We start from the raw sequence: 62532 nt of genomic DNA, 5'->3' as shown, positions 1-62532 counted from the left end.
AAAATATAAAGAGCCTCATAGTATTGGGTCTACGCATTATGGTAACATTTCTTAGATAACATAGGATGAGGAGGAGGAGGAGGATGATAATATTTGCAGCATTTGCAAACATATTTAGGGTTTTTTTTTCTAGAGAACTAAGCATTTTGCTAGAGATTCAAAGCTTATCTTTAAGGTAAGAAAACATATAATCAGATTAATCATGATTAGGGTTATGCACCATTCTGATTTTTTTTGTTTCCTTTGCTCAAAATCCTGTTTCTTTAATATGCAGGATCATGTTAAGACCTGGAGCGATGCTAATTAATTATCTCCTCTTTCTCTCTTCCCCCTTCCCCCTCTCTTATCTTTCCCCGCCTTTTATCTATCCGTTTTACCCCATCCCTCTTTCATCTCTATCCGTTTTACCCCATCCCTCTTTCTTCTCTATCCGTTTTACCCCATTCCCTCTTTCATCTCTATCCGTTTTACCCCATTCCCTCTTTCTTGTTGCCATTTCCTGATGTACCCCCTCTTCTCCCTTGTCTTCATCTTCCGCCATCTCTCTTTTCTTTTACTCGCTCTGTCTCTCCCTTCCCCCCATACAAATCCATTCTTCCATTCTTCTATCACTTTATCCCTCTCTGTTTTTCAGTGTACTTCACCATCTTTCTCTCTCACACTCTCTCCCATCCCCCACTTCTCTCCTCCTCTCTCCAACTGCTTCATCTCTCTCTCTCTCTCTCTGTGTATCTCTCCTTTCATCTATGTGGGTCTCTTCTCTCACTGTCTGTATATATGTGCCACTTTATCTCTCTCCCAATCCCTCTCCTCTCCTACTCCTTCATTTATGCCTCTGTGTCTATCTTTCTCTGACTGTTTGTCTGTCTACAGTTGTCTTTTTCTCCTCCTCTCTCTCTCTCCCCCTTTATGTAAGGGGTAATGGCTGCCAAGGAAGTCCCAATATAAGGAATTAATAGGCGAGGTGAAGAACACCACGCCTCGTCCATTAACTCCATATACCGGGACACCTCGAAGGGCGTTATCCCGCTTATCCCCCGGTTGCTACTCGTATACAGTATTATGTACATAGGCAAGCACAGAAAGGAAACTTGTGGTTCAGTTTAAAATGCACCCGACTTTCTTTTGTTACTGACCGTGATGGCGGTAGGTTAGCTTAGCTATGGTTTATTCCATTGTTGCAAGCCAAGCCATCTTCCTAGTTCATCCGTTGTTTACTATGGTTGTTGTAGTTACATTTCAAAAAAGCATTAATATGGAAAGCTGATTAAACTTTTTTTTACCAGATCAGGTGTTCCGATACACAGAACCACCCCCCCACCCCACCAGCCAATCAGAAAAGGATATTAATTCAATGAAGATAACTCTTTATTCTTTTCTCTCTCTCTCTCTCTCTCTCTCTCTCTCTCTCTCTCTCTCTCTCTCTCTCTCTCTCTCTCTCTCTCTCTCTCTCTCTCTCTCTCTCTCTCTCTCTCTCTCTGCCCATCAGGATGACAACTGGGGCGAGACCACCACGGTGGTCACCGGCACGTCGGAGCACAGCGTCTCCAACGAGGACCTGACGCGCGCCTCCAAGGAGCTCGAGGACTCTTCGCCGCTGGAGTGCCGGCGCTTCGCCGGGCCAGCCCTGAGCGGCGCTCTGGGCCTCTTCGCTCTCCTCACCCCCCTCGCCTTCCTCCTCCTCCCGCAGCTGCTGTGGCGCGACCAGCTGGAGCCCTGCGGTGTGCCTTGCGAGGGCCTCTACGTCTCGCTGGCCTTCAAGCTCCTGGTCCTGGCGCTCTCGTCGTGGGCGCTCTTCCTGCGTCCGCCCCGCGCCTCGCTGCCGCGGCTCTTTGTCTTCCGCGGCCTCCTGGCCGCGCTTCTCTTCCTCTTCGTGGCGTCCTACTGGCTCTTCTACGGCGTGCGCGTGCTGGAGCCGCGCGAGCGCGACTACCGGGGCATCGTGGGCTACGCGGCGTCGCTGGTGGACGCGCTGCTCTTCATCCAGTACCTGGCGCTGGTGCTGCTGGAGGTCCGGCAGCTGCAGCCGGCTTTCTGCCTCAAGGTCGTCCGCACCACCGACGGAGCCAGTCGCTTCTACAACGTCGGACACCTCAGGTGAGCCAGGGAGGATTTTGTGTGTGTGTGTGTGTCTTTGTGTCTTTGTGTGTGTGTGTGTGTGTGTGTGTGTGTGTGTTTGAAGGGTGACATGCCAGAAATCCAACTAGATTGGTCCAGTGCTGGAATGTTGATTGTTGCGTCTTCGCGAGCCAGCTCAAACTGCATGACGAATCGGACGGGAATTTGGTCCAATTGTACAGATTGTTGGGTCTGACTAAAACGGGCCAAAATTGCTCTCTGTGTGTGTGTGTGTGTGTGGTAACAATAGAAGCAGTGTGCATTTATGTTGAATGGGTAAAAATATGAGTGTAAATGTTGGAGGGGACACAAAATAAGATTTGTGTTAGACTGTTGTTTGTGCTTGCGGGCCCGTGTGCATGCCTGCCTGCCTGCCACCAGTGGGGCAAGCTGCTACAGTGCTAACCATGTCTGTGTGTGTTTGTGAGATATTTGTGTAGCTAGCTGCTACAGTGCTGCTAAAGAATTGAGGTATTTGTGTAGCTAGATAGGAGCTGGGGAGAGGGAGAGAGAATGAAATTGGGTCATACTTTACAGTCATGCAGACCAGACCTGGTGATTTGAGAAACTATGCAGGCAAAGAAATTACAAAGAAATGAAGTTAAAGTGTTGGTGCCAGACACTTATCCAACACAAATTGGTGTCGGTGTGGACAGAGGGCAGATAGCAAGTTTATTTCGACCGGCTGTCCAGGTGAAAAACAAGGGAGAAGTGAGAAGTTTGAGTTCCTAAGGTCATCACAGACGTGATGTAATTAGCCAAAAAAGTAGTTATTTTTTTTCGCTGTGTTGTTTCATATGACACCAAGTTAATACACATTTCCTGGTTTGTGTTTGTATTTGTATGTGTGTTTCTTTGGTAACGGCGAAGAAAAGGGCAGGTCTTGGCAAAGACCTCTGATCTCATTGTTTTGTCTCTCTTGAGATTGTGCGGTCATTGGATATGCCCTCGTGTGGGGGTGTCTGGTGTCTTGATCAGTCTCCTGAGATCACTGTGCTCAGAGTCAGACCTCAGCAATCACAAACCTTACCAACAGCATCCTCATCGTCGATCAATGAATTAGCTACACAAAGTAATCAATGAGCAATTAGTAGTAAAGTAATTATCTTACATAAAATATGAATTACTTTGTTTTATATAAGCTTGATACACAATTAGTAATAAATTAAGTATCTTATGGGAAAACATTGGTATTGTCACATAGACTGTTAATTGCTGTCTAGTGAGTTTTAGTCAAACATTAACATTGACCTATATAGGTCCTTAGTTGGCAGCTCCCATGTATGTTCAAATCGTGCCACTGGTTTTCTGATTGTTTTGCAGCAAATCAACCAAACCTTCCTCATGACTGTATTCACATTTAAGTTGACACACAGCTGTGTCTTACTCTTAAACTGTTAAAACAACCAGTTTAGAAAGCACAGTTCACAGTTTCTAACTGGCAGTGAAATTCCTACAGCCTAGCTGTTTGATGATTGCTTGTTGGCTATGCATGGGGTTTTAACAGTTATGTTGCTGTCCTCCAGTTTTACCACTAGGTGGAAGCAATGCCATAACTTTGAAGCTTTTCATTGGGCTTTTCCACTTTTTGAAATTACTTTTAAATTAAGTAGATATTGCTGATAATTTTATTTTCTGGGCAGAAATAATTCTCAACTCTGATAGATTATCTCTGATTAAATATATAAGTATGTTATTGTCATTGTAAAAATGAAGAATGCCAATTGGTTCTTCTTGAGCTTTACTGTGGGCTTGACACTCCGCTGTGGGCTGTAGATGCTGAGGATGATTAAGATGGCTGACACTAATGCAAATGAACACCTGGCATTTTATTTGTTTGTTTGTAGTATCCAGCGTGCAGCTGTGTGGGTCCTTGACCAGTACTACAGCGACTTCCCTGTCTACAACCCGGCGTTGCTCAACCTGCCCAAATCAATCCTCTCGAAAAAGATGTCTGGCTTCAAAGTCTACTCACTTGGAGAAGGTGAGAGTTGAATTCATGTCTGTCCGCCTCCACATGTTCCCTAATTCATCCAGATGTCTGCATCTCTCTGTCTTTGTCCATCTGAAGTACTCTCAATTCCACCTTCATTCTATATCGGTCTCTCTCTCTCTCTCTCTCTCTCTCTCTCTCTCTCTTTGCTGTCTTCCCCTTTGTCTGACCTTTTCTGGCTCGTTGACCTCTTTGTCACCCTCGCCCCTTGTCATTGTCTGTGAAAGTGCAGTATCAATCCTGTGTAATTCCCTTGGGTCCATGCCATTGATTGCGCCGTTCTCATATTGATTGACAGAGAACAGCACCAATAACTCAACTGGCCAGTCGCGGGCCATGATCGCAGCTGCAGCACGGAGGCGGGACAATTCCCATAATGAGTACTACTACGAGGAGGCCGAGATGGAGCGCCGCGTCCGCAAGCGCAAGGCCAGGTGTGTGTGTGTCTGCGGGTGTGTGCGTCTGCGGGTGTGTGCGTCTGCGGGTGTGTGCGTCTGCGGGTGTGTGCGCCTGTGGGTGTTTTGTGGTGGAGTACTTGGGTCTACATGCTTGCACCTGTTTGTCTGAGGGCTGTTCTGATGTGAAATTGGGCCACACTACAAGAGTGCTCCTCTGCCTTCAGTTTTTTTTTTCATCTTCTATACACTGTTAGGTTCAGTTCACTGTTAGTTTCTAAGCACTGCAGTTAGGGTAACATCTATACACTGAGAAGGATACCATCTTCATCGTTTGCATATCTCTACCTCAATACTGCTTCAAATACTACTGCTACTAGCACTAGTACTGTACTAAAATTAATTCCTTCAGTTTCGGTGCACCGAAACGCCATCATGTTTTAAAAGTAAATGTGTCTTTGCTATGTCTGTGCACATATCTGCACACATAAGGGTCTAGATACCTGCAAGGGAAGTATTGGAACGTCACCTATTACCGACCATCCCGTATTTCTGACCTCTTGCGTGTATGTATCTTGCGTCACTTAATATTAATTTCTATACAAACCAAGACGGCGGATTCCTAAAGAAACGCAAGAACCCACACCATAAGTGTATCTAAATTAGCGATGTACCATAAATTACATTTTACTGTGACTCGAAGAGCTGTAAACAGTGTTGTAAGGCTGCGTGCACGAATCCGCTTGGAGCTCCAGTGGAATTTTGATTTGCATTGAATTCTTGGTCTAACCGTTGATGTGAGAAAGGTCGGAAATGGGCGACCCGCCAGCACTAACCTCCGAGCGTGGTAAACAAAATTAGATATTTCAGGCAGTAAAAGCCCCGGTGAGAACCAAACCAGATTTGGTTCAAATCTACACACCTATGGCTACTGAAAAATGTAAGGTTCATTTATCAAATGTTATTTTGAAGTATTAAAATACATCGTTGTTTTAGAATTTTCGAACGAAAGGGCCAGTAATTGGTGCTTTTACGATTAAAATATTTTCTCATTAAATCTTTAGTGTTGATTACCAGAATTAATTGGATTCCTGTTTTCCTCTAAACAAACACTCGCTCAACCTCTAGTCCTTTTGTCAATATTAACACCACTGTCTAACACCATCTTAAAGTACTGTACTGTCTTGTATTTAAAGTAGCTAACTCACGAACACCACTGTGCCTCTCCTTTAATTTACTTAATTATACTTTGCTTTCTCCTTTTAGACTGGTGGTGGCAGTAGAGGAAGCCTTCACCCACATCAAGCGGCTGCAGGAGGACGAGCCTGCGGCCTCGTCGCCCAAGCACCCGCGCGAGGTGATGGACCCGCGGGAGGCAGCGCAGGCCATCTTTGCGCCTATGGCCCGGGCCATGCAGAAGTACCTGCGCACCACACGCCAGCAGCCCTACCATAGCATGGAGAGCATCATCGCCCACCTGCAGTTCTGCATCACCCACAACATGACGCCGAAGGTAAAGCGCAAGCCGCGGACACGCAGCCAGCGAGTCGCTCACTGCCCAACTGAATTATTTTACAATCGTGTGTACTGTATGTACAGCCTGTATGTGTAGGATTTTTACCCTATGCCGTTTTGCCAGTTTTTTCGCTGTTTTATTGCTTTTTGCTCGCTGTTTTCTCTACAGAGCTCCCCCTACAGCTTCAGAGTATATATTTTACGACACTTCTCACTCGGTCATCCTACCATTTCCTCTTTCCCTGTTCCTCTGACAACGGTTTACTTGCTTTCTGCTTCTTTTCGCCGGCTCTGCCATGATGAATGTCAGAATTTCGTAGCGTTGGTAGGGGGAAACAAGTGACAGCAGGGGGAAATAAGCAATGTTTTTTTTTTTTTTTTTTTTTCTTCCTAGGCTGAACGAGCTATCATAGCGTGCTTGTCAGTCACCCATTTGTGACTCTGGTAACAAGTCTGGTTGAGTAAAACATGGAGAGGAAGTGAAAGAGGAGTAGCCTAGAAATCTAGACGCACCCTAGCGGCGGCAAATTAATTTGCTCAGCCTGTACGTCTAGTATCAAACCATAGGGATTTCTATTGGCTAACACCGTGGATGTTATTCAATTTTTCAAATGTATTTGCCGTTTTGCCGACCGGATACGGATATGGTCGTAGCGCTGGCCTATTGCATGCCTAGGCAGTTTGAAAGACAATTCTCTGCCCGCCCCTTGGATTAAGCGAGGTGAATGGTTCGATGCCAGACTATACATTTCAATGATATAGGATGGCCCGCCAGGCTAAAAGAGGAGTGCTTCCTTAAGATGGAGATAAAACATGCAGAGAGATTTTCGAAATGATCATCGGAAGGGCGGTTGCTTGTACAAGAAATTAAAAAACATTTGATCTACAGTTACAGTATGTTGATCGTGTGAATGCTATATTTCCACCTTTATCAGCAGTGTTATATTAAGTATTAAGAGACAAACGTGCCAAGTGACGACAAAAAGCTGTTTTTGGTGGCTGATGTACAACATCGCCACCAGATCGATGCCATGCGTGCATGATCCCGTAGTAGTAATAGATAACTTGTTTTTGGAAGAGGATTCTGGTCTACCGGAGTTATCATTTCGAATTAACTTGTTTTTTTATTATTACTGAGTACCCACAACATTGCAGGATTTACTGTAAGTCTTTACCCCTCTCTCCCTCTCTCAGGCATTCCTGGAGCGGTACCTCAGCCCTGGGCCCACCCTGCAGTACCAGCGTGAGAACGGCAGAGGGCGTCAGTGGACGCTGGTGAGCGAGGAGCCGGTAACCAGCGCCCTGCGCCAGGGCCAAGTCTTCTCGCTGCGACGCCTCGACTTTGCCTTGGTCGTCACAGTGACGCCGCTCCCTTTCCTCAACCTGGGGGAGGAGTTCATCGACCCCAAGAGTCACAAGTTTGTGATGCGGCTGCAGTCCGAAACCTCTGTTTGAGACCGAGAAAGAAAGAGAGTGAGAGAGAGAGAGAAAGAAAAAGGAAGGAGAAGATTGTCACAAGATGGAGGGGTGGGCGGAGAGAGAGCTGATGAGTAAAAAAAGAGTCAGACGGAGGAGTGAAGTTGGCGTGAAGTGACTACAAAGAAAGGAGGAAATGAGAGTGGATGTAGAGGGATAGAACCACTCTTCAGCCCCGATTTAACATCACATCATGTCTCATAGATTTTATTTCTTCATTTTTTTTTATCTTCCAGTGACTTTCTCCCTTTACAGGGGACTGTTTTTTTTTTTTTTTTTTTTAAGTCTCTCCAGCTGATCTGGAGAATCTCCATAAGCTCATAGTTTGCTCCTTAGTGTCTTCAGATTTGACCTTTTCCAGGCGACACGAAGACTGAACGGTTTTAGTGCATTTTCTCTACGCTGACTGACATCACTGTAATTCCAACACTAAAACAACAACAACAACACAAAACAACAATAAAGGAAATCACAAAGCACATTAAATCAACATTACCCTATACCCTTTGAAGAAATCTGCTCCTTCTGACTGGAACCAACTGCTTATACTGTTTACCATTTCGCAATTTCCTTATTCAGAAACGTATTTAGTGTGTAATGACACTTTTTGGATCAAGCTGGACTTCCACTACACATCTCTTTGACACTACCTGGAAACTGTGAATGCTATTTTGGAAAAAAAAAATCTGTTAAGGCGCCTACGCTTAATATCATGCTTTATAAGGTTAATAACAATCGCTTTGAGTGACATCTGCGTGGGGAGTTACCTTGTTTTTGTTTTATTTTTCTTTACATTTTTTTTTCAATCGAAGGAGTTTGAACAATCATCAGACACTCAAAAGTGCTCCATCATATCATCGGTCCGTTGGGACTGTGTCTCACCAGTTTTCACACTGACCAAGAGGGCTGTCAAAGTTGTACCCCCCACCCTGTTCTTTGCTGTGGAGCGAGGCTTGAATGTCTTGCAGCGTTTTGTCTGTACTACTTACTCTGTATGTTTTCAACATTTTCAAAAAATAGTTCTGCTAACTGATTGTGCAACCTGTTTTTTTTAAGCATCAGCTGTTCTATTCTCACCCTGTAAATGACTGTGGATTCTCAGAAGCATGATCACTTAAAATGGTTCCACCCACGATACTCCCTCGCTCCCCCTCCAACGGGATGACGCTGCACTGCGGAGGAAACTGTTGTGAAAATGTGAAGGAGATAAGGTGGACATCTTCCATAAACTGTCAGGAAGCAGAACAACATGGTATTATATCCTTTCATGTATCTCCTACATGGTAACAAGCAAAATGAACTACTCCATGTAGCCTTGTGTGCATAAGTGTGTGTGATTAACTGTTGGTTTGGTTGTTAGGGAGGTGTTTTTGGCACTCCTATGTGGTCACCATGTCATTGTGACCAGTGACATTTAAGTTGTCATGACTACACAACATCCACTCAACCACACCACATACACACTCCTAACACTTTTATGCAACGCACACTAGCAACCCCATGTAGCTAGCATTGGCTGTTGTCTCCAGCTGACATGGCAGGGAGGTCAGTCTGTGAAACAAAAACAAAAAAGTAGCGGCTCAAGGCCTCTGCTGGTATTGTTTTTGCTCATTTGTTTTCGGAATGCACTGCAAGTATGCATTTCTGCCTTAAAGTTCACAGGAACCAATAACTGTTTTGGCTTCCTCTTTCATATGAGCAGAAAGAGATGTGTGTATGCACTGTTTGGCAGCTCTGAGACACTGTAGACCCCCCCCCCTTCTCCCTCTCGCTCTTCCTTTTGTATATAACCTTTGAAAGATTTTTTTGTTTGTCTGTTTTTTTATACTTATGAGGCTGGAGCTGGAGTTTTTATACAGTTATGTAGTGTTTTGAAAACTGAGCATTGGAAAAGTAATCTTGTGCAGAAAATAAAAAACAAACTTGCAATTTCATTCTTAGAGCCGGTGCATGCGCATAGTTAATGAAGTTTTGTATTTTTTGTATTTGTTTGCCTCATTTTTATCAATCTGATGTCTTAAAATGAAGCTAAGCCTTTAACATCTTTGTTTTCTTTAAAGTACAAAATGTATGGTGTGTTGTAAAGAGATTTGTAGATTTTCTTTTTATTGTGTGAGGAATTTCTTTTTTTATTTGATAATTTTAGAACTAAATTGTTAAGCCTTTTTAATAAATGATTCTCATCTACTGTGTCTCTATTTTTTTTGCTTTTTGGTCAGTGGAGTCCGACTCAATCTGTCAATCTAGGTGAAATTCCATCTTTGGTGCGGAAATATGAATTGAAGGGATCCTAAATGTACCGCAATCATATACTGTAGGTCAACTCTACATTTTTAGGTGGGGAAAGAGGCCGAGGTATATTTTTATATTTCTTGGTCTCAGACTGTTTTCTCTTTTTGTCACACACACACACCTACTCTCGATGGACTAGAAATTACACGCAGAACATGCATTACAGTAGGACATGATACTGGAATAAGTATTAGGCTGCAACATGTATAACAATGCATCTTGGTAGCCTGCTATTGTGCTATTATACCCTAACCCCGCCCCGCAGCTACCTCTGCTGTTAGGAGTTGTCCCAATGCATGTCTTTCCTCTTTATCCAGGATCCATGGATTTATAGCTTAAAACTAAACTACTGCGAACTTAACTGTGACATGGTTCCTTTCCTAATCAAATTTAGTTCCAGTATAGCAGGAAATATACAGAGACTTTCACGAAGGAAAATGAAAATTGAGTGGAAGTACGTAGGAGGGCGGAGCCAGTAGTATAGCAGTGGAACACACTGATTATAAATATTTATATATAATGATTATTATATGTGATCTCACAAGGGTAAATGGCAAATATGAACCATAAATGATGTCTATATCATTGGTAATTGAACTAAAGTAATCATCTGTATTAAGTATTTTTACATAAATTGTTATGGCTGTATTGATTTAAAAGCCTAATAATGTAGTGGGTCCACCAGACCCGGGAACGTCGGCTGAGTAACAAAAATGTTAACACCTTACAAGGGTTAACTGTAGTTCCCTTTCTCTCAAGCTGTGTGTGGTGAGCATTCTGGTGCAAGGTAGCTGCATGCATCAGCCAGGTGGGTGCTATGGTGGTTGTAGTGAAATCCCCACCTCCATGTCACTGTTAAATCCATATGGGTTCAGCCATTTCTAGGCCCCCCCCCCAAAAAAAAAAATTGCACTGTGCCTACTTCAGAGGGCAATCAGAAAAAAATGTGTGAAGTGCTGGCAGAGTTACAGAGGCTAGAAAATTGTTTTTTCTCTCTCTACCGTTACAAACATCTTTGAACTGACCACATTTCAGTCCTCTAAGTCACTTGAGAAACACAACTGAGCCCTAGCACCAGGTCTTGTAATACTGTGTGTAAAAGTAGATCAATATAGAAGAGATGAATGAGAGATGCATTTGTAAAGGTATGCCCATGCGTTTTGCAAAATGCCCAATTTTGGTTGACCAAAATGGATACTGACAATAAAAGGCTTGGTGTATATGAACCCCTTGGTGTAGAAGCATAATCATAGACTCACATGAAAGGTAACACTAAAGTTTCTTGTTTGTATTTAGCTTGTATGTCAGGGGTTCTGATATAGAATGACTACACAAAATATGGAATAATTACACAAAAGTCTCTATTTTTGCATTTTTTGTTGGCTCAATTGGTGTGTATAGGACTATGCACAGCTAATATTGGACACAATATTCTGCATCTACACATTGCTAAGGATATACACTAGCTAGTAGGTAGGGAAGCACCAAAGTTGGGGGGGGGGGGGGGGGCTGAAGGATTTATGGGTGTGTCGAATAGAGTTGCACTGTTCAATTCAATAAAGAGTTGCACTGTTTACCCACCCAACCGGGTCCGTGTAAACAGGTACGCTAAAACAATGCAGGTGATGGTCGATTGGAAATGTTTGTGCTGGCTGAAAAGGCTTCCCGGAAGTGCGTGACATATAGGCAATTGTCACAAGGTTGGGCAAAAAAAAAAGTGGGTAAACAAAGGCAAAGCTTTTAATTAATTGGAAAGGAAGTGGTCACAGGGCCCTAATCGTAGGCAGTGTCTAGACAAATGTCTGTGGGGGCAGCCACAGGACGGACCTCTCACTTACATCAGTTTCATCTGAAGCAAGAGACAGTGACTTCCCACTTTACTGACCTGAAAATACTGTCATAGTGAACCTACAATGGAATCTACACTGCAGGTTTAAGGAATCTACACTGCAGGTTTAAGGAAAAACATCTCAGCATTACCTTATATGTATTCATAGTTGATGCTTTTATCAAGTGACTTACTGTACAATTAAGTACAAGGTACACACAAAAGATGATGGTAACAGTCAGCATCACATTTACAAACGCCACAAATCAACCAGAGGATGGAAGTGAAACGGTTTGTCGACTTGGTCTTGTTTACCTCCCACTCTGAAACAGAAATTAACCCTAGTTACTCACTCCTGGTATCCTAACGACTTATAATGACGCCGTGCAGCAAAGTGGCGGTCATATGGGTTTAATCAGAGTTTTTTGTCTTCCGGATTTTTTTTTTCTTCAGTGATTTTGTGTCAATGATTCCTGGGACACTGAAAGACCGGGGTGCACGAAACTTGGTGGGGATGTAGCCCCACAAGGATGACATGGAACCATTGTTCGCAGGTATCTCAGGCTGACATGGTCAAAACTGCATGAAATTGTAGGATCATTATGACACCCTCTGAATGTATGCCAAGTTTCGTGGAATTCTGTTTATGGGGGACCATACAATAAATTAATTTATGTGTACATTTAGTGTCTGTACACTACGCATGCACACACACACATGCACTCATGAACACACGCAAACACACACAAGATACATGCTACACACACAAGATACATGCTACACACACATATCCACACACACACACATACACACACACATAAAGACACACACGCATAAACACTATATATATATATATATATATATATATATATATACTACTTATATATATACTTATACACACACACACACATATACTGTACACACAGTAAGCATGCAGGCAAACATATGCACGCACGCACATGCACACACACACACAGGCACGCACGCACAGACTCACACGCATAAACACACACACACACACACACACACACACACACACACACACACACACACACACACACAGTAAGCATGCAGGCAAACATATGCACGCACGCACATGCACACACACAGGCACGCACGCACAGACTCACACGCATAAACACACACACACACACACACACAGACACATGCACACACATACACACAGTAAGCATGCAGGCAAACATATGCACGCACGCACATGGACACACAGGCACGCATGCACAGACTCACACGCACACAATCACACACACATAGGCACTCACACACACACACTCACACACACAGGCACTCACACACACACACACACAAATAAACACACCCACACTATACAAAAGTTGCAAGAGTAGGGGATGGAGTAGGAGATGGAGACAAATTGACAAGTGTGATTTATTTTTGCAGAGAGAATTTGCAAAACTGAGAGGCAGTCATATTTTGTACCGTATTGCGGTACATCTAGTTTAGCAATGACTAGCAAGTCACTTCCCTGGTTATTGCCAACAGAGTTTCTTTACAAATGACCTTCAAGTATCTTCACATGAGAAGAATACTTTTCTTCCCATCTGTAATTTACTTGATACTCAAAATGTGCATGCACGTCTGCAAAATGTTAGCCTGGAAATCTAGAAAGATTAAGGGTAATGTAATGGTCCAACTCGAGGGATGGCACCAAGCAGGCATTTGAAAATCACACACGCAATTGGATAACACTGCGTCCAATGTTTACTGACTGATTCCGGATTTCACGTTGCAGTGCTGTCGTCATCTGTTCAGCTCACCTCTGGCCCGCCTATATCAGATACACCGATGTGATTGGTTTCCCCACGATACTGGACAACACAGACATTTACATCTATAGTCTGCCGTTATAATTTATTTGCCTTAGGTGTACTGTGGAGTGGGTAAGACTGTTTTAGTGGCAGGCTAACACATACTGATGACTTGCACTAGCCTAGCACATGCGAACTCTGCAGAAGGACTGGATGAAACGTGTTGAAAACGGTCTCCACTACTAAATGTCACACTTGCTAACTTGGAAATGAGGTCCTATGTCCAAAATCCTGAACCACCCCTTTAAGGAAAATAGCAATAATAAACAATAATGTCAATTGCCAATGCAATATTAATGATCAATAGCTTAATGAAAATAAACAAATGCTATAATATACAAAACATAATATGATTCCCTTTTGCTAATATTGTACACCCTTACTTTCATATATATCCCCCCCCCCCCACACACACACACACCCTCTTAGAGAGTGAAGTCTGTCAGTTGAATGTGACAACTGTCTGTTTCCATCACACAAACCACACACACACACACACACACCACACTAACACACAATGAATCCATGACGGCTGTGTGGGCTGGTTGTACTTTCACTTTTCTTTCCCTTTTCAAATTCATATGGAAATCTGTCACCCAGAGTTGGGGACGTCCACATAGTGAGCTCAGTGTAATGGCAACTTAGCATGCAGTGCAAATACTGTTTGTGAAATAGTGTTTGATAGTTGCAAAACTAAAAAAAGTGTCCTGAAGTTACAAGTGCAGGGGGTGTTTTTTAGAGCTCAGAGTGGTTTACAGGGTGTCAACACGCACATGGTTCTTCACACGTACAACTTTTCACATCAAAAGCGTTGCAGCATAGCAGCACAGGCTCTGCACTGGTCCACTGATAAAAAAATATAATGTGCTATTTTTAGGATGGTTTTATGAGTTTAGGATGGTTTATGGTTTATAGTTCTTGTGTTATTATTATGACCGCCGCGCAGCGAAGCGGCTTAGTCAGATTTTTTTTTCTTTTTCTTTTTCGCATACATATTCCCATCAAGGATTCCCGGGACACTGAAAGACCGGGGTAGACGAAACTTGGTGGGCATGTAACCCCATATGGGTAGCATGGAACCATAATTTTTTGTTTTGATCTGCACCCCCTGAAAGGAGGGTAGGGCAGACACAGTTTTCTGTGAATATCTCGAGAACCGTAGGGTTTAGGAGGACCATTTTGTTTTGTATGTTGATCTCAAAGGGCCATGTCAACCCATTCCATAACCACTCATTTCATGTATAGCGCCACCTAGTTAAACACAAACAAGTAAAAATGAGGTGTTGTAATCGCAGGTATCTGTGACCTAACATAGTCAAAACTGCACGAAATTGGAAGTGTAGGATCATTATGACACCCTCTGAATGCACGCCAAGTTTCGTGGAATTCCGTTCATGGGGGGGCCACACAATAAATTAATTTATGTTACTATACACCAACTGGCCTGTAGGTGGCCGGAGACAGTTTTCTGTGAATATCTCGAGAACCGTAGGGCCTAGGAGGTCCACCTTTTTTTTGTATGTTGGTCTTAAGGGGGCATGTCAACCCATCCCATTACCACTTATTTCATGTATAGCGCCACCTAGTTAAAAATTAAAAAGCAAAAAATTAGGTGTTTTCATAACAATATCTCTGGCTGACATGGTCAAAACTGCACGAAATTGAAAGTGTAGGATCATTATGACACCCTCCAAATGCATGCCAAGTTTTGTGAACTTTCGTTCATGGGGGGCCTTACAATAAAATAATTTATGTGTACATTTAGTGACCGTACACCAACAAGGATTCCCGGGACACTGAAAGACCGGGGTACACGAAACTTGGTGGGCATGTAACCTCACATGGATAGCATGGAACCATCGTTTTTCGTTTTGATCTGTAGCCCCTGAAAGGAGGGTAGGGCAGACACAGTTTTCTGTGAATATCTCGAGAACCGTAGGGTTTAGGAGGACCATTTTGTTTTGTATGTTGATCTCAAAGGGCCATGTCAACCCATTCCATAACCACTCATTTCATGTATAGCGCCACCTAGTTAAACACAAACAAGTAAAAATGAGGTGTTGTAATCGCAGGTATCTGTGACCTAACATAGTCAAAACTGCACGAAATTGGAAGTGTAGGATCATTATGACACCCTCTGAATGCACGCCAAGTTTCGTGGAATTCCGTTCATGGGGGGCCACACAATAAATTAATTTATGTTACTATACACCAACTGGCCTGTAGGTGGCCGGAGACAGTTTTCTGTGAATATCTCGAGAACCGTAGGGCCTAGGAGGTCCACCTTTTTTTTGTATGTTGGTCTTAAGGGGGCATGTCAACCCATCCCATTACCACTTATTTCATGTATAGCGCCACCTAGTTAAAAATTAAAAAGCAAAAAATTAGGTGTTTTCATAACAATATCTCTGGCTGACATGGTCAAAACTGCACGAAATTGAAAGTGTAGGATCATTATGACACCCTCCAAATGCATGCCAAGTTTTGTGAACTTTCGTTCATGGGGGGCCTTACAATAAAATAATTTATGTGTACATTTAGTGACCGTACACCAACAAGGATTCCCGGGACACTGAAAGACCGGGGTACACGAAACTTGGTGGGCATGTAACCTCACATGGATAGCATGGAACCATCGTTTTTCGTTTTGATCTGTAGCCCCCCCCCCCCCCCCGCTGTACTGGACCCCCGAAAGGAGGGTAGGGCAGACACAGTTTTCTGTGAATATCTTGAGAACTGTAGGGCCTAGGATGACCAATTTTTTTCCGTATGTTTGCCTCCAGGGGTCATGTTAACCCATTCCATGTGCACACATGTGCATAAACAGATACACACGCACACACATACATTCACAGTAATCATACGTAAGACACATACTCACACAGTAGACATATGTACGCATGCATGCACATGCACATGGGGTTGTATAAAATGAATTTTACATGTGAAATTTATGAACTAATTATGTTTTGGTACTTGTTGTCTAGCAGATACCAGTGAGAATTGAGTGTGGATAATGCAATTTAGTGAGACAGTTAGAATCATATAGGCCTTTCAGCGTGAAAAAATGGAAAAATGTGCTGGACTGGGAGGCGGTCATATTTTGTACCGCTCTGCGGTACATCTAGTTTACACTCTTTTTGTGAAACTAAACAGAAGAATCCCAATGACTTTTTTGTTTTTCTTTTTTTAATCATTATTGATATGAGGGACAGTTTAAAACCAAGCTGATGGCCATGAAGACGGAGGGGAACTTGATACGTGTACGTGTGTTATTAAGTGCATGATGGCGATATGATGTTCAGTTTGCCTCATACATACTTGATTGTCTCTTCCTGTTTCTGATCTTTACACACACACACACGCATGCTCAAATACTACATGACCACAGTCATGTGTGAGGAAGAGCCTGCACTCACTGATATAGAGGATATTGAGGCCACTTCCAGCTTGGCACAACTCGGTGAAAACAAACGCATGGACAAGTCATGTAAATTTAAAACATGATACCAAATATGCAGCTATTTAGGTGGATAATTTTTCTGTGAACCAGCTGGTGGTTTGTAACGGCACTCACTCAATCCAACTGTCATCAACTTCAGAATGCTTTTGCTGTTTTCTCTAACTCATCTGAATATTTCTATGACATTTTCAATGAACATATCCAACCACAATACAACATTGTTCACTATAGCCCATAAACTGTGCTTTATGTCAAGAGGAAATGACATCGTGTTTTTGTCCTCCATTCCAGAATTTCACAGCACAGATATGACACAGTGGAATAGGTAGACATCACCTATTGCTCTCACGGCAAAGTTTCAGAAACTAAATAGTGGCAGCTTATGTAGTGTCGTTTTTTAAACCATACGGCAGGAATAACCGTTTCATTACAAGTTCTGAAAATGTCTACCGGAAGTAGTGCTGTGGTTTCCCCCCCTAGGTTCCCTCCCTCCCTTTGACTTCTCATTAATCTTTGTGTAGTATAACAGGCAAAAGCTCAACTAACTTGTTGCTTAACAAACCTTAGTGATGTTTTTGGTGTTACTCCTCATGTCATTTGGAACATTTCATGTTCACTCAGGTGAGAAACGTTTTTGCCTGTTAAATATGATCTGAGTAATGCCTCTAGTACTGAATCAACAACCTTTCTTGATTAATCATGTTGTTTTGGTAAATTGGAACAACTGAAATGTCTGCTATTGGTAACAGATGTATTTTTGTGTGTCATATGGGATGTAAGTGTCTGTTATCAGCAGAAGAGTAAGGATTAAAAAGCCTTTGTTAAGTCGGCTTTAGAGTTAGAGGAAGTTATGGTTCACTGAAGAAACAAGTGTTTGGTGACATTATTATAAAGCTGAAATACTTCTAGGTATATCCAGTCTTTTAGAGTAGGTTTATGTGCACATGTGTATTGTTTTATCACATTCTTATTAGAACATCAGCTGTGTAGATCTCTGACTCAAGATAACAAAAGGTATTTTACATCTGGATTAGTCACCTCTATGGGTGGTATCTTAGTACTAAAAATAGTTGACTAGCTTTTTTGTGTGACATGGACTTTCAACTCATCTGTAAAGGGTTATTAAGTATTAATAGCACCTTGTAATTGTTATCTTAAGTCTATAACCTATAGCTATAGAGCTATATAACAGGTGATATTACAAATCTTTAATATCACATCTGTACAAATTACAAAGCTTATTTTAACTCTTGATAATGCCATTGATGGTACATGTCTTTAATTAACATCTTAATATAACAGTATATGAATATAACATTATTTTTCTGTTCATCTGCAGTACTTTCAAAGCCAGAGCAAGTCACTGCCTATGAGGGGGACACAGTTACATTGCATTCTAGAGGAAAGACCACGTGGACTCTTTCCAGAATCCAGTGGGCCATTTTTCAAAATGATACTTTAATTGCTACTTATCAGACAGGACACTTAGAAACCGACCTCATCTGGAGTTACAAGGGTCGACTTACTCTGAACACGACTACTGGTGATCTACAGATCAAAAATGTGACAAGAAAGGACAACAAGTCGTATTCTGTGCTTTTGATGGACAACAACAATGACCAATACAATCATGACATTCAACTCAACGTAAGAGGTGAGACAGGCCCGAGAAGCTGAGAAAGATGAGCAGGACTCTCTATTGGAAACATTATAGAATGTGAGCAGACATGCATGTATAGGTCCAAAGAGTCCCATAGAAACCAAAGCATTATTTATTTGACTCAGGCTGTTAGACAAAAATACCCATCGTTAACCATACTGAGTCTCAGATGAATATGAGTTACAATTAGGTAATTCTTGTAATCGTCAGACTGTTCTGTTCTGCACACGCACACACACACACACACACACACACACACACACACACACACACATACACACGTACATATACACACACACACATACACACGTACATATACACACATACACACACACACCCTTACTCAATTCCCGGCTTCCACTGTTGTGCCATTGGCCTTTAATTTAGTTAATGTGTAAATCGCTACACTGAAAAAAATAAATCGCTGGATTTACTTGATTTTATCATGTACATCAATAGTCAGGACTGTCACTCTCTCACTCACTCTCACACACACACACACACACACACATACTGATACATCCCACCCACACACACTCCATACCCCCCCCCACCTCGCCCCCCACACACCACTATACCCCTCACACACAACCTACATACACACACAGCCCCCCCAACACACACACATCACACACACCATTACCCTACACACACACAGACACACCTTTACACCCCCCACTTACACATACACACTATACCCCTCTCCCCAAACACACACCTATGCACGACCCCCTCCCCCCCATTCACACATACACATTCATAAACTGGCACATAGGCTACACACACTGTTGGCTAGAATTATTTGTATTATTAATAATAACGTCAACTACATTTGGACTTATTACACCAGATACAGTAGCCTACAATAAAGGCTACAAAATAGAAGTTCCTTAAATAGGCAAATGCCTAACTAAAATCGACAAAAAACGTTATTTGTCAGTAAAATATGATGAACGCACACTATTGTACTGTAAAACTGATTATTTGTCAGTAAAATAAATGAACGCACAGTAGATCGTACTGTTATACGAAACATAAAAGGTAAATTCCCATTTATGCAGACAACGGAAAAGGTTAGAAATAATGGCTTGGCGAAATAGACCTCTGAAGTTCGCCTACAAAAAATAACCAAAACGGCCATCTTTGCCCATATAAGGAGATCCAGTTAATATTAATTGAGGCTAACTGCCTATGGCAAGTTGCATTGCAAGTTAGCTCTGGGCTAGCAAAAATCTATGTGTGCCACCTTCACGTACCGGAGATCACAGTATCCAGAGTAGGCAAAGGCAGAGGACAAAAGTGTGTTCAGGAAAACGTCTGCATTTCAGACTTTTTCATTCCTGCGGGAGTTTAACAGGTGCGATAATTCAAAATCCCCATGTTATTTTCCCATAGGAAAAATCGCCAGATACCGGATGTCAAAGATGGCAGCAAAGCGTTCACAAGCGTTAAAGTCAGTTGTGACATTAATTATGTGCCTACTCCGCACAAATGCATTTTGCCTAGTGTATATTTCTTGTGTTTAGGCAGACCAAATATCAGGGGATGTAGCCTTATGTTGATTGGTAAAGGTTGGATGACGCACGGTGCCATGGTGGAATGTGGGTGCAGTCCACTATTCTAAGCACCCCAGGTATACATGAACGTAAAACGCCGTGGAGATGTCTCACTGCTCATCCTCGTTTGCCATAGTTATATAGTTGGGGTGAAGTGCAGCATCAATATTGCCTAATTTTTGCTCCTCGTTGTGATGTTCTATTCGCGACAACTGATTGACTGATTTAATTTCATTAACACAGTGGATGAGATGATAGAAGAATCAGATGTCAGATTTCCACAAGACTATTTCAGGATATATTGCAACATTATTTGCGTTTTATCACTTTTAAAATTTACTTTACATCTCCAAAGTTTTTTGGTGGTAATTATGAAAGTCTGAGACCGAAACGTTGTGTTCTGTAGTGTTCTAATGAATAATTGCATGTGGAATGGACAGTGTGCGAGATCTCTTTTAAACTACTGGTAATTATAACACAAAAAAAAAATTATTTAGCCGCAACAATCATAAAAACATATCCCCTCAAGATGCTGAAATGCGTCCACTATTAAGTTAAGACTGCATCTGCTGGATTAAAACTCGAAATCAGAGGGCCCTATTTTGCATCCTGGCGAGTTGTTTATATGTTATTTTAAGAGCGCATTGTCAACAGTCATATTGGCGGGTGCACAACGCACCATTCTTCTATCCTCCATGAATGCGCACCAGCACACATCCATGCAAAACATTAGAAATTACACGATTAGGCTACAATGGGAAACATAACTAGATGTACCGCAGAGCGGCACAAAATATGACCGCCACCCAGTCCAGCACATTTTTTCCACAAAAATCAATCACGCTGAAAGGCCTATATGATTCTAACTGTCTCACTAAATTGCATTATCCACACTCAATTCTCACTGGTATCTACTAGACAACAAGTACCAAAACATAATTAGTTCATAGATTTCACATGTCAAATTAATTTTATACAACCCTACCTCCATCTTGCCTGTTCATAATTCTGAGAAATTCTTGAATTGTGTGCATGTGTGCATGTACATGTTTATGTTATGTGTGTGTGTGTGTGTGTGTGTGCATGCTTGTGTGTGTGCCTGCGTATGTGCCTGTGCATGCATGCGTACATATGTCTACTGTGTGAGTATGTGTCATACGTATGATTACTGTGAATGTATGTGTGTGCGTGTGTATCTGTTTGTGCACATGTGTGCACATGAAATGGGTTAACATGACCCCTGGAGGCAAACATACGGAAAAAATGGTCATCCTAGGCCCCACAGTTCTCAAGATATTTACAGAGAACTGTGTCTGCCCTACCCTCCTTTCGTGGGGTCCAGTCCAGCGGGGGGGGGGGGGGGGGGGGGGCTACAGATCAAAACGAAAAATGACGGTTCCATGCTATCCATGTAGGGTTACATGCCCACCAAGTTTTGTGTACCCCGGTCTTTCAGTGTCCCGGGAATCCTTGTTGGTGTACGTCACTAAATGTACACATAAATTATTTTATTGTAAGGCCCCCCATGAACGAAAGTACACAAAACTTGGCATGCATTCGGAGGGTGTCATAATGATCCTACACTTTTAATTTTGTGCAGTTTTGACCTTGTCAGCCAGAGATATTGTGATGAAAACACCTCATTTTTTGCTTTTTAATTTTTAACTAGGTGGCGCTATACATGAAATAAGTGGTAATGGGATGGGTTGACATGCCCCCTTAAGACCAACATACATAAAAAAGGTGAACCTCCTAGGCCCTACGGTTCTCAAGATATTCACAGAAAACTGTCTCCGGCCACCTACAGGCCAGTTGGTGTATAGTAACATAAATTAATTTATTGTGTGGCTGTTTAAATTATTAAAATTTCCCTCAGGATGACTAAAGTATCTATCTATATATCCATCTATCTATCTACCTGTGCGCACACCTTGAAACTAGATGATAATGATGGTGGTAGTTGTGAATAGTAGCAACCAAAGCCTGAAGTACCATCACAGAGGCTAGATAATAGCAGAGCCCGTTTACATTCTCTGCTACTAGTGTTTCTTAACGCAGCTTCTTCTGCTGTGTAACGTAGTTAGCGTTAATCTTTTCACAACAGCGACACCTCTGTTCAGGAGAATATTGCAACTAGTGTCGTGACCACGACGCGCGAGTATAAATGGTTACGGCGCTTCTGTGACGTCACATTGTCGCGCTACCGGTCGGATGCGTCGAGTATGTTGTTGCGCCAGGCGCTCGACGTTTGATAAGGAAAACACTCCCAATGCGGACTGGACATCCTACTAAATTTGAATAAGCTTTTGACTACGCGCTTTAGACTGTTATGATAGGGCCCACAGTAGTTCTGGTTTAACCTCAGTTTAACTTGGAATCAGCTAATCCTGTGTGAGTCGTTACACAGCAATCACGTTCAACTTTGTGCTCAGCTGCATGTTAAACTCCTGACAGAGCAATTGACCCATTGTGTTTGAAAGAAAAACAAACATGTTTGTTTCATTACATGTTTTGTGGTTTAGTAAATGTGACAACCCCTCTTTTCCTTTTCCCCCCAATGTATACGCTTATCTTAGGCTACTTGATTTAATTAGAAAAAGTGGATTACTGAATTGTAGTGACTATTTAAACACAATAAGGATGTGTTTCATTCAAAACTAGACTGTTTCATGTAATTGTAACGTAATATGGTTTGATAAATTGAACAGCCCAAACTTTTCATTTTTTGACAGTGTACGGATAAAATTGTCTGCTGAATTAATGAATGTAAATGTAACCTTTACAACTAATTTGTGAATGTGTTGAAAGGCATAGAAAGTCCTCACTTTAGATGAGCTCACAAAATATCCTTAACTAACCACTTGCAACTCCTGAGTTAATCATGAATTATAATATTTGGAAGTGGTTTCTACAACATTTATCCACACCCTAACTAATCAATAGTGCATGTGTTTATTCATTATTTTCCTAAAGGCTTGCCTACATATACATACAGTCGGCAACTAGTCATAATCGTGGTTACCGCCCCCAGTTGCCGTGGCTGAAAAGCCCCCGAGGGGGAAAACATTTGTTTCGATTGCATGTAATCTAATGGAGGTGCACCGGCGTGAGTACAGACAGCACCTATAAAAATATTAAATCTTTTAGCAAACATCACTAAACGGCACAAACACGTTTCAACTGAGAGTTATCTGTGTGTCAAGGAGGTTAAAGGAGAATTCCGGTGTGATATTGACCTAAAGTGTATTGAAACATGATACCGAGTGTGAACGTATGTCTCATAGCCCATCTCGGCTTGTCCACTGCACTCCAAAATCTGGCGCTAGTTAGCCGATGCTACCAACAGCTTTTTCAATAGTGGTGCTTCGGCATCGGGCTAGCCATGCAAATAAATCACTGTTTTACACCCATTTACGAGGCTCAATGTATCTCCACACTTCATTGGTAGACTTCCGAGGGCCCTGACATTTAAAACGAGACATTGAGAACTTTGAAAAAGCACTGGTAGTTTACTTACAATACGATTTATACAGACAGTATCTTCACGAAGTTTAGCTTTTGCAGCCATCTTGAATTTAGTCACGATAAGTCAAGCAACGAGTAAGAATGAACAGGTATGATAAGGGATCAGATTCCAAAAATAATTCAGTAGAAATGCATGGATTCCAGTTGCTGCTACTGGAAGAAACTGGAATCCATGCATTTCCACTGAATCACTTTTCTTACAAATAATGAACAAACCATTTACCAATTGTTTACAAATGCTTAATAACTGATGAATTGTGTAGTTATTATAAAGGGTTACCAACTTTCTGCTGTGTTGTGCATCTATTACCTGCTAATGGCAGTACACTCTAAAAAACATTGGGTTAAAAACAACCCAATTTCAACCCAATCACTGGGTAAATAGTGGTCGAGCCCAGCACTGAGTTATATTAGCCCCGAAAATTGGGTTGTTCGGTCAACCCAATGAGTTGGGTTGATAGTCTAACCCAAACATTGGGTTATCGTAACACTGTTAGGTTAAACCTACATAATTGTTGGGTAGGCTATCTTATATAACCCAGGATTTATATTATTTTCACTGTCATTTCTGGGTTATGCTGACCTAATTTATGGGTTATTCTAAGTATCTTATTTTTCTCCTTAATCCAATCATATTAATTGATAATAATTCAAATAAATGTTTGCAAATCATTAATGTTACAATATAATGTTTTAAAATCCATCCAATGGGCAACAATAGCCATGCAATGAAATAAAACAGTTCGACATTTATTTATTTTGCAGTTTATTTTTTGAACAGATAGCTAGAAAAAGCTTGTGATACTTCCATGAAGGCAGGCAGATTCCACCGTCCGTTTTGGGGATCACACCTGTGAATCAAAGAAAAAAAAAGAGTGCATTAATCACTGTTATTTACAGAACTTTATATCAAGATTCCCATGAACCATTATCATTGAATGATGTTGACAAACATTAAAAATCCACCAGGAGACAAAATATTAGCGCAACACACTCGGAAACCATGACCATGATGAGTTGTTATAATTGTAGCTTCTAGTTCTAGATGCTAACGTTACCGGGTAACGTTAGCTAAATGACTGTCTGATGCTACAACCAGAGCCCGTCTTCTTTGCTACAACCAAAAACACCCAGTAAAGTTAAGTTACATGGCTATAATATGAAGCTACCCTGAATGAATTAATAAGATGTTGTTTGCCATTATTATTACTGTACGTGTGGCTTGTGAAGAGACTAACATTACTTCAACTGTGTTGGCTAATATTAGCTGATTAGCTGCAACCATAGTCTAGGCTACAACCACCACGAAGCATATTTAATTAGCATTGATGCTAGCTATATGGTCTGCTAATGTTAACCAGCTTGGTATGCTCATTTTAGTTTGTTGTAAAATTTCGTTTTGTTTCTGTCAGCAGTTCATACCCAGTGAACAAAGAACTATGTTTTTATGAGTCTGTCTTTGTGTATATTTAACACGAACAGTAATTGTAAGTTAGTACTTCTATACTCTTTGGGCTGAACGAAATTGGCAGGCAGAATATCCATTCATATCATGAAGGGTAGCTTCTACATCTCTTTAAAATCCGTCTGGATAAAACATTTAAAAAAAGATACATACCTTACGAAATCGCCTGATTTCCATTGCATGCTGACAGCTGGTGGACTGGACGGTTGGAAGAATAATGATGTTTTTTCGAATTCTCAAATAACTATGCAGCTGTGTTATCATACTGTACTTAAGTAGAAATTTCACGTATCTGTACTTTACTTCGCTGCATATAGACCCCTTCTCCTCCAAATTCTACTGGTCTCTAAGCATAATCCTCTTTAAGAAAACTCATGTAAAAAATGTTTGCCAACAGCTGCGTGATTATCTCAGTGTTCTTGCAAAGGCTCATGGGAACACAATGAAATGGTGACACCAAGGCATGTGTTCATTTGCCTTACTGGTTCAGTGCTTCACAATGATCTTACGTGATTCTGTTGGATAAATTGCTGTGGCAAAATACGTCAGTTCAACGTTCAACATTGTGTTTGAAAGAAAAACATGAGTTTATTTAATTTAATGTTTCATGGTTTAGTAACCGTGACAAACCCTCTTTTCCTTTTTCTCACAGTATACACTTAATTCAATTAGAAAAATGGATTACTCAATTGAAATAACTATTTGAACAAAATAAGGTTGTGTTTCATTCAAAACTAGACTAGTTTGATGTAATTGTATAATGTAATTTGATAAATTGGACAGCCCAGACTTTTCCTTTTTTACAGTGTACATGTAAATGGGTGCTGTTTCCCTTTGTTTTTTATTGTTCAATACAGCCCAACTGCACCAGCCAATTCTAAATGTAAGTTTAAGTGCTATATCCAAAGATCGCTGTATGGTGGAGCTGCGCTGCACGTCACCTCAGGAAGGACTGCATATCTCCTGGGACTACATCAGGGATCCTGTGCTCTTTGCTTACAGTGGCTTGGATAAGAACGATTCTGTCCTGTGGGCATATTTACGAGCAGACACCCCCACAAACTTTACCTGCACAATCAGTGACGGCCTTCGGAATTCAAGCATAAGTAAACAGCCATCATGCAAAGGTGGGTGTCATCAGCCATGCTGTGGCTAGTTTGACAGTTTATGAAATATAAAATGTTTCATACATTGACTGTCGGAAAAATGCACTTAAAGGCGTCATTGAGGGCCTGTGTGTTGTTTGGGACAACAAATTAAAAGTGTCAAAAGAAAACCTCACTTGATTTCCCCCCCCTAGACGCCCGATGCAACTGCTGCGGTCGTCACCACTACATACCAGCAGTGTTGGTGACTTTTTACTTGGTACTACTATGCATGACTGTATCAACACGGATGCCAATAAGTAAGTGAAATGTAGTTCCTAAATATTGGTAACCTTCTGATGTTCTGCATAACCCCTAGGCAACATATCTGGTTACCCACCATATATTATCCATGAATACATTAAGACGATCCCACACTAAGTACCACCATGCACAAAGACACTGGAACAATAAATGGTACCATGTTTAAAATGTATGTCATTGCAATTTGTTTAGAATTAAAACCACTAACTCCACCTTTAAGACAGGTTTAATTTATTTACCTTTTGGAAATAAGTAGACACACATGAATGAAACATTTATAATTTGTGTTTTTACAAAAGTGGAGTTGTTTTTTACAGTGGAGTGGACTTAATTTACATTTACAGGGACACAACAAGAAGAGACTCACGCAGACACTCAAGAAGAGCAACAAGGAGAGACTCACCCAGAGACTCCAGAAGAGCAACAAGAAGAGACTCACACAGAGACTCAAGAAGAGCAACAAGAAGAGACTCATGCAGACACTCAAGAAGAGCAACAAGAAGAGACTCATGCAGACACTCAAGAAGAGCAACAAGAAAAGACTCATGCAGAGACTCCAGAAGAGCAACAAGGAGAGACTCACCCAGAGACTCCAGAAGAGCAACAAGAAGAGACTCACACAGAGACTCAAGAAGAGACTCACGCAGAGACTCATGAAGAGCAAGAAGAAGAGACTCACGCAGAGACTCAAGAAGAGCAACAAGAAAAGACTCACACAGAGACTCCAGAAGAGCAACAAGAAGAGACTCACACACAGACTGACATCTTTGTCCCAGGGAGGTGATTGGAAGTAAATAAGGACTTCAAAACAACAAACAGTGTGTGTGTGATTTAATTCTACAATTCACACAGACAAAAGTCAAAATTACATCTCAAATGCTTTTCGCACAAAGATGAGTAAAGACACATGTGATCAAGCTGTCATCCACAGGTTTAACTATAGCACCTCCTGGTATGGAGAAGAGAGAGTGGCTCCAACATCCTTCTTCACCTCTGTACGTGAGAAGTTTACCTTGTCATACACAGTCTGAGGCTGCACAAGAAAAGGGGGTTAAAAAAAAAGAGAAGAGTGATGTTATTTGACTCTGCTACCTGTACTCTGTTTGTATGTATGTCCATAGACAGGCTCTGTTCTCTATATGTTTTATAAAATTTCACAAAAGTGTATATTTTTATACAACTGTCTCCTCTTTCTTTGTGTACTAAGAGCTATTTAGTATGTCAGTCTACATGCACAAGTCATACCCTTTCTATTTTGCATTTCTGATGACAAACGATGAATATATATGATGTGTGTCACACACAAACACACACACACACACAGAATAGTTGCCATGCGTTTGACATTAGATATCTATGTAATTCATCTTAATTATCATACTAAGCATACCCTTCTCTATCAAATCTATGTAATCTAACTTCCCTTTTCACAACATTATGTTCACTGTAAAAAAGCTATTTTTACTTAAAATGTTTAGTTAGTATAACTCAGTTTTTGTCTTTTGTTGATTATGTTGATTTTGCCTTTTGAGATTACTTGCCTAAAATAAGTACAATTTAATGTTGAGGTGGAAAAGTAAACTCATTTAAATCAGGGGTGGGCAACTAATTTCCCCAATGGGCCACATGACAAACTGGGACTGTAGAGGAGGGCCAGACCCAAAATACCGAACTCAATTCTGTTCAATTCTATTATGTTCTTGTATAACATTAAGCAAATCATATGGTTTTGTTCACTACTCGTAAGAACAGATGAAAATTTGAGGGAGACAAAGAAAAAACAGCAATATTTAATCTATGTCTGTCCAGTATTTAATCCTCATTCTCGAAAAATATTTTTTGACGTTGACATTTTTTTTCTATGTTTTTGGTTTAACTTTATGCACAAAACTGTGATTGGTCAATTCGCCCTGTTTGAGCCGGCTGCTTTAAGCAACCTGTGGGTAGTAGCATCATACCAGTTCGCTAACTTAAGCTTTGGAAATAAACTCAGACATATTTTGGTTACAATGACGGGGTTATCCGATTGTAAACTGTCTATCTGCCAGTAACGTTTTGAAATGAACACTTCGTATCGCTGAACACTGGTATGATGCTACTACCCACAGGTTGAATGGAGGGAGCAGGAAGAGTGAGAAGAGTAAGAAGAGGAGGCTGAAGAATAGGATGTGGAGGTGAAGAAGTAGGATTAATGCCTTTGGTGAGAGAGCTGCGATTTTTTCACAACACACCACATGATTGGCACAATGTATTCACATGTCGACTTTTTTTGCTGCAGAAGGGGTGGGATGTGTAGACAACTGCCATATTGGCGTTGCAAACTAACTCCATGCATTTCTATGGAGGATTTTTTGAGTGCTGTGTCTCCTCGTTAAAAAGTCTCTAACATAGAACATTGAACATGAACACTGCTCTCAAATCATAAAAAGTGATCAAAATGATATGCACTATCAAGCACTGGTGTTTACCAATATGGATGACCTGTGCATTAGAGTGCAGAATGTGTTTAGAGTTTTGCTGAAAGGCGTAAGTGAGATCTGCAAATTGTGTTTTACCATGTGAAATGGTTTGATATTGACAGCATACTGACCAACTACAACCCCAAAACAGAAAAAGGTGGGACGTTGCGTAAAAAACAAATAAAAACAGAATGTGATAATATACAAGTCTCGTAAAACCCATATTTAGCAGCAAAAAGGACATAGACCAAAATGTTGAATATGAAAATGTGGACTATTTCATGGAAAATATATATTCATTTTGATTTGATGCCAGCAACATGTTTCACAAAATGTTGGGATGAGAGCATGTTTAACACTGTGCTCCTTCACCTCTTCATTAAACAAAATTCTGTAAATGTTTAGAGACTGAGGAGCAGGGCTCCGAACCGGTCCAAGGAACGAAAACGAAAACCGAAAACGAACGGAATTTTACGAGGAGCGGAAACGGAAACGAAAACAAAATGGTCTTCAACTGTTCCGGAACAGAAACGTTATTCTGAAATCCACAAAACCGGTTAATAACGTTTTTTTTTTCGTTCTCTACAGAGAATGTCTAATAAAGGGAGAACTGCCACTCTCGGAAAACTTCCGGTTTCTGAACTGGTTGCAGTTCCTTCTGTGGTTCCACATGAGGGCGCTCGTCCACGAGTGCAGAATACATGGAGGTCTATGGAGCTGTACCCCTCAAAATCCACTTTTCTCGGGTTGTACTTTTTTCCCCAAGTAATTTGAATATTGTATTCGAAAGGGGAGGCAAAGAAAATACACTTGGTTGAGTATTATATTTTTTAAAGTCACTTAATTGTTCTAAAAAGCCTTTCAAACGTGTCAATGACGTCATTCATTAGCACAATGCTAGCGTGTTATGGGCAACAACGACCCAACCTGTAAGAAATCAAAAGGACATAAGTAGCTACTCGTTCATTTAACTTTTGACTTACAAGCCGCTATGTAGCCAACTACATAGGCGAACAGCCTAATAATTTGATTTCTGCAGTTTGAAAATAAATAAATAAATAAATAAATGGACCTTTGGTCCATTTTGTCTTGCTGTTGTAATGTAACCTATCCGTCTGCCACTTCGGACCTTAGGCCAGCTCGTAGCGTAGGCTACTGAAACTGATTTGGAAATTGTTTGTAGCCTATGCGTAATAGCCTATTTTTGCCTGTCCACGCCTTGTCGTTTTAAAGTCGGGATTTGAAATGTTTGCGCAATTATAGCCTATTCTATGTAGAAGAGTTAAATGGGAAATTTGAGATGGGCCTTGTCAGCAACAGACAGGTTCGTTTATAAACAGGGTTGGAATTATAGCGCAAGCCTTTGAAGATCTCCATATGGATAAAACTTAGGCTACAACCAGGTAAGGAGTTTAGCACGTATCCAGAAATATTTTTCATAAGAAATTATTTATAGGAATAGGTTAGGCCTACAGTAAGTCTGTAGGCTATGGGATGGATAGCCCATCTGAATGTTTTTGGATGCCGCCTGTGATTTATTATTTTTGGGCATAGCTACGGTATGGCTAAATCAAGGGGAAATAATGAGTACGTCTATTCTAAGGTAAAGTCCACAAAAATAGACTTGATAGGCCCGCCAAACACTGCCAGAACTTTAAGAACGAACGATATTTTGCGTTCCAAACCGGTTCAGGGCCCACTTCCCCGATAACGACGGAGACACGCTCTTAAGAGGGTTTTCTACGTTTCATCTTACGATCGTTCGTTTGGTTTTTCCGACTGTTTCCCGAACATGCTCGTAGCGCATGCACTGCTCTTAAGATGCTCTTAAGGGGAGCTGTCCACGTTAATAGTTCTGAAATATCCTCTGATTTGACGGTGATGTCAGGTGACTGCACGTCACAGCTATAGGCCTACCATTTAAACTTCGGATCTACACATTAATTCACATCAATACGAAAATAGAAACACTTTGACATCTGCATGTAAGCATCCCAAGTAGGTTATATACCACACAGAGACATAAATAATTGTAATTATTTTAAGATTAGATTGTTGCACCATGCAATAATTTTTCGCGGTGCCACTTAAGAACACGTTTGAAGATAAGAAAGAAGTCGAGTAAGAAAGAGAGGAAATGTGTAGGCTTAGATTTTGATGCAGTAGGCTACAGACTAAACCACATGTTGCTTTCTCTGCTTTTTACCTCATAGGCCTAATAAAATATTCACTTAGCAAAGATAATGTCAAACTATTCTGGCAACGTCTCGTTTCATAACTTGATTGCATTTTTGTCTGCTTTTCATCACATTATTATGACCATTAAATGTAGGCTATTTTGCACGCTAAAATCTGATTCATCACAGGTAAACACAATAAAGAATGGGAACGTAAATTGGATTATGTATTCTAAGTTGTAATTCCTCTGTATGTCCTGTTGGTGACCTCAGTGAGAAGTACTGTTAAGACGCTCTTAGCCGGTAACGAGTACTCTGGAGCACTCTACGAGTGTTTTCACGATGCTCTTAAGCTACGATGGTTTCGGGAAACAGTCGGCAAATCTTAAGACGTTCGTAAGAGGGACTTTACGACGCTCTTAGGCTTAAGATGCTTTCGGGGAAGTGGGCCCAGGACCGATATGTTGGTGGCGGAACGCATGCAAGAACGAAAACATTAAACATAGGCCTACCTGAACCGTTCGGAACGGAACGTTTGAAAAATAATTCCGTTTTCAAGCCCTGCTGAGGAGACCATTTGCTAGAAAATGATGTCCCTTTACTCCCCAATACAGGATTTCAGTTGCTCAACAGTATGGGGTATTCTTAGTCATGTTTTTTATTCTATTATGCATTCCATTATGCACCCAATTCGACAAATCTGGACTGCAGACAGGTCATCTCTCCTCTATGGAGAAATACGGTTTGAATATGTGCAGAATTCATTTTGGCATTGTTTTCCTGAAATATTGAAGGTCTTCCCTGGAAAAGACATTGCCTGGATGGCAGTATATGTTGCTGAAAACCTGTACATCATTCAAAATTGATTGTGCTTTGCCAAATGTGCAAGATGCCCATGCTAGGCACTAATGCTCCTCCACACCGTCATAGATATTGGGTTTCGAAGTGAGCACTACAACAAGTTGGATAGGTTGGACACTTGGATAGGCCCTCTCCTATTTAGCCCAGATGAGTCCATGATTTCCAACAAGAAAATGTTGATTGGTCTAACCACAGGACCTTTTTCCATGTTACCTCAGTCCATTTTAAACAAGCTCAGGCCCAGATAAGACGGTGGTATTTTCTGTGTCATGTCTCAATACAATTTTAGCTGTTACAATTTTGGCTGCAGTTTTTGAATTGAGTAGATATGATTATCAGAGGTTTTCCTGAGCCCATACAATGACAGGTCTGGTGTTGATGCAGTGCCATCTGAAGTTCAAAAGACTGCGGCCATCCAATTTGTTTTTCAGCTCTTTCCTTTTGTTTGCAAAGATTTCTCTGGATTCTCTGAATGTTTTAATAATATGATGTCCTGTAGATGATGAACTCCCCAAATACCTCACAATTTCATGTTAAGAAGCATTAAAATGACATTGTTTCGTCATTTGTGCACTCAGGTTTACACAGAGTGATGAATACACAGAGTGATGAATACCCCTACATCTTTACTTCTAAGAGGCCCTGACTCTCTGGGATGCTATTTTTCATACCCAATCGTGTTGCCAGTTCCTTTTTTTTGTTTTTTGTTACTCCCGTCCCAACTTTCTTTGAAACATGTTGCTGGTATCAAAAATATTTTCCATGAATTAGTCAAATTTGTCATTTTCAACATTTGATATGTTGTCTGTGTCCTTTTAGGAGGGAGATTTGCAGATTATTACATTCTGTTTTTATTCACATTTTACACAACGTCCCAACTTTTTCTGTCGAGAAAAACTGTAAAAAGCATGCAAACCGCTTGCCCTTGAAATTACAGACTAATCTGGAAAAGGAATTGCAAGTTGTGCAAACAAATGCTTTCTTAGTGTAGTGCACTTACACTACTGATAATTCCTATTTCACCTAACTAGGTCATTACAAGTAAAGTATGCTTATTACAGTTTTTCTCAATAGTTAAAACACTAAAACCCACTGGCTGAAGAAAGTTCTCAGTTGCCTGAACTCATTTTAGCTAATTGTTCAGTCTGTTGTCAAAATGTTTAAGGTGGGAATGAGAAAGTCTGAAAATGTATACAATAAACTATTTGAAAGGACGAGGATGTATGCAAGGTGGGGGATGAGGAGGAGGAAGAACAAAGCAAAGCAGCAATAGATCAATTTTAAGATGATAGAAGATGTTTTCGTTCATCAAAATACAATGATGGAAAAATATGAAATTTGTCTTGATGAAAAATGCACTTCTCCCTGAGAACTACTTATGTTTTGAACAATGCGTTTTCTATTTTTTTGTATTGTTTACTCACTGCTTGATAGTGTATATCATTTTGATTGCTTTGTTTATTTGAGAACAGTGTTTGAGCACTGGTGAATCTGTTTTGAAGCGAAAGTTTCATTTTGAGCACAGGTAAAACTGTTTTGAGGTGAATGTTTGATTTTGCAAGAGGAGTCAGAGGTTTTGTAAATAGTGCTTGAAGATGATGTTTTGTGTTTATTGTTTTAAGAAAATGGAGCAAGGTTTCAGAAATTGTATTTTAGCTATTGAGAAAAACTGTAATAGTAAGGTTAACTAACATGTTAAGTAAGGTTAACAAACTAATTTTACAGTGTAGCACAAACTTCAGCCATTCAAGTATAGTTTACTTAATTGTTTACTTTTCCACCTAAAAATTAAGTGAAACTCATTTTATGTAAGTAATCTCAACAAAAGACAAAAAACTGAGTTGTACTTACTAAACATTTTAAGTAAGGAAAGCTATTATGTTTTACAGTGTGAAGGGAGTATACATCAGTCATGGCATTTTTCTCAGGAGTTCCTGAAACTACATGACCTGGCCTGCATTAAAGTAACATAAATGCATATTTGGGAAAATGTACATACATTGTTTTGCCTCCCAATAGCTCTTTCATCCACAGATTCATAGATGGTCATGTCATACTGTACACTGGTCGATCTCGATTTCTGGTAAGGACAAAACATGAACAATACAATGGTACAATACAATGGTTTACCAACATATTTGAATCAATGAATGAAAGTGAAATCCTGAAAACATATATTTATGTGAGTTATGTACTCAGACACACATAATCAAGACTCAGATCTTCAAAGGCTTAGGCGTGTCTGTTGCGTGTCAGTTGTGTGGTGGCTGCATGACCTTTTCTATGTCTTTGCTTACCAGAAGCGTGTCTGATGCGGCGCTGCGGTGGCCTCTCTGGCAATTAAAACATCTCTTTTTCTCACGTCATTTTTCTTCTTCACTGTTTTGAATGGAATGGCGTTTGCGTGTGGCGTGAAAAATAGGTGTGAGTCCTATTTCTAGCATGCACGCGTTTTTGGCGCAGCTGAAGCCGCGCCTAGCGCAGGCGGTGTGCAAGGTCTAACCTTAACATGGGAGCCGAAATTAAAACAGACACGCCACACAACTGACACTCTCACGCCACGCACCTGGTGTGAAACGGGCCTTATACAGGTAGAGCTGCTTTTCGACTTTTCATTAGCAACCTGCTGTTTTTGCACAATCAGACAATCTGAGCAGCTTAAAACTAAAGATACGGTCTATATGATCTCAGTCAAATTGATAAATCTGAAAGCGGGAGTGGAGACTGGGAGGGGGGTAGAGAGGTTTGTTGGCCTTTCTTAGCTGATATTTCATACAGCAGCTTAAAAACACATACATAAATGATACATAAAATCATATAGTATATTAGATAAATGTTCATTCACCTCAGTATTTTTTTTCTGGTCTGCAAGTACGTCTGCATAAACTGTGTCCTGTTTACTGGAGTCAGCTAATAAACAGCAGGGTGAAAAACATTTGATTAGATTTGAATGTGTAGTCTTAACAATAACAAACAGTTATGTGGGTATTATAAAGAATACTATAGGCATATACATTATAATGGTTGTGATACTGATAATGAAAACTAATTTTGTGACCAAACATGCACAGTGTGCATTGACTGCACATGAACAGTCCCTTACGAAAATGAACCATGGTTTTACTATGTTTCTTTTGGGTAATCATGATAACCATATGGTTATCAATATAGTTGATAAAAAAGCATCAAGTCCTGTGTGAGGATCGATCTCACGACCTTCAGGGCCCAGTTTTTCAAAAGTAATCTAGTGGGATTTCGGATAACGGATTGGATCAAATCTTGGAAATGGGTATTTCAAAAGCAAAAGAGGGGTTCCGAAATAAGATCATGTAATCCTATTTTACATTGATCTGGAGGATTGGATCGACCTGATTACGAAATCCGGATTACCTGTGTTTCTAAATGGAACTATATCACAATCTAGCCTATAGTGGCTATGTAAGGAACAACAGTTAGAATAGGTGGCCTGAGGTAGCTTTGATTGTGTTATCTAAAAACCCGAAAAACACCACAATAAAACATTACAAACATCCCATTCCATTATCAGACCCCTCATCTTATCCACAACAAATACATAAATACAATCAATCATACTTTGTCTTTTATGTAACATTTTGTGCATTTTGTTTTTTGACTCAATGCAAATCAAACCAGCTAGGTATGGTGAAGGATATGTGATGGTGTGGGGCTATTTTAATTCCAAAGGCCGAGGGATCTTTATTAGGATGCATAGTATAATGGATCCATGAAATAACTGGCCTTTAAAAATAAAAATCTGCCTGCCTCTATGGGAATTTAACATAGCAGTGCCAATACTCATGACCCCTGTATTTTAAGGAAGAACATTTATTTATTTATGATACATTATTCATTGTCCTTAAAAGGTAGGATATTTCCTAATTTTTCACTTAAGGCATTAAGATCAATTTCCAAAAGATACATTTATATTCCTCTATTTAGTCAACTTTGGCATGGGTGCCAACACTTTTGACCATCACTGTACATAAATAGAGTAAACAACTGTAGGCTATTAGCTTTTCAAGGAGGTGCACATGAAAGCTGTTGACATGGGTGCATCAGTGTGTGTTTGTGTGTGTGTGTGTGTGTGTGTGTGTGTGTGTGTGTGTGTATATGTATGTGTGTTTACAAACCTTTGTGTCTCTTGTAACAGCAAACACCAACTGTTATGCTGACAATTATAAGAACTCCGCCAGCTGCAGGGATTGCCACAAAATACAGGTACCGCTCTGTCTCAAATACATATAAGCACAAGTACTTGATGAGCATAGATCAATTAAATCAAATAAATCTTGTATATCACACCAATATACATCATGACACTTATCATCTGTTTCATTATGATGATGCAGTTGTAAAAGCAGTGCAACCCTCTTCACTCGCATTGAATTGTCAAACAGATCATCTTAGCCACATATCACTGCTACCTGAATAAAAGCATTAAGTAAAAGCTCACCAGGGGGTGGAATCGTGTTGTTAACATCAGGCTTCACAGAGTTATTTGAAGTCTTGTTGTCACATTTGATGGTTGCATCTACCAGCTTTTGATTATTGGCCTCACTTGCAGTACATGTACATGTGACACTACCCTCTGCTGGTGATAGAGAAAAGTGCAGTTTGGCACCACTCCCTCTGCAATGCCCACTCCATGAAAACTGCACATCAGGCGGACCACTTGCATTGCAGAGCAAACTGACCGTGCAGGTGTTATTCAGCTGGTGAACAGTTACATTCTTTGTGATGTTTACCGTCAGAGTGGGATCTGCAGACACATTAGTCATCCTTTTATTTAGGAAACATTAGGCATCCGGCACCCAAAAAGACCAATAATGGAATAAGTGACTCTCAGAGTTATCAATATTGAGGTATTATTACTGTTCCTCATATACAGTTACACAGGCTGATTACATACAGATAAATGGACACACACACACACACACACCACACACACACACCCACACACACACACACACACACACCAGTATGGGAAGTAAGCAATACAGTATAGTTACACTGGTCACATGAATAGATTTTATAACTCAACTATGTATCTCTCAGGTGCCTCTTTTCTCTTTCTCTCTTTTTTAATTGATAGCACAGACTCTGCATACTGCGTTAACACAATAATGGTAATAACGTTTCATTGCACATATATATATCAATCTATCTTTATTGCAAACCACACACTGTGTAAAACTGGACTGTCTGATCAACTGTTTCATCCACAGCTAATAAATAAAACAGTGCTGATGTAATCCAAAGTATTTAGAACACAAAACAGTATCAGGGTTATATATTCCACTGTAAAAAAGGAAAAGTCAGGGCTGTCCAATTTATCAAACCATAACTTGCAATTACATAAAACAGACTAGTTTTTAATGAATCACAACCTTACAATGTTCAAATAGTCATTCCAATTGAGCAATCAATGTTTGTAATTGAATCATGAAAGGTAGTGTATATACTGTACTATTATATACGGGGGAAGGGTGTGAGAATTGTAAGTCCCCTCAATCTGCCAGACTTGACAACTTCAGCTTTAAGTAATTGTAACGTAATATGGTTTGATAAATTGGACAGCCCTGACTTTTCCTTTTGCACAGTGTATACACGCTAAAACACACAAATACACACACATTGACAGGGAGGGAGAGAGAGAGAGAGAGAGAGAGAGAGAGAGAGAGAGAGAGAGAGAGAGAGAGAGAGAGAGATGATCTGCTTACCATAAACTTGTAGTTGAATCATCTTTGTTTTCAACTGTCCACCTCCTTTGCTTATGTAAATACGTGAAAACAGTCCTGAATCTGCTTTTGTTAGTTTTTTTACAGTTAAACTTAAATTGTTGGAGTTCATTTCTAATCTTCCTGTGAATTGGCTTTTAAAATGAACACCAACGTCAGACCCATCAAATCCTGCAATTATTTTCTTTGTACCATTAGAACTAAAAAGCCATTCAGCAAATTTAACGTTGTTCCTCTGATATTCAGATGGCAGCACCACTGATCCTCCAACAACAGCTCTCATTTCAATAACATCATCCGCCCCATACACACCTGAAATACAACAGAGAGAACACTGCCTTTCAATGCAGAATACACTGATGACAGTTACACTGTGCTATCCTTCAGAAATAATGCATTAGAACAGGCATACACAAATGAATTCCTATCTCTTGTGATAGGGATGGCCGTGCGGTGATGGGAAAATAGGAGAACTGCCAAAATGAGAGTTCACCCTCATTTATTCAGCCAAAACTTCCAAATAATTTCAATAATTAATAGGGCAATTCCATGCAAAGGTCATGAAAAGTTGTGAACATACAAATATAACTCCTGTTAAATTGTTCATTTAGGTCAATATTTTATTGTTTGTAACTGATCTGTCATGGTTTGGAGTTTATGTTTTGGATTTTGGGACTCTTAGTTTGTAGTTTGCTGTGTTCTCTTGTTTACTTCCTGTTGTCTTTGTTACTTCCTGTGTCCTGTGCCATGTAGTGGTGGATTTCATTGTTTGTTCTCATGACACAGTTTGCGTCGTTCAGTTTGCCAAGATGATTCGTTCTGAATCGTTTGTTCGTTTGTTTAGTGGCATTTCTGGTACAACGTAGTTCAGCAGTGAATCATGGAATGCAGGTTCTCAGCTCCACGTTCGTGCAAACGGTCAACACAATACTGTAATTGTAGCGGCAAATATATAGCTGCAACTTCATGATAATGTGTACTTGTAGACAAACAGCAGTAGCTAATGTGTTCATTCATCTTGACATTAAATTGACATATTGAAGGTAAATAGAGTATAGACTACGGCTAGATCAGCTAATTTCTTTTAAAAAAATGTGTTCATTCATAAAGGAACAAAGACCCAGTATGCCAACAAACATATTTAAAGGCTTGGCAGAAAGACTATATTGATGAAAAGGTTTCAAGTCCCCATTTTGCCTAGGCTACAGAGCCATAATCACTCTGCTTCTAGCCAAGAACGAGTGACTGACTGAATGAGAACGACAGACCGAAGTGAAACAGGTGGGGTCTTGGCGTGAGAACGAACGAATGAACGAACGAACGAGACAGATTGAAGAGAAAACTAGATGTACCGCAGAGCGGTACAAAATATGACCACCGCCCAGTCCAGCACATGTTTAAAAATAAGTCACGCTGAAAGGCATATATGATTCTAACTGTCTCACTGAATTGCATTATGCACACTCAATTCTCACTGGTATCTGCTAGACAACAAGTATCAAAACATGATTAGTTCATAGGTTTCACATGTAATATACATTTTATACAACCCCACCCCCATCTTGCCTGTTCATAATTCTGAGAAATTCTTGAATTGTGTGCATGTGTGCGTGTACATGTTTATGTTTATGTGTGTGTGGGTGTGTGTGTGTGCGTGCATGTGCATGTGCTTGTGTGTTTGCCTGTTTATGTGCCTGTGTGTGTGCATGTGCATGCATGCGTATATATGTCTACTGTTTAAAGTTTCCAATGACATACGCCTCAACACAGATTCAGGTAAAACATCAGTCCTAGTGCTACTGGACCTTAGTGCAGCATTTGACACTGTTGATCACAATATTTTACTATACAGACTAGAACACTGGGTTGGATTTACAGGCATAGTTATCAGCTGGCTAAAATCATATCTACAAGAAAGGAGCTTCTTTGTTGCCATCGGAAACTGTACCTCAACACCAACGTCCTTGACCTGTGGTGTTCCCCAGGGGTCGATCTTGGGGCCACTATTATTCAACCTCTATATGCTCCCACTTGGACAAATCATTCAAAATAATTTGATTTCATATCATAGCTATGCAGATGACACACAAATTTACTTAGCTCTATCACCAAACGACTATGGTCCTCTTGAATCTATGTGTCAGTGTATAGAACAAATCAACACCTGGATGTCTCAAAATTTTCTTCAGCTGAACAAAGAAAAAACTGAAGTAATTATATTTGGTAAAAATGAGGAAAGACTTAGGGTTGCCACTCTCCTTGACACAAAAGGGTTGAAGGCAAAGGATACTGTTAAAAATCTTGGTGTATTAATTGACAGTGATCTAACTTTCAACAGCCACATGAAAGCGATAACTAAATCAGCTTTTTACCACCTCAAAAATATTGCCAAACTCAGAGGGCTGATGTCAAAACATGACTTAGAAAAACTCATTCATGCATTTATCTCCAGCAGGGTTGATTACTGTAATGGACTGTTCACAGGCCTTCCTAAAAAGACTATTAAACAGCTTCAGGTGATACAAAATGCAGCAGCTAGGACTCTAACAAAAACTAAAAGAACTGACCACATTACTCCAATTCTTAAGTCCTTGCACTGGCTTCCAGTAAGTCACAGAATTGACTTTAAAGCACTATTGCTTGTTTATAAATCAGTAAATGGAGCAGGACCTAAATACTTGTCAGACATACTTCAGCAGTACACACCTTCTCGTCCTCTCAGGTCCCAGGTGAAAAACCTGCTAGTAAAACCTACAGTTAGAACTAAACATGGTGAAGCAGCTTTTAGCTGCTATGCGGCTCAGCTGTGGAACCAACTTTCGGATGACATTAAAAAGGCCCCAACTGTAGCCAGTTTAAAATCTAGACTTAAGACCAAACTGTTCTCAGATGCTTTCTGCTAACTGTGCCGAGTTACAAATTCTGAATCTGCCTTGATAATTATTCTACTTTGTCTTTTATTACTTTTTTTACTACTTTTGCCTTTGTTTTTGCTTACTAATTATTCTTTATTTTTAAATGATTTTACCTTGTGTTTTATGTTTTCTTTTTATTATGATCTTTACCTTTTAACTATTCTTTGACTATATTGCCCTTCTATGCTTTTATTTGTTATTATTGTTTGGTTTTGTTTATGTAAAGCACATTGAATGACCTCTGTGTATGAAATGTGCTATATAAATAAACTTGACTTGACTTGACTACTGTGTGAGTATGTGTCATACGTAGGATTACTGTGAATGTATGTGTGTGCGTGTGTATCTGTTTATGCACATGTGTGCATATGGAATGGGTTTACATGACCCCTGGAGGCAAACATACGCAAAAAATTGGTCATCCTAGGCCCTACGGTTCTCAACATATTCACAGAAAACTGTGTCTGCCCTACCCTCATTTCGGGGGGTCCAGTCCAGCGGGGGATCAAAAAAAAAAAAGAAAAAAATTCTGACTAAACCTATATGACCGCCGCTTCGCTGCGCGGCGGTCATAATTATTAACCTGGCATGACACAGAAAATACAAAGAGAGCATGCATTTACCATTAGACAGATATTTAAAAGTAAATGCCAATATTGAAATGTAAAATGGAATTATTAATGTAAACCATTATCGTTATTATGACCGCCGCGCAGCGAAGCGAATCTGACATATTGGTTTAGTCAGATTTTTTTTTCTTTCTTTTTCGCATGTCCAAATTTCCATCAAGGATTCCCGGGACACTGTAAGACCGGGGTACACGAGACTTGGTGGGCATGTAACCCCACATGGATAGCATGGAACCTCCTTTTTTCGTTTTGATCTGTAGCCCCCCCGCTGGACTGGACCCCCCGAAAGGAGGGTAGGGCAGACACAGTTTTCTGTGAATATCTCGAGAACCGTAGGGTTTAGGAGGACCATTTTTTTGTATGTTGATCTCAAAGGGCCATGTCAACCCATTCCATAACCACTCATTTCATATCGCCATGTATAGCGCCACCTAGTTAAACACAAAAAAGTAAAAATGAGGGTTTGTAATCGCAGGTATCTGTGACCTAACATAGTCAAAACTGCACGAAATTGGAAGTGTAGGATCATTATGACACCCTCAGAATGCACGCCAAGTTTCGTGGAATTCCGTTCATGGGGGGCCACACAATAAATTAATTTATGTTACTATACACCAACTGGCCTGTAGGTGGCCGGAGACAGTTTTCTGTGAATATCTCGAGAACCGTAGGGCCTAGGATGTCCACCTTTTTTTGTATGTTGGTCTTAAGGGGGCATGTCAACCTATCCCATTACCACTTATTTCATGTATAGCGCCACCTAGTTAAAAATTAAAAAGCAAAACATTAGGTGTTTTCATCACAATATCTCTGGCTGACATGGTCAAAACTGCACGAAATTGAAAGTGTAGGATCATTATGACACCCTCCGAATGCATGCCAAGTTTCGTGGACTTTCGTTCATGGGGGGCCTTACAATAAAATAATTTATGTGTACATTTAGTGACCGTACACCAACAAGGATTCCCGGGACACTGAAAGATCGGGGTACACGAATCTTGGTGGACATGTAACCCCACATGGATAGCATGCACCATCGCTTTTCATTTTGATTTGTAGCCCCCCCGCTGGACTGGACACTCAGCGTGCAGAGGAAGAGATTTTGGAGAGAGAGAGAGGATTTAACCTAGGTGATGATTATTTGTGTCTGGTGGTAATTAGACTTGAGTATCGATACCTACAAATTGTTTTGAATAAAAAAAGATAAAGACAACAAATTAAAATGTGACCCTGCAAGGCGAAACCAGTCGTTTTGGTAACATTTACAAAATTAAGTTATTGTACTCACGCGAACGGCCATAAACTAAGCTTTCCAACAATATGTATATCGAGGGTATTGCAAATAGTATTGGGTATTGGATAGTCGCTGACCCTCATTAGATGTGGATATCTGGAGGTAAGGATAGCCTTCAAGAAACAAGGTTATCGCAGTTGCTGTGAGACATACGGCCCTTCTCCAGTCTCTCTCAAAATCAAAACACACCCAATTCACGCTTGGACTTTTCGATTATGCTTCTAAATGTTGGGACTGATGGACACTGAACTCTGGGGGTTATTTGAACGTTCGTTGTGAAGTGGTTTACTGTAAAAGGAGCGTCGGATATCCCGCCTGTCTTTGCACAATTATAGGGCCATGATAATGCATGCGCTACCCTAGAGTCGAGAGAAAGAAGACTAAATAAATATGCACACATGTTATGTGCAATTCAACAACTGCACGCATGACATACAAAAGATATATTCCTAGCCTACATTATTGTGTAGCCTAAATTGAGTTTATCCAACCTGCTGGCAAGCCAAAATGCGTTGCACATGGCTTTATCATTGTCCTCTAAAATGCAATATAAGCAACTTGAATATGTCACACATCCAGTTTGAACACCCTGATGAACACTGAACTCTGAGGGTTATTTGAACGTACACTGAAGTGGCTTAGGGCCTGTCCACACGGAGACGCTTTTTAGGTTAAACGCAGAGGTTTTGCTTCGTCTTGGCCGAGCGTCCAAACAAATCCTGTAAACGCACTGCCCGAAACCGCACTTTTCTGAAACCCAGAGTGGAGAAATCTGAAACCGTAGCCCGTTTGAGTTTGTTTAGACAGCGAAACCGCACATCCTGCTTGCGTATCGATGATGTCATCGCCCCACCTCAGCTGCCCTGGACTTGCACTTATAGTATTGCCTAACAATACTAGTTTTCATACATGACATTACCTACGATTACACTCCGTTAAGATAAACATCACAACTGATGCTGCGCAGCGCCGATAGCTTCCCGACAAATACGGGACGTCCCCCGGACCTTATGCCGACATTCACGACGTCCCCGATTGGTCCCGAACGTCATGTTCTCTAGCGGACGTTCCGGTGACCTTATTGACGTCCGGAGCAAGTTATCGTTTGGTTATTGCGTGACGTCCGGTGCAGGACTTTCTGGGGACATCACCGTCAGGTCCCTCGGATGACATTTGCATTTGGCCATTTCAAATACCTTCTAAGGACCCGACAATAACGTTATACCGGGGACATGGGGGGGACGTTTGTTTATTCACACATGGCAGCGGAGTTGAGAGCACTCTGGCTACCGCCGGCAGGACGGAGTCATCACATCCATGCACGACTTCACGTTACACGTCTGGGGATGACTAAAGTATCTATCTGTCTAGTCTGTTAGTCTCTCTAGCAGTAGCTGCATTAGCCTACCGTAGTCTAAGGCAAGATATCATACAGTTTATGAAGTTGTGCGTCTATTTGCTCATAGACGCACAACTTCTGGGAAAAGGGTTGTTAACGTTAAACTCAAAATGTAGGCAGACATCCTGAATTATGTAGCACATACATTTTGAGTTTAACGTTAATGTATAACGTTACAAACTAGGGAAGGGATTTTTATCAAATTCATGTTAGCTGATGCTTGGTGTACGTTAGCAAAGTCGCTGTCTACTGTAGCTTAGCCTACAATGCGCATTTCTTCAGATAACTGTCATTAGTGATGCATGTAACATGCTCTAAATAGGCAGTGGTTTATTTAACGTAGTCACGTAGGCTACTTATTATCTGTTTTATTTTTTAGAAACACACACACGGCCGAATTGGGACTGAACCGACTTTTGGAGCTGAATACGATGCAATAAAACTAGAGGAATGTTAAAAACAGACCACGTAGCATTTGTTTAGGGTTGTCTAGCAACAGAAGTGACTACTTAATTTGTAAAGCAAAACGATCTAGCTCTACATTGCAGAAGAATTAAGGATACTGCTTCTTCATGACTTGTTTAAATGTCAATGTAATTTATTTGACGCATGCTCGCGTTTAAAAGTGTCACGCATAGCTGTCCCCGATGTTACAGCAGCTCCTTGTGGAAACAGCAAAGAGTGCGCATATCCGATGAGATTTCTAACGAGGAGCAGAAGCTCTCTGCCTCACCAGAGCCTTTACTGTTTATTAATAAAACAATGATATAGAATAGAAACATCTGGAATCTATTTATTTCATCTTAGTTGGCTACAAAGAGCATTCAGAGAAAACGATACATTTTTCTTTATCTGCAATGTTCCAGGAAGATAGGCTTACATTTATAGGCTGTCCCTGTTTGATCACAGGTCCAAGAAAATGAGTGGATATAACGTCAATGCATTCTAGTTATGTTTCATATACTTTATTTCATGTTGAGTTTTGCTTCCCAGCATGCATTGCGATTCATTTAGTATTTTTGGCTATTATTAGTTTTTAATATTTTGGCACAATATGGTTTGAACAAATTATCTTAGGCTAGCCTAGGCCTACTCTGATGATGTTTTGAACAATATGCTACGGGATATGCCCATTAAAACGTCGTATTAGTTTATTAAGAAAATGACATCGTAGATGTGAAAGCAGCACATCCTAGCCTGGTATAAATATCCATGTCTACTCATCATTAGTGTAATGCATTCGGAGTACGTGATTTCATACATGCGTGAAAATATGAGGTGAGTGAAGTTGATTGTGTGTAGAACAAGTCGCTAATGCGTGTTCATGTTCCTTCTCTCCTAGCAATGCTGAGACTTACAGGATGTAATAGCCTACCGTGCTTCATGTTTTTTTTGTTTTTTTTTTACCATCGCGGAAATATAAACGTTGCGTGCATAACGTCAAATTCTCGTGGACGTATTTTAGACCTCCCGAACAGAGGTCAGCGGGACGTACAGGGAATCCTACACAATGTCGAGGAGGTGACGTTCGCCAGGGGACCTTTAGGGGACGTCGCCAGGACTTTATTTTGTTTACTGGGTTATGACTGGGTGGATAGCTTGGTTGCTGATAGCTTATGACTTGGTGAACTGAACACTGTTTTTCTCGGTGTTTTTTTATGCATTCTAGCTACTGTCAGTGACGCGAGAGAACTTAAGTTATTAGGAAAGTGCGGTGTAAGTTTAGGCTACATTAATTTGTGCGTAGTGCCAGTGTCATTCATTTATTTTACATGTCTTACAACATATATACATGCATTCACAGTCGAGTGAAATCAGATATAAGCATACAAAGACGCTTAGAACTCACGTTAAGCCGATGGTAGCACACTGAATGCGAATGCACGATTTGATGCAGGCAAAAGTATTGACTGTTACTAACGAAGGTTTTATAGCAATATTATAAATGTGGCGACAGAATAGCCTAGAACTTGGGTAAGCCTTGCGTTTAGTAGCCTAATTGCGGTGATAGCCAAAACTAATGTGAATCACGGACTATCCTACAACCAAAGAAAGTAAAGGTGATTATAGGCCTACCTGCGTTAGCCAAATAAAGGACGGGACTGCACCCTTCACAAACCGTAAAATAAAGTTTATTAGTTTTACAGTTGGCTACAGTTGACAGTTCACCATCAGTCCACACAAACAATTCTGGTTTCCTTGCACTAGCCATTTCGCCGTAGCCTATTCTGTCTGTTTTTAAAGCGCAAGTTTTGGTGAATTTCTGTAAAGACACAGTGCCACCTATAGGCCTGGGGTATGAAGTAACGTGTTGAGTCGCGTTGAGATGGATCCGTTTGGACGCAAATATTCTTGATACGGTTCCAGGGGAAGACGGAGGAAAAAAAGATCGGTTTGGTACGTGTGGACTAGGCCTTAGGCTACTGGGGCGTAAGAATTCTGCCCGTCTTTGCGCAATTGGCCATTGATTGACGGCCGTTAATTAATTAATAGGCTATAGGTGGCCTGCACACACACAGAGTTTGTTTGATGCATGGAGCTTCTGACTGTTTTATCCTCAGAGCTTAGAGAATAAAATGAGGAGAGTTACCTGTGTTTTACATAATGTGTAACATTTATTCACATGGCCAGTTCAAAATCACCTGAGGTTTTGACTGAAATGTGTGCCGATATCAATTATTGGGAAAAACATTGTTTGGAGTGGATGGCGGGTGGATTGTTGATGTAGCTGCAGGTGCAGATGACATGACTAGACTACAGCTCATCCATGCATCTGGGATGTTGGAATTTGATAGGATACAGGAACTGCAGAGATTGAAAATGAGGATTGGTAGCCTAATGTCGGAATAGCGGTACTAAATAAATCGGAGTAGGGGCATGTCTAAATTGAGGCATGTCGTAATAATGGTATGTCGTAATAGAGGGTTGTCGTAATAACGGGATGTCATAATAAAGAGTGAACCCCGGAAAGGCGAATCAGTTCAGGTCGTTCATTTTAAAGACCCGTTCGAACGAACTGATTCGTTTGCAACCGACCCACCACTAGTGCCATGTGTTCCTTTGTTTATATTGCCATGTTGCTTTGTTCAATGTCTCGTGTCTCACCCGCCCCCAGTACAGAGTTATTAGTGAAAAGCCAAAGGACTTGAACACGCTGAACCAATTAGTGTTGTTTTGGCCCTCCTGTGAAGTTGGTGAAATGTCATTTACGCCCCTCTGTTTATAAACCCTCGATTTGTCATAGACAATGAATTGACAATTCAATAATTCAGAATTCTCAAATCAAAGCATATAAATAAAATGTACCAACAGTGCTCAATAAAGGCTGAGTCTACATGCTCTCAATGGCTCACCTTGGCATAGACTAAAGCGCTTTCAGTAGCCCAAGGCCGTAGTCATGATGTCAACATTGGGGGGGGACCAAATCTGTGGTGGGGTCTGAGGGACCCCCAAACAGAATTTCAATACATTTCATGCAAAAATATTATTAAACAAGTCGTTAGTTAGGTCAGTCAATTAGGTTATTCCAAACTTTTGACCCCCCCCCCCCCCCCCCCCCCGTGAGTTTTGTGAAAAGAGAAGGGTGGAGAAGAAGCAACTTCACTGGTCGGTCCCTGGACCCGTGACTCCATTTGTGTTCAAAATGTATACTTTAAAAGAAATTACAAACTACAGTATCTTATGACAACCTCTATATTACACAGAATGTGGTTCTTTGACTTATTACTTACACCTGAAGATTTTTTTAAACTAAGGCTTAGACTCATAGGTTTGGAGCCTAATAAGATTTTGTCTTTTGTCTTTAGATTTTATTATGCTGGCGGCTAATCACACAATTTTAACGTAGTTTGAAAGGGACAGGATTCAGGAATAGGCTACTAACAGGCCCCTCTTCTGTCTGACTCACCTCATGTTACCCCTGTATGCATTATAGACTGGCTTCTGACAGAAATGACGTTTTGTGCCAAGATGTAGAAACACTAGGCCTACTACAGCCTTTAATTGGTGAATGGAGGTGCAAATTCCTTTCTTTGGTTATTGTCCGCGATTCACATTAACTGTAGGCTATCACGTATTGTAAACGTGGCCAGATCACGTTTTGCCTGCATGGATGAGTGCGCATCTAAATAATATGCAATATGCAACAATAATTTCTAAGAGGCCTATACACGGTAATTTCTGGCATTACTATAGCATATGAATGCATTATTTATGTTGAAAGACGTAAAAGAAATGACACAGGCTTGCAAAAATTCATCATTTAAAATAAAACGTTTCACTTTCGCTATCATTGCGAGAATAGGCTACAATATGGAAAATGTTCCCTTTCAGTCTGATCGGCTCCAAACATGTATGGGATTTCCTTAGCCTGTGCTACACCATTCCAAGAAGTTTTGTGAAAATTGTACCGGTAGCTTTTGCGGTGTAATCGTAAATGTAATCGGTGTAGACGGGACAAAGGCGAGCTACACTGATGACTGACACTGATGAATTGTTGTGATTGGTCGTAGCGTTATCCAACTGCGTGCAGTGAGAGTTTTAAATGCATGCTTGGTGCCGCCCCTCGAATTGGGCCATTTTCATTACTCGTGGCCAGACCCTTAATCTGAAAGATTCCAGGGTCTGGTTTACCAGGCTAACTCAGGGGTGTAGGCTACTCTGGAATCATAGGTCACTAATTTGTGCGTTATTTACGTTTGATTACATTTCAGATTCGTGTTGGTTTCCTGTAGGCCTAGTATAGCGCTTTATTCTTTCTTTATTTTTCTATGTCCGAATATTGGGGGGGGACATTTTGGTCATATTTGAATATTGTCCCCGACCCCAAATGTCTATGGTGACTACGGCCCTGCAGTAGCCTAGCAGCAACCATTAACCATTGAATTAAAATATCAAACACACATTGCATTACTCAATATGTTCTACAAATACACAGCTGTAAGCAGGCTGTTAAGAGAGGGAGTTAAGTCTTTCAGAGACTAGAGACAAGTCCAGGAAGTGTGTCATAACAAAGGGACACTAAACCCTAACAGCTGTAAGCAGACTTGGAGAGGAGAAGGAGTTAGAAAATTACGTTTCTCATACTGATTCCTTATGTTGGAATGTGCGAAAATGTACAAAAATTGAAGGCATGCCTACTTACTGTATATGTGATTTCTGCAACAGTGGTACTGCAAACCTTTCGATATTCTGTTATTTTCATAGACTGTATTGAAAACACTAATACTGAATGTATGTGCTATAATGCTGACCTGTTAAAGGTATGCCAACAATGGTTCATTAAAACAACATCATGGTAATTTATTTCGTCAGTCATCACCGCAAACAAAACTCCGAAATTTTTCCTGAGTTATGAATAATAATGAAAAAAGTTGATTCCGCACTTTTATTTATATTACCTGAAAAACACAATTAAATAATATGACTTATTAATGGTTACAAAAAATGATTTATAGCTTTGGAAAAGCTATGTGTGATCATGCTTGCTGTGTGATCATGCTTGCTTATATCTTAGGTCAGCCTTTATATTAGGGAAAAATACTTTGTGTCTGCATCCATGTCACCTGAAGCATGCTGGTAGAAATATCTATTCAAAAGCACAGTTGATCTGTGCATGCCATGACCAACTTTTGATTATTTGATTCGGAAATCAGGTTCATTATTTTGGACTGCTATAGAATATATTAGAATTTCAGCCCAAAGTTGGATAACATGTAGAATTTTTGCTGCAATTTCAAAACCGGATTACTCGGGATCCGCTTACTGTACAGAGGAATGCAGAGGAATATCCTTCACATATAAGGTCTGCTGTTTATTTAGATATAAGCACTGTGTGCACAATGGAAATATGATTAAATGCCTTGTACATCCAACGCAATTCAACAGAGAATAATGGGTGTGAATCTGGACACATTTTACGTCCCTCGGTCACATGGCCAGGAGTGGCCACAGGGGTGGCCCGAGTTTATGTTGTGGTGGCCGTGGCGTGGCCACACCTGGCCACCTCTTGGTGGCGCCCCTGGTATGACGCACTGACTTCTACTGCTTCTCATGGATAGAGGCTATTATTGTCCTCCTGAGGGTAATTTCAGAAACTGACTGCCACAATAAAACCTTCATGAAATATCAATAAGGTAAAACCAAGTCTTGCTCAATAGTCTACAGACAGACAAACAACCATAAACAACCAATACAAGTGTTACTGGAATTTGGATGCACTTCATATTCATGTCCTTCATGTCCTTATGATATAGAAATCATTATTTTTTTATCCTATTGGGAGCAGATGAAATTGTAATCAGGTCTGTCCATCTGTCTGTAATGTGTCTAGTGTGTATGTTTGTGTGTGTGTGTCAGGATCCGGCCCAGGATCATTAGGTCCAGTGGGGTATACTACGAAGCACGTTAGACATATCTAGGCTATGTAGACATATCGAGGCTTGACAAAGCCTTGACTCAGGGGTATACGTTAAGTGATACTACGATTGCAGTTATGTGATATATTTGTCAAACTAGGCTTTCAGCTCAGATCTGTGCGCGTTCTCGGTGTTGGGATGACTTTGGCCAATCGTGTAACGTGGAGACGCACAAGACCGCCTCTATTTAAAAACAATTACTTCCGCATTCATGAGCGATAGCTTAATCTACACTGCGGTCATTTTTTGTGTCTAACCTATAACATCAAATAAATCAATTGTCATCAGTTGTTGTATGGTATGCACATCCATAGTGGGATATTTGCACGCACAGCACTATTAAAGCGCACTCAAGATCCAAAATGTTAGTAGAGGCGGAGCTCCACCTGTCAGATATATGACAGAATCCTACACGTGAGATAACTTCGTTTTTAAGACAATTGATTGGTCAGTGTGCGGTAGATTACACGATTTGAGCTATAACTTAGCACATAACCTCCTCTCGACCAGGTTTGGTTGACAGCATGAGATACCATGGTGATATAGCGACACTAAAACAGATCCACTTTCGTGTCACAGCATAGCCTGGCTTTGAGCGCAACATACCTCGCTAACCCACTCGAGATCCGAGATTCGTAGTACACCCCACTGGCCATGTATTCTTTGTTTTCTGTAGTGATTGTATCTCTTGTGTGTTTTGCCTTGTCTTATATCTTCCTATGTTACTTCCTGTTGTGCTTTAATTTACTCCCCGTGTCCTGTACCATGTGTTCCTTTGTTTTACCCTTGTCATGTGCTTTTGCTCCTTGACCATACCACTCACCTGAGCCTTGTTCCCTGATTATTGCCTTGTTCCTTTCCACCTGTGTCTTGTTAGTCCTGTTTGGTTCTGTGTATTTAAACCCTGTCTCTTCTTGTGTTCTTTGCTGGATTATTTTGAGTCTTTCAGTCACGTCATGTAAGTCCTTGTCAAGTCCGTATCTTCAGTGTACTCTGTGTCAAGCTTTGTTTTTTTCGATTTTGGATTTCGTGTTGCCTTTTGGAATTTAATCAGTTTTTTGAAGTTTTGAAATCTTCTGAGTGTTGGACTGTTTTTGCCCTGCCTTTTGTGGAGTTTGTTCATGCCCTGTCAGGGTTTCCTTATTTTTGAACTGCCCTTTTGAAGCTAAATTTTGTCATTAAAGTCTTTTCCCTTCAATTCCTGATTTGGTGTCTGCTATTGGGTCCAATCCTGCATGCCGGTCCTCAGACCGTGACAGAATAATCCAGCCAAAACATGGACCCAGCAGATTATTGAACTGTTTATTGAACTGGAGGACATGAAAAGAGTTTTCAATGTTTTATGCTCCCAGTTTGCTGATACTATTGATTTGGAGCAGAAGCTCATTTGTATCTTTTTGATGGAGAGTACACTCTCCCAATCCAAGCTCTCAGGGACCCCCATGATGACTGCCCTGGGTTCTGGGATCAACAAGCTTAAGAGCAGCATACTGACCCTTCGGGCCAAGACCAGTGAAGCATTGTCCCCTATACGTGCCAACCTCCGATCTGATCCAGCACCGCTCACCGCCGAGACCAGCCCTGATCATCCGGCTGCAGTGCCAATCAAGCAGCTAGACCTTGCTCCCCATTCCAGAAGAACCCAGTTGGCCATTAGCTCTCCTCTTCAGCCACCCAGGGCTCAAGGCTACTCGCCTTTGGAGTCAGATTGTGAATAGGAGACAGAGCCTGAATGGGAATGAGACAGAGCCTGAATGGGAATTAGAGTGTGAAAGTGTCCTGTACCCTGCTCAAGCCAGCCCAGCGCTACCCTTTTCAGTCCCTGGCCACACCGCATTTAACAATCTAATGTCTGCCAGTGTTCAGCTAGTTCCTGCTTTGTCCCCTGAGCCCATGACTGTTCCAGAATCTAAACATTGCTTTGAGGGGGAGTGTTCCACTGACGATGAGTGGTCCACTGGGGAAGCTTACCTTTCTTCCAATAGCCACAAACCAGCTGAACTGCCTAGCTGCTCTCTTGCCGGCTTCCTAGCTGTGTCATTTAGCCCTGGGACAGCTAACCACTGGTCTGAGTCCCTTTCGGAGTCAGCTAGCTCTCAGCGAGCGTCCCAAGTGCTGAGGCTAGGCCTTCTCCATCTCCAGCCAGCTATCCCTCAGTCTGCAGTTCATAAGCATGTGAATTCCCAGTCACAATGCCAACACGTCAGTTCCTTTCCAGGCCCTGTTTCCCCAGATCCAGAGGAACTGCCATTCTGGGGAACCAGACTTGCCATCAAGCCACCCCCCAAGTATTTCTAAGAGCTTCTGTGTGTGTGATTCTGAGTGTTTGTCTGAAAGTGCTTCCAATTCTGTGTCTAAACCTTTACTTCTCCTTGAACATGTGCCTGTCTCGGGGTCCGAGAGTATTTGTGCCTCTGAGTTCTCCCCTGAATCCATGCTTAGGTTTACCTCAAAGCCAGAGCCCCAGTCCAGTGAGCCTCCCAGTCTGCAGTTTGTGTCTGTTTCTGAGTATCTATGTGAGTCTGTCCCTGAGTCTCCTTCCCAACCCAAGCTTACTGAGTGTGTGTCTGACACCAAGTCTGGCTCTGTCCCTAAGTGTAAGACTACCTCTGTTCATGAGTGTTCCTCCCCATCTGTCCCAACTACTGTGCCTGTCTCTGTCCCAATTACTGTACCCGTCTCTGTTCCAGTCACTCTGCCCATCCATGTTCCTGTCCCTATTTCAGTCTGCAACCCCACTAGTCACAGTTATTGTCCCTGTCTCTGTTCCCATTACAGTACCAGTAAGGATACCGATCACTGTTCCCATTACTGTGCCTATTACGGTCCCTGTCACCATTCCCATTTTCATACCTGTTAATGTATCTGTTCCCAACCCCATGTCTGTTTCTACTCCTGTTTTAGGGCCCACTCCTGTGCCATCTGCATCTCCTGTGTCGTCTGTGTCTCCTGTGTTGTGTCAGTCTGCATCTCCTGTGTTGCCTGTGTCGTCTGCGTCTCCTGTGTCACTTGCATCTCCTGTGTCGGCGTCTCCTGTGTCGTCTGCGTCTCCTGTGTCACTTGCGTCTCCTGTGTCACTTGCGTCTCGCGTCTCCTGTGTCACTTGCGTCTCCTGTGTCGGCGTCTCCTGTGTCCGCGTCTCCTGTGTTGCCTGTGTCTGTGTCGTCCGCATCTCCTGTGTTGTCTGTGTCGTTCGCGTCTCCTGTGTCTGTGTCGTCCGCGTCTCCTGTGTCGTCCGCATCTCCTGTGTTGCCTGTGTCCGTGTCTCCTGTGTCATCTGAGTCTCTAGTCCTGCCAGTGTCTGAGTCTATCTCTGTCTGAGTCTTCTGAGTCGCCAGTGTCTGAGTGTGAATCTCCTGTGCCACCTGTGTCTGAGTCTGTCTCTGTCTGTGAGTCTCCCATGCCTGAGTGTGAGTCTCCTGTGTAGCTTATGTCCAAGTCTGTCTGTCTGTGAGTTCTCCTGTGCCGTCTGTGCCCAAGTCTCTGCTCCTGTCTGAGTGTCCAGCATGTGTGATATTGGAGCCTGTTGGCCCACCGCCAGAGGCTGTCACGACTTCCTGTCAACTTGCCCTGCCACATTGTCTCAGACGTGGGTCCCTCCATCCTGACCCCCATCCGCCCACCCAGCTTGTATTTTCAGACTTGGGCTTGGGTTTTGTGGACACCAAGGGGCGTCCGTTGGAGGGGGGGGGGGGGTACTGTCAGGATCCGGCCCAGGATCATTAGGTCAGTGTGTGTGTGTGTGTGTGTGTGTCCACTCACATACTGTAACGTAAAATGTACTGCATGATTTATCACAGATTTTCAAACAAAATAGATGAAAAGCAAATATCTCATCCCCAGAATTAGTTTGTCTTTACTGGCCAAATGCAGTGGTGAGTGTCTGCTATCTTGACTGCTGTAGGCTACTCTTTTAAAATATGGGTAACTCTGGCAAGCACACTTGACTCCCGATACGAGGTGCTGTAAGTTGCAGGGCTAAACCATGCGTTAACCACAACGCAGTTTAGTCTACATATTGATAACTAGAATGTGATTAAACATATTTATACCACCATTCTCATTCATGCACGTTGCTCAATTTGATTTAGTCTCATCAATGATCATTCAGATTAATTTATATTTATATTAGATATAATTTCTCTAAAAAATACAAACATTAAAGAATCCCATTACTTTTGCAAAGCTTTAGAAACACAACTAGTAGTTGGCGATGAGATTACTTTCCTTCCGTATAGAGACTTTTCAGTGGCGTGACTGAATTTCCTGAACTGAGGGCAACACAAATTCAGACTGGCTTCAAGGCTAGTTTAGCCTGGTTTATACAGGCTATGAGGAGACAGCACTGGTGAACTTGTGTCTGTCAGTGGCCTGCGTGGGTAACGAGGTCTCTGTGAACACTGAACAGATCCCCCCTTTGTATGACCGGTTATTGTGACAGCTAAAAAATAACATCCTAGGTCAAAAATCAGACTGGAATCTGAGGGGGAAAAACATCTACTCAGTTTTGTGTGTGTGTTTTTAAATACATTGTACATATTCCCTATACACACACATTATACACCGGCTGATTACATTGATTAACCTATGGTCCATTTCACAGCACAACCCTATGGGTCCATTTCCAATTCACACCCATTCTTCTCTGTTGAATTGCTCACAGAGTACTCAGCACACAGATATCACATGCATATAATGTGAAAAAAAGCACTTCTTCAAAAGTTTGTCGTCTGTCCTGTCCGTTGTCTGTTTAAAAATGCTCTACTTTAAGTAGTAACTGCACTTTATGTATATCTATCATATGTGTGCACCAATTGTAGCCTGTCTCAAATGTATTTTTTATATATTTTGTAACACCACTTGATCCATGGTGAAACGTTGTTTCATCTCATATACAGTGTATATGGTTGAAATGACAATAAAACCCATTGATTTGAATTTGAATTCACATAAAATGTAATCATATTTACATTCTGCATACAGCTCTGCGCCCATCTCCACACCCATTCAGTGGAATATCTGACAAAGTCTTCAATCAACACATCAAACAGCAGACCTTACCGAATACAGGTATATAAAGCGTAGTAAGAGTAATCCGGTTTCTAGTGTAAGAATCTAATTGTAATTGCCAGAATTAGCTTTGTTTTTTATCCAAAAACTTTGATATTCTGGCCACAAAGCGGACTCTCTGATTTACTTTCATGACTGCACATGTGCAAGCAAGTCAATTTAGGTCACACGTGCAGAGGATTACAAGGCACATTCTTCATCCAACGGTTCAGTGACAAGACTTCATTAAATAAAACAATTCATAATGACTAAAATATGTAAGCCACTACATATAAGGCGCATTCTTCATCCAATAGACTTTTTAAGTTCACCTACAAAATGGCTGCCATCTTTGTCCAGATCCGCTATTTTTCCTATGGGAAAATAACAATAGGATTCTGAATTATCGCACCTGCTAAACTCTTGCGGGGACAAAGGAGTCTGAAATGCAGACATTTTTGTTCTACACACTTTTGTCTTTTGTGATTTTTACTCAAAGTTAGCTTTGATTAACACCCACATCTCATTCAATTCATAATGAATAAAATATTAATGCCACATATAAGCCATAGAGTACCCACCCTTATGAAAGGAAAATATATTTACCAATATGTTGAAATGTATTGTGATATATTGTAAAATATTATTTTATATATTGGAAATACATGGAATAATAATGATACATTTATTATATTATATATTCATGTAATATATTGTAATATATTGAAAAATATACAAAGATTCCAGACAGTCCTAACTATACAGATATGAAGGGATATTTCTACTGGAATGCTTCCAAAAAAGTTTTTCCTTGATATAAAGACTAATATAAGAAATATGTAAGTATTACACTGGTGAGCAGTGAGGCAAAGTTTTAAATTTTAACCCAATATGGTTTTAAACATCAGGTTCATGAAATGGGCTATATGGCTATTTTGAAATGCATCAACGATGCAGCTTCAGTCAACATAATGTGAGGATATGCCTATGGTCTCTGCTCATAAATACTCTGTATATGAACAAATATAACATCCTTATTATAGCCTAGTGTGCGACATATTACAACTTTATAATTAATAACCATAAGTTGGAGTGTGCTGGCGTTTTGGTTTGACCTTTGGTGTGCCTTTACCCTAAAAAGGTTGAGAACCTCTCACCTAGACTGTCCAGAAAAAACACTAAATATAGGTTGTAGATGGCCCTTACAGGGATCAAGATATGTGCTTAAAAGTAAAGGTATTAACATTACACTGAAAGAGGCCTAGGCCCCAAAGGGTTAAATGAGACTATCTGTACATCTTGAAGTTCTCTCGGCATTTACCACACACATCTCTCTCCCCATCTCCTATTTTTACTTTTTTAGCACCTCATCTCTCCACAGCATTTCACTCACCGCTGTCCAAAATAAACACTTGGCAAGTATATGTATAAACTAAACTTGCCAAGATGCATTCTCTATGTAACTAGCCCAGCAAAGCCCATTGTTCAAAGTTATGGCTTTAGCCTTGTGGTAAGGCTTATCAAGAAAGGTAGCCATAGCATCTGTGTATCTTTATATATGCCTCAGAATTGCATCACATCACTCAATATAGACAACAACAACAAGCATGTCAGTAGCTATGACACTGTGCACCACTGTTCAGGTTCACTCTCTGTTACCATTACTGAGTGTTTACTGCACAATCCTTCCCTACCTTCTAGCTGCAGTGTATATCCTTCGTAATATGCTAGATATAGCATATTGAGTCTTAAAATATTCACAGGAGTCCATAGAAATTTAATAATCATGTTTTTTTATCCAATATTAGTTGTGCAGATGGATAGTCCATCTTATACACACCAATTGAATTGAAATAGAAATTGCATTTATATAAGATTATATTTTTTGTGTAATTATTCCATATTTAGTTTAGTCATTCATTCCATATCAGAACCCCTTAAGTACAATTCAAATGCAAGCATGACACTTCAAAGTGTTACCTTTCATTTGAGACCAAGATTATGCTTCTACAATACACAAAGGGGTTCATGGACAGTAGGGTGCATCATCCGCCTCACTTTTTGAAAAAAAAATTGAAAATCAATCTGTCCCTAGAATAATTTTGTTCCATTAACCAAATAAACCTTCCATGAGAAATTTTATTGAATTCTATTGATGTTTAGGTGGCCCACCGAGCCTCTGAAGTTTCCAACTAAAGACGTCCATAAAGCAAGGCTGAAAATATCATTTTTTCTTAAATAACGCCAAAAATAATGGGTCTAGCTCTATAATGTCAATGGAAGTTGAATATAAATATGGACTTTCCGCATCATTTGGTGTGTCTCTATCTTTATTACTTCCTGCGATATGGCAGTAGTGTACATTTTGGGGGAAGCAGCCAGACCAACGGACACCTTGTTTTAGCTGAATTACTGAAGCTAAGCAGGTGTGGGCCTGGTTAGTAGGTTACTGCTGAAATTCATGTTGGTGGATGGTCAGTAGGTGGCACTCTTCCCTCTGGCCAAAAAGATCGATCCCAATGCCTCAGTGCAGTGACAGGGACCCTGAACTGTAGGAGATGCCGTCCTTCGGATGAGACGTTAAATTGAGGTCCTAACTCACTGTGGTCATTAAAGATCCCATGGCACTTATCAGGATTCTCCAATGTCCATGGCTAAATTTCCAACCTGGCTCATTCAATCTGGCCCCCTAATCATCCCCCACTGTAATTGGCTCATTCACTCCCTCACTCTCCACCTCAAGCTGGTGTGTGGTGAGCGTTCTGGCGCGTAATGGCTACTGTGCATCACCCAGGTGGGTGCTACACATTGGAGGTGGTTAGTGAGGTCCCCCTTAACATGTGAAGCGCTTTGAGTGTTGAGAAAAGTATATATAAATGTAACATGTTGTTGTTGGAAGATGCAATAAAAATTGCCTTTGCCAGGCATTTTTAATAAACAGCATGAAAGTAAACTATCAATAAAAGCTTGCTGTCATGGGTTTTTTGAAGGCTGGAAAACAATATATACAGTATGTGGCCCACCAAGTCAATGTAAAAGATGTATCATATTTGAAAGTTGCCATTTATACTATAATCCGATCAGTCATTATCACTTTACATTCACACGATATTTGCTGATTCCCACTTTGTTCTGTATTCTGATGAACCATCCGAAAGATACCACATGAAGCACCTGAGAACTTGACGACAGGATCCAGTGATAATCGAGTCATCCGGAACAAGGCCACTGCCCAAACCAAATATCCAAGATGATTGTCTTGTAGACAGAGTACATTTTGAAGACTGTGGATTGTCATTACTAATACACTCTCCACTAGAAGCCATGTTGCAAGAAAGTTCATGTAATCCTGCGTGATACAACTACTACTCTACACTAAACAAAACATTTCCACGCATGTAGCCTATATCTGATTTGGAATTATGAGATTTTAATAACAAACAAATGTAAGGTGTTAACAATATAAAATAACAAATATAAGGTGTTTTTCATCAAATAACATATTATTCAAAATAGAAAAAAAAAACGTTTTTCTGACCCAATGTTTATCCAGTGAGCTGTGTGCTTTATGCCCTTAATACAGTTATTATTCAAATAACTACTGGCTAAAAAAATTATAATAGTGAAATAATGTGAAATATACCCCCATAGTCCCCCATATTGCCAGGCGATTTCCTGAATTTAGCAACAATTTCGACCATTCATAAAGGTTAATGGTGGGCCACCTAAATATTATCTAATTTACTTCAAAATTTACCAGGAATGTTTTTTTGCTCATTGGAACATAATATCCATAGGGACAGATTAATTTGGATATGTCAAGGCGCATGATGCACCCTAATGGACAGTAAGCATTTGATTGTCAGTATGCATTTTGGATAACCAAAAGTCCTATGGGGAGTTTCCATAGGGCATTTTACAAAACACATGAACATACCTTGGCAAATAATGGTCTAAAGTACACATATTTTCATTCTATATTGATCTACTTTTTTTTTTTTTAAAGTATCGTTTTTGGGATTTTTGCTTTTATTTCAATAGGACAGTAAAGATAGACAGGAAGTTAGTGTGTGAGAGAGAGATGGGGTGGGATAGGGATATGACCGCAGGTCGGATTCGAACCTGGGTCCCCGTGGGCACTTGGACCCATACATGGTATGGGCTCTGTAGCCTGTTGTGCCACAGTGCCCCCCATTTGATCTACTTTTGAACACAGCTTCACAAGACCTTGTGCTAGGTCTCAGTTGTGTTTCTAAGTCATATCAAGTTACCTAGAGGGCTGAAATGTGGTCAGTTCAGAGATGCTTGTAATCTGGCAGAAAGAAAAAACTATATTCTAGCCTCTGTATCTCTGTGTCAGTACATCACACATTTATCACACGACTGTTTCCTACGAAAACTACAGGATCTCAGCTTTCTATAGAGTTCAAACATTTGATGGAAGGCCCCAAAAGAGGTGGGAACAATACCCTCTGAAGCAGGCGCTGTGCAATTTCAGGCAAAACCTGGAAATTGGTATTGAGAATTAAACACACTAGTGCAGTGCCCGTTCAAACATGCTATTCCTGTAGCCCAATTACATGCCTGCAGGTAGGCCTGCTTTAAAAATAGGATGACAGGGAAAAACATAATTCCAGGTAAGCATTCAATAATGAATAGGCCTACAGATAATATAATAAATGTGAAGTGAGCAGAATTTAAGCATGGCTGCATGTGACATTTTTTACAAATCAAAATGACATAATCCTAACAGCTGTTTTGAGTCAAGGCTATATGCTTAGCCTATTGAATAACTTGATGATAGAGAAAACAAACCATTTTGTGGAATGATTCATCATATGGAATTTGCAACGGTGTGACTCAAAAACAGTCTCTGGTGGCCTACAGTATAAGTGAAATCACACTCTGTCTGCCACTCGTTGCTTGTCGCTGGTTATGCTTTGCATGTGTGGCATTCTGGGACGTTCTTTGATTCGGGACCAATATCGTTCGTTTCCCTCAGTCCAAAGTAGCCGGGGCTATTCGAAGGGTCCCCTTATTGCACATCATTTTATGTTATTTTGAAGAGCCACCGCATAGCCTACCTGTGTGTGTTGGCATGTTGGCGTGTTGTTGCAAAATCCGTGGAGTTATCTTGCACTCGCTTACGTTTTTACCCGTGTAACCTACACTGATCAAGTTCTGCCAAAGCCCTGCTTCTATCCTCACTGGTAGCTTACAGTCCTACAGTGCTGTGTGGGAGAGGGAGTGGTTAGCTGTGAAAGCCAATGTGTGCTTCTTTTACCGATAAAGGCTATTTAACGATATCTTTTGCATTTCTTATTCAAACAACTTCAAATTTGGCAGTGCACTTACTCATGCACGTAGCAAGACACCTGCCACGTTTGTAATCAGTCTGACAAACGGTCAGCGAGATATGCGTGCCACAGACACACATCCGGACACACAGACGCTTCTTGCTTTATATATAGATGTTCTGTTGCAATTCTGCAACACGCTTATTTTTTTTTAAAAATAATTTAACACCATTGAACACTATTACCAATGCAATGTTGGACATGGGTTGTGTCTTTACACTGTTTTATGTGCTGGTGGGTAGATATGCAGTTGTTGTGAATGCTGGTTATAGGTGAATTAATCTGGATTGTTAGGGTAACCATTGATGAGTAGTCCAGTGAAAAAACTTAAGAGACCTACTTGAGTGTTTAAAATGTTTCTCTGTGCTCTCAATGTGACACTGATTATATAGTCAATTTGCATTGATTAGCACACCTGTAGATGTCACACCATTCTGCCTTTATTGATTAGCACACCTGTAGAGGTCACACAGTTCAGCCTTTATTGTCCAACTGCGATGTACATTCTTCCCTGCTGATGGCAGTTCAATACTGTTACTGTATTGCTACTGTCCATTGCTCAGTTGTGAGAAATGCAAGATATGTTTTCAAAATACGCCATAGACTTAATTACTTTAAGTCATCTTAAAATATAATTTTGAGTTACTGAAATCAAATATATATTTTTTTCAAACTTTGATTAAAACGTTAAAGGCAAAATCAGTTTCTTTGTCTCAGTTAGTTTGACTGGCATAGTTTACAGTTTAGATGTGTCATTTATCTCCAAGTGTTGTGTCTTATTTGGCTTATATGTAGAGTTTTGACACAATGAGCCCATTTTTGCAATAAGCATGAAAGCTAGCAGAAAAAAATATGTAAATAAATGAATGACGGTGTCTAAATCTGAAACCTAAAACCTTTTTGATCTGACCTGTCCATTGGCATGTCTTTAGATTTTTGATGGACTCAGCACATTCACTCAAAAGAGGAAGTCTTCACTTCTCTGGGCTCGCCTTAGTTTTGTAGAAGTATGTCAAGAAAACCAACAAATGAACCAAACTAAACTAAACTAAAAGTAAAAAAAGAGACGTGGTGTTGTCCGATGACCTTACCTTGTAGAAGAAGGAGGGTCAGGACTCCGGTGCTGGACAGAATCAGAAAACGACGGTGGTGTAGAGACATTCTGCTGTTCTGACAGACGCAAACAAGAGTGCAGTGTTTCCTCCAACCCCCTTAACTGACTACCAGGCCCGCCTCGCTAGGATGCTGAGTTAGAATAAAAAAAAAAAAGGAAATCGAGGGAGAAGACTGAGGGTGGGTACAGGAGGGTGAGAGAGAAAGAGAGTGAGAGGGAAAGAGAGACGAAGGGGTGGGGGGGGGGGGGGACTTCCTTTGCAGCTTGAGACTGATAAGTCTCAGTGTGTGTGAATATGGTGAAGATAGACCAACAGCTCAACCCCAGTGGTAGGAGCTGCTAACAGCACCTTGGTCGCTTCTGACTGCACTACTGTATGTGCATGTGTGTGTGTGTGTTTGTATGTTTGTGTGGTTTCTGCTGTGTGTGTGTGTGTGTGTGTGTGTGTGTGTGATTGTGACTAAGTTTAAATGCCAATGTGGTGGGGTGGGTTTCAGTGGATCGTGTTTCTCATCTGATCAGCCTTCCTACAATTGCGAATGCTAACATTATAATCAACAA

At 40.8% G+C, this 62532-nt stretch overlaps 3 protein-coding genes and 1 long non-coding RNA gene across 5 annotated transcripts; 2 read left to right on the top strand and 2 right to left on the bottom strand.

Annotated features, from left to right (window-relative positions):
* Positions 1-1477: 1477 nt before the first annotated feature.
* On the top strand, positions 1478-9490 carry vangl2 (VANGL planar cell polarity protein 2; the record flags this gene model as incomplete). The annotated part of the gene is made up of 5 exons (XM_042070659.1): positions 1478-2097; positions 3966-4102; positions 4410-4545; positions 5773-6019; positions 7216-9490. Coding segments are annotated over 5 exons (1401 nt in total), but the record flags the coding sequence as incomplete, so codon positions are not given.
* A 7862-nt stretch (positions 9491-17352) lies between these two features.
* On the top strand, positions 17353-28029 carry si:cabz01074946.1. 2 transcript variants are annotated; one of them, XM_042069291.1, is made up of 6 exons: positions 17353-17548; positions 18267-18581; positions 25991-26260; positions 26434-26538; positions 26887-26934; positions 27007-28029. In XM_042069291.1, exons 1-6 carry the CDS (start codon positions 17497-17499, stop codon positions 27324-27326), a joined length of 1110 nt encoding a protein of 369 aa, XP_041925225.1. In that variant the 5' UTR covers positions 17353-17496; the 3' UTR covers positions 27327-28029. The 2 variants fall into 2 exon arrangements, with proteins under 2 accessions (XP_041925225.1, XP_041925224.1); XM_042069290.1 differs by having other exon boundaries at positions 17359-17548; positions 26887-28029.
* On the bottom strand, positions 24408-25632 carry LOC121689512. Its single transcript, XR_006024792.1, has 2 exons — positions 25287-25632; positions 24408-24519 (listed from the first exon to the last, which is right to left on the bottom strand). It is a non-coding gene; the product is annotated as an uncharacterized LOC121689512 (long non-coding RNA).
* Positions 27429-62186, bottom strand: LOC121689454 (signaling lymphocytic activation molecule). The gene is made up of 7 exons (XM_042069304.1): positions 61949-62186; positions 37781-38110; positions 36514-36819; positions 36191-36286; positions 34885-34949; positions 34039-34119; positions 27429-27575 (listed from the first exon to the last, which is right to left on the bottom strand). Exons 1-7 carry the CDS (start codon positions 62016-62018, stop codon positions 27480-27482), a joined length of 1044 nt encoding a protein of 347 aa, XP_041925238.1. The 5' UTR covers positions 62019-62186; the 3' UTR covers positions 27429-27479.
* Between the last annotated feature and the right edge of the window lie 346 nt (positions 62187-62532).

Source organism: Alosa sapidissima, chromosome 18 (assembly GCF_018492685.1).
Source record: "Alosa sapidissima isolate fAloSap1 chromosome 18, fAloSap1.pri, whole genome shotgun sequence".
Classification (NCBI taxonomy): Eukaryota; Metazoa; Chordata; class Actinopteri; order Clupeiformes; family Clupeidae; genus Alosa; species Alosa sapidissima.
This window is presented reverse-complemented; position numbering and strand designations above follow the sequence as displayed.

Bases quoted from the DNA above. Each gene is read 5' to 3' on its own strand.
- si:cabz01074946.1 (XM_042069290.1), top strand. From the start codon at position 17,497: ATGTTTTTGGTGTTACTCCTCATGTCATTTGGAACATTTCATGTTCAC. The intron at 18,582-25,990 runs GTGAGACAGGCC...TGTTCAATACAG, and splicing joins CATTCAACTCAACGTAAGAG to CCCAACTGCACCAGCCAATT. The intron at 26,539-26,886 runs GTAAGTGAAATG...TTACATTTACAG, and splicing joins ATCAACACGGATGCCAATAA to GGACACAACAAGAAGAGACT.
- LOC121689454 (XM_042069304.1), bottom strand. From the start codon at position 62,018: ATGTCTCTACACCACCGTCGTTTTCTGATTCTGTCCAGCACCGGAGTC. The intron at 34,950-36,190 runs GTTTGTAAACAC...GCTGTTTATTAG, and splicing joins CTGTTACAAGAGACACAAAG to CTGACTCCAGTAAACAGGAC. The intron at 34,120-34,884 runs GTGAATGAACAT...TGTCCTTACCAG, and splicing joins ACCAGAAAAAAAATACTGAG to AAATCGAGATCGACCAGTGT.